The following is a 72,089-nucleotide window of genomic DNA, read 5'->3' as shown; positions in this document are numbered from 1 at the left end:
CGGGGTCACACAGTCTTCATGAGCATGCATCTCCCCCGTTCGGGGTCGCACAGTCTTCACGAGCATCAATCTCTCCCGTTCGGGGTCGAGCTGTCTTCACTGGGCACGAGGCATGTCAAAGCATCTTATCTCCTCCGTTTGGGGTCGAGCTATTTCCTATGGTCACGGACAAGAGTATCTCCACTGGTTTTGGACCAGAATATCTCATAGGCTCTGGGTCCGTTCAGCTCACGACTTTCGCTTCCACGCACCTTCTACTCACGAGCTACACTCCAGTGCAGCTCATGTGCAACGCACCCGTTCGGCTCACGACTTTCGTTTCTGTGTGTATCCGATTTCACAGACTATGCTCCCGCTCAGTTTTCGGGCTCCACTCCCGCCCAGCGCTGCTTCGTCTCTCGCTCGGTATTTGTCCAGGCGCTCACTGGGCGTTCGCCCGATAACTTGCTTGGCAGCCGCTTGGCATTATTTTTCATCTCTCGGTCGACACTTTGGTAGCCGCCTGTTCCTACGCCTGATCGTCCACTTAGCCACGCGCTTGTTTTGTACGACATCCTAATGGTCGTCAGGTTAGCATTTTCTCGATCACCCGTTCGACATCGTTTGCTCGTCCGCCCGGTCAGCATTGTACGACCTATGGGTCAGCATTTTCTTGATCACCCGTTCGACATCGCTCGCTCGTCCGCCCGGTTAGCATTGTACGACCTATGGGTCAGCATTTTCTCAATCACCCGTTCGACATCGCTCGCTCGTCCGCCCGGTCAGCATTGTACGACCTATTGGTCAGCATTTTCTCGGTTGCTCGGTCGGCATCTTCGCGGTCGCGCACTCGGCATCGCTCGTCCGCTCGGACTACTCTTGGTCCCGCGTGTCGCTCGGTCTACAATCATTTTACTAGTTCCTCGCTGGGCGTTTTGCCGTTGGCTCGGCATCGGTCCGGTTGTCGACCTGATATTATTTCTTGTAGCTCGCTCGGCATTGCTACCATCTCTAGCGCGACGCTCTCTTGATTACTCGGTTCGCATTTTTTCGGTTGCCTGATCGGCATCTTCTCGATCGCGTGCTTGGCTGGATCACCCGTCTTTCTACCTGATCAGCATTATCTTCGTTGCCTAGACCGCACTATTTCTCGTCGCTCGCTTGATACCACTTAAGTCACTTGCTCGGCATCGCCACAGCTACTCATTCGATGTGATAAGACGAGCCCATTGAGCCGATTTTGCGTTCGGTAACGATTCCATTTTGGGCTTGGTCTAGTCAGTCAGACTTACACCTCCTTCGACTAGACTTGAAGGGAAGGCTTGTGATGCGGATGTATCTCTAGGCTTAATAGGAAATAGGAGAAAAGTGAGGGGCGTTTAGGACATTTCACATTTAAGGGTTTTATGCTTATAGGGATCACTGTTCACCAGAGGAGAGGAGGTTGGTTCGTGCTTGTTTCCGCCGCCAAGGGCTTTCTCCCTCTCATACTCTTCGCTGGCGTAGATGAAGGCGCCGATGCTCCCCTCCTCCACTCTTCTGCTCCCCTTTCTCGCTGCCACTCTTCTTCTTGCTTGTCACGCCATCGCTGGCCACTCCGCCTAGCTCTCCGACGACCGCCGGGCACAACGCCGCCTGTACCAGCGCTGGTCAATGCGCGTGACCTAGTTGCCTGCCTCGTCGCCGCCGACCTCTGCCTCGGCTTCGTCGGCTATAACCTCCAGCTAGCCCAGGCCGAGCTTGCCCTCTCCGCTGTCACCTTCCTAGGGATTCTCCTCGGCTTTCCCTCTCTGCCACCTTCTCCTCTCGCCGGCGCTGACACCACTGAGGAAGATCGCCGCTGCCTCCGGCGGGCGCCGCCGCCAGCAGCCGCCACTGCCTCCTCTCATGGCCGTCGTCGCCGCCTCCAGCAGTTGCCGCCGAGTCCAGCAACTGTCGCCGAGTTCAGCGACCACCGCGAGGTCCACCGGCCAATGCTGCCCTCCGATGTCACATCCAGCGACAGCCACCAGCTTCCCCCCGGCCGCCTTCAAGCGAGGAGCCAGCCCTTGAGCCATCATTGATCCGGCCTTCGGGCTACTGCCATTGCACTATCTCTGTGACTTGTGTCCCGCCCTGCGTATTGTGTTTCGGCCACCGAGCCGCTGTATTTTATATCGTTATTATGATTGTAGATTACTAGCATTATCCTGCTTGAGTGCCTCGTCCCGGCCTGCGAGCCGCTGTGGTATCCCGGCTTAGGAGAAGTCGTTATATTTTGACCGGCATGCCGCTTCCTGGATCGATGTTGCATCGGAGTCCATGTCATCGCCCCCCAGAGCCGGCTCCTCAGCTGCCTCACATTCGTCTACTCTTCAGGGTCAGGACGACTCGATCCGTATCGCGACCAGCTCACCAACCCATCTGAGGGCGCCCCCCGGGGCCAGGGTACGTCACTGTACTCGTCTTGTATTTATCTAGTTGTCCTGTTATTGTTCGATTGCTTATACATTTATGGGATCTACCTCGAGCATCGAGGTACCAAGGACCGGGGCAACCCGGTCATTGGATATAGGTACTGCTGACCAGAGGACTTCGGGCGGCTTGGTCAACGTAGAAGATAGCTCGCCACCGGGTCAAGGGAATGCAGTCAACATTCCAGGCACGACACACTAATAGGTCCGTCTTTTCAGCTTCTCGACAGTATCAGTATTAAAAATAAATATATTTTTAGAATAAAAATAAATTGAAATGGAATATGATATTATTTTAATAATAAATAAAAAAAATTCTTTAATTAAAAAGAACATCTTTTTTTATTATTCCCTTTCTCTTATTCCTTCTTCCTCCTCCACTCCTTATGCCCCACTAATAACAAGAAGAAAATACTCCATTTCTATAACAATAATGGCAATGATGACATCTTTTAGTTTGCATTTGTTTGAGCTTCCGTAGATACAAGCTCTATTTTTGGCTGACTTGATGTAATGGTCAAAAGAGTTGATCTACTTTCTGATCTGGTTTAAAAATATCAGTAATATTTGTTTTTCATATTTGATTGTTTTTTTTGTGTGCAGAAATTTGCAAAACAACGATTCAGATTGCACCAACTTTTATTTCATCATGTGCATCAACTTCCATTTCATCATGTGTAACTTTAACTTCGCAATCAAATTTAAATTTAGACAAAATACTTTCAAAGTCTGAAAAATATTATAACCCTATAACAATACTCAAGAATATTAGCTCTATTATATCGTTAAATACTCAACTAGAATTCCAATATTGACATAAGAATTCAGATAAAATCCTCAATATCCTTACACTTAGTATATGCGGAAAATCATAAGTTAAATAATATCCGGTACAGAATCTGAGGTGCAATGTTCTTGCACACTGTATCATGAGATTATGTTGTTAATCATTTCCATGGATTTATTTTTTTAAAAAAAACTCATAAATAGATTAATATGCTATACCATTATTCCTTTAACGCTGGTTTCCTGTTTACAATTAATATTTTAATTAAAATTTATAGAATTGGCGGGACACATATACTCCCAACTTCAAGAAATAGAGGTAATTTTTTTAAAATTCTACGAAGCATCTATAGACATTTTAAATCAGAATAAGATGGTAATTGATCCATTTTGTATTTAAAGTTTATTTGTTTGTGATCAATACATACGGTGCCCTGCTTTTCTCCTATGAACAGAAGCAGTGCCTTTAACCCAACTACCAAGAACAAAAACAGCAAGCTAACAATAGAAAGCAATTTCTATTCGCTTAAGGTGGAGCTCTCATTCAACATTAAGAAAATCGACCATGGCGAGAGGTAAGAGGCGATCAAAGCGATGTGAAGAGGCTTGAGACCTAAAGGTCTTGGTTGTTAGGCGAGAGCAACGGCAACGGGAGGGATTCAGTAGCGGCCAGCAAGAAAGCGGACTGAGGGATGCGGAGCACAAACAGAAAAAAAAAAAAGGTCACGAAGCGTGAGTCGTGACAATAGAAATGCAAAATAGATTCTCCGATTCAAGATTTAGGGTTTTTAGGATCAGATTTTTAAACTCTGATTTAAATTATTTCGATTTATTCAGTTTAATCATTTCAAAAACAGAACACGAACTGATGTGTATGGATGTATATTCTATTTTTATTGTCTGGAAAAAACAAAAAAGAAAAAATCAGTCGACGGAATCGGCTCCCCTCAAATTTTTACCCGTGTTGGGAGTTAAAACCCATGAGGCTGGGCGCAATCCCTAGCAGCCGATCCAGAGAATCGGCCAAGAACTTCCTCGCGAACAAGAAGCACGCCCCGCTTCTTCGCCCGTCGTAGCCACAGGACCGATTCCCGTTCCTCATCTTCTCCAGCAACTCCACCGTCACGCTTCCTCTCCGAAATCTGGCCGGGTGCGACCCGCCCCTCGACCAGTCCACCCACGTCAAGCTCCGGTTCTGGTTCCGGTGCCGGAACCTCGCGTTCACCAGCGTCGGCAAGTAGTGCTCGTCGGCGAAGCACCGGGCTCCGCAGTGCCGCTGGAAGAGCGGGAAGAAGGCGGTGTCCGACACGACCTCGAGCGCGAGGTCGCGGTCGATGTCGAACCACTGCGAGCCCTTGCGCCACTGGCGCGGGGTCAGGTGAGGGCGGAGGCGGGCCGGGAAGCGGCCGCGTCCGGTGGGGCCGGGCAGATCGTAGCACTCCACGTGGACGCGGGCGGAGTCGACGAGGTAGGAGTAGACGGTGCGGAAGTCGAAGAGCGGGATGCACGACTCCGACAAAAGCACGAATCGCCGGTTGTCCCAGTCGAGGAGGGCGTTGGCCAGCAGCCGCCGCTCCGCTTCCATCATGTCCATCCCACCCCACGTCACTCTCTGCACCAAATTAAATCAAGAACAAGAAGAAGAGCGAGTTTACTAGCTGATCTGATCTGATCTGACCTGACCTTACTGGGAATTCTTCTTCCGTAGAAAGCCGATCCCTTGGGCGGCGCTGAACCATTGAATTCCGGATTGGCATGGACGTAAACAGAGTACAATCCCTCGTTCCCCTCGAAGAACTTCTCCCACAGCGGAGCCAGCGGCAGCTCCCCCCTCGTCAGGAACAAAAACGCCACCTTCGGCTTGCTCTCCGCCGACGGCGGCCTTCGGATCCTCGGCACCATGGACGCCCTCCACAGCAGCTCCTCCTCTGTCATGCCGTGCATCGTCGCCTCGCTCGGCGATTTCGATGCAGCTGTGCTGCGATCGACTGACAGCGCGATCGCAGAAGGTCGCGAGGACAATTCCAGCAGGGGGGGAGGAGAAGTCCAGCCGTCACTGCTGACGAAGTAGAAGCTGGAGATGATGCCGAAAACGAAGCCTAAGGCGAAGAGAAGAAGCCCCGAGAGAAGTTTGAGGTGTTGGCGGCTCGTGTAGATCGAGAATGGCGATTGGGGCTTCATTTTTCTCCGAAGAAGACGATTAACTCCAACAGGAGCCGCCCCATTTATGATAACTAGCTAGCGAAGGGCGATCACGGGGGCCATGGATGATGGATTCATTTGTGATGGCGACCAGAAGAAGAAATTGGAGAAATTATATTTATATATTTCGAAGAAGGATAATATTAATACAGGACTGAAATAAAGATGTTAATTAGATTAATCGTCGACCTTAAAGCGGCTGTTAATTGGCGGGGTCGCAATTAACCAGAGATTGCAACGTCGGTCGGTTCCTGAATGGAGTGGAAGGGCAATGGCGGAGTGCAACAGGCAATTGCGAGTGTGACTGTTGTCGCTCGCCTTCCCTTCCCTTCTCTTCCCATCCCTTCCCTCAAAGTAAGCACTCGCCCAATCAGGAGTCACTGCTCGACTCATTGTGTTTATCTCTCGCTCATCAAATTCTTATTTGATGTTTTAATCTGTATATTTATATTTCAGTCTAAGTTGTTGTCTATTCTCTTCGGACTATGTGAGATATCATAAAAGATTAACAACAATATCTACATATATGATTGTAAATGAATCGAGCTAAATTTTGAGGTGTTCAAAATTATTTGATAAAGTAACCGAGCCGAGCTTAAAATGAACCAAGCTTTCGAAATGATTGCTCAAGCTTGGCTTGATTTATTTGTTATGAGCTTGAGCTCGAGCTTGTTTGAAGCTTGGATTGAATTTGGTTCGTTTAGATGTTATCGAACTCTCAATTCAATCTTGTTTGATGTTCAAAATTTTTAGTTGTTTGATTGATTATTGAGCTTGATAATTTAAATTTATTTATTTATTTATTTTATTATTTATTTAACATATTAAATAGAGTTTTATTAATCACTATATTTGGTGAACATTATTCATGAACGTTGTTTACGAACATTGTTCGTGAACAATGTTCACGGATATTAACGAGATGAACACATATGTGTTCAAGTTTGTTTGTTTAGTTTAACGAGTTATTCAAGTTTGTTTGTTTAATTAATCTTATGTATATTGAACGAACCTAAACAAGCTTTTACCAAGTCGAACACTAAACTTGTTCACGAATGCTTGGTTCATTTACACCTCTATCTACAGGTTGTAGAGCTGTCAGACAGGTCAATCCGTGGCGGGGCGGGTCGGCCTGTGGTGGGCTAACCATTTGGCGGGGCGGGGCGGGGCGGGCCAACCCGCCAACTTGGCGGGTTGGGAAATTTCCAACCCAACCCATTCTAAGGCGGGTTACGGGTTTGGCGGGTCAACCCGCGGGCCCATCAAAAAATTTTAAAAAAAATTAAAAAATATTTCATATCTTCAACATTTTACTTCGACAAAGTTTTCTACAATTAAATGTATACATAAACATGTATTTTAAATATAAATGAACACAAACGAGTACTTATGTTGGATGAAAAGTACTATTTTTATTTCAGAATTATAACAAAGAAAGATAATAAATTGGCCTAAAACTTAACTTACATGTGTTTTTCAACCCGCGGGCTAACCCAAGCCCGAGCGGGTCGATCCGCGCGGGTCGCGGGCCTAGGCGGGTCGCGGGCCTAGGCGGGTCGGCCCACGGCGGATTTGGGTTGATAAAATTCCAACCCAACCCGCTTAAATTGTTTGGCGGGGCAGGCCAATCCGACGGGTCTAACCCAAATTGACAGCTCTAACAGGTTGCATCTTCCTAGTCATCTAAAGACGTTTGATGTCTTCAATGTGAAGCACCTAACTCCATATTCGACGGTTGCTAATGAAGTTAATTTAAATTTGAGGGTGAGTTCTTTTCAAGCCATTAGCAAGTTAATTTGAATTTGAGGGTGAGTTCTTTTCAAGCCGGGAAGACTGATGCAGGCTCAACATGTGTTAAAACCCAATATGAGCTTTCAAACTTCAAACGGACATAACTTTTTGACTCGGGACTCAGAATCAAGCTCTGTCTATCATCACGCGTACAGAATTTGAAAATTTATATTTGTTATAGGTGAAACCGTAATCTTCAAATTTTTAGCCCCAAATTTCGCCATTTAAACCATTTTCAGGGTCTTTTTGCTATGTTTAGTCATTTTTATTTTTTAGATATTTAGGATAATTTTTATATTTCTGATATTTTTTAGAGAAGATTTATCTTGATCCATGTCAAGTGTGTAATAAAAAAAATATTGACAAAATGTTTAAGTTAGATATAATTGATATTCTAACTTTTTTCAAGTGTGCAATACAAAGGAGTGAACTTCTAGTAAAAGAAGTTAGATATAATTGGTATTCTAACCTATGTCTAATTGCTCAGTATTCTACTTCAGTTTTCTTCTGTAAGAGTTCTCTTGTAAAGATCGCTTATGTCTTATTTCATATTCTTGTAAGGGATAATTGTAAGAGTTTTCTTCACCTCTAGTTGTTGACTGAAAAGGAGAAAGATTAGAGGTGCCTTTAAGGAGTAATCCACTTACGGATCATAGCCATGGAATAGGGGTCCTTGAAAGGACGGTCGAACCACGTAAAATTTGAGTATCATTTGATTTGCCTTCTTACTTATAATTCCATTACTTGTGTTTTTCAGTTGTGTAACTTGTTTGTGTTGCGAACAAAATGCAAATGAGTCTATTTACCCCCTCAAGCCTCTCCACCGATCCTACAAATGGTCTAAGTTGACCAAGACTAGCTAAGAGATGGTGATTATTTGGTAATTGATGTTACAGTAAGAGGTTGCCGACAATCTACGCTCATCGGATCAAATAACAATCAGTCAACTCAGAGTGATCCAACAAATCATTATTAACGAGTAGTTAAGTGGCAAACTCTCTGTTCGCTGCTACAATATCATCAATTGATTGCTTGGATCCATCAATCAATTACTCTCGAGCAATTGAGTTCCAAATTCTTTGTTTCTGCTACAGTATCATCAATAGATTGTCGGGATTTAGCAATCAATTGTTCACGAGCAATTCAGTTAAACAGTTAAATTCCAAACTCTCTGTTCGTTGCTATAGTGCCACCAATTGATTGCTAAACCTTAGTAATCGATCGATGTACCCTTTCAGTCCATTGATCGTGTAGCAAACCCCTTTTATTTCCTCAAATCCTGAATTTAGAAGTTAAGATTTAGTAGTCAATTGTTATTACCTAGCAATCGACTGCTACCTTTATTTTAGCCTTTTAAAGTTTGAATTCTCATTTACCTTAGTATCCAGTTGACCTTAATCTATCAAGACTTTCTTTGTTCAACATCCGGTCGATTTTAACCTTCTAAGACTTTTACCATTGCTAAGTGTCTGATCCTTCATGATCCACTTAGATTTCATTTCTCATGTTAATTCCCTGTTGGACTTTTCTATCGTTAAATATTTGGTCAACCTTGACTTATTTGACATCTAGCTCAATCAACTACTATATGCACACCATATTATTCAAACATCAAAACTCTACATCCTAAACCATATTACTCAAATATTAAAACTTAATATGAGTCAGCTTGAGCTTGATTAACATGATCAACATTGACCAAGGTTAATTATAGCAATAATCTTCTCTTTTTAATGTTTAATAATATGTTTAAATTAAGGCTAACTCATTAGCCCACCATCCTATTTCATTCTTCTTCTCATGTCAAATGATGAATGAATAAGGGCTCAAGGCAACTCAAGAAAATAAGGGAGAAAGGCCTAAAGTTAAATGTCTTGCTCTCTAAGTTTTCTCTTGTAAGAGTGCTCTTGTAAAGATCGCTAGTTTGTGCCTTATTTCACAATCAATTTCATTTGTTCTAATTGTATTTAGTGCATCTTTTTTACGTGTGACAAAGAGGAAGAAAGAGAAGAGATTTAAGGCTTTTGCGTAGGAGAGCCTAATTTTAAGTCTCATTTTAATTTGTAATTTCACAAATTTAAATATATTATTAAATATCAAAAGGATATAATTTTTAATATAGTTGTGCCCTAAATGATTAGGTTAGACATTAGTTTTAATGTGTTGAATAAAGATATTTAGATTCATCACAAGCATATATAATTCAACAAAGAAAGCAAATATATTTAGTCATAGAAGCCTAATTCAATCACAAGTTTCAGTGTTTGTCAGAGGTGTTTTCGTTTGACAATGCATCAATGAACTGTGGTCCAATTCAAAATTGTAGCTATAAAAGCTGTCATCATATCATCTCTAATGAATAAGGATGCTGATCGTTGTTCTATTTTTTTTCACTTTATGTTTTATTTCCATTGCATATTTTCTATAGAACACTAACCAACCCTCTACCACAACAAGGATCTATAGTTAGCGTCCCCACGGGATGTCCTCCAACCCTTGACAAATTTAGCAGTCGGTTATAAATTGATTCTATGATTTATCTTTTTTCATATAATCTGAGGGTTGACTCTGAGAGATATCTAAAATAAGCATAATTATTTTTTACTAGAACAAATCTTATAATTGGCACCCTCTTGGAACTAAGTGGATGTTATTAGCAAAGATCCCTGATCTCTCTAGTTCAAGCTCCCTGAGTTCTCCACTCCAAGCGCTTAGAGTTCCTCGGATTCTCCCCTTTGACTACTCAAAGCTCCCCATTTGGATAATAAATACCTAAACCATGTTTTACTTTGATGGAAAATGTCAAATAGATAACAATTTCTCCCTATATAGTTGATATGATTTATTTCCCACTTTTATGATTGTTCATGCGTAGATTTATAGGAAAGTTTAATTTCTAATTCTCTAGGAATCGCCACTCATTCTCTACTCTAAAATAAACTCAACTAATCTTGTTTTTCTTCTCACATTAGGCTTGAACATTGATGTACATTGTTTTTGACAAGAAATTTTTTCTCACGTATCAAAATACCAATCCAATTTTTAAATTTAAGGAGATAGATATCTCAAAAAGTTATATACTAGGACAATTTTATTTTTTTTTAGAACATTAGATTTCTTAATCTTAGAAAACTCTACCACAAAAATTTAGGAACACTTTGCATCCCATGGTGGTTAGTTAATATATTCATTTATTGATGTATGATCAAATATGATGTTAAAAGGTGCGATGAATGGCAAATAAACAAAAAAAATCAAAGGTCAAATAATAAAAACATAATTTTGCCAAAATTGAAGAGAAGAACTCCATTATTTACTTGATTCGTAATCCTTGATCCTCACTTTATAACTTATGGACCATAATGTGAGTCAACTCTTAAAAATCATTAATATTTGCAAACACTTTTTTTTTAAAAAAAAAAATGCTATAAAAGAATTCATAAAACTAGAGCTCGAAGGTAAGAACCTCAAGATCAAAAATAAAAACAAGACGATAATATATATATATATATATATATATATATATATATATATATATATATATATATATATATAATAATTGCAACAAGAGAAATATCATTTTAGCACGGATGGATTATTGTTTGAGCACCTATTGGCTCATTGCGATCCAAATAGTTATGATAAGCTTCAATAGTTGCTTTGTATTAATGTTAGTCAACTATGTTAAACCATTAGAGTTAGCTAAAACTTGATCTGCGCAGAACTCAAAACCTTTTCAATTGATTGTTATTTGTGCTACTAGACTCTAACATTCGAATCTTCTATAGAATCCCATAGCTTTAACCCTTAAGCAATCTTGATACAGTCGACTAATTCATCCGTATCAGTCCACTCCAATCTAAGGCTCAATCTAGATAAGTTTCTGTCCAGTGGTACAATATTTTGAACGTAAAATTAATTTGGTTGATTAATTTAGCTTCATTCAACTATTCTATTTGTAGTCGACTGCTCAATCAATTAACTAGGAATAGAAACTTTCGTTCACAAGGAATGCATCTCTAGGAGACTAATCATATCAACTGAACTATCATTCAATCAACTCAATTTGAAGTAGAACCTTTCTTTTTTGAGCAATCTGCACTCACCATATTAGTTGATTGTATAGAACATCGACTTGAACCTGAACACTTATTTTTTGATCAAATCTTTTCCTAAGTGAAAACTTTATCCAATGCCCAAAATACAAATTGCTCATAATCTCTCACAACTCAAATGTCAAGGGCATTTGAGATCTTACCTCTTTACCTCTAGGACTTTTCATTTTGTTAGCTGTGGTTGATCTTGACCTATTAGGATTTCTCATTCACCAAGAGGCCGCGCTTCTCTGAATCTTACTTGTTTGCCAACACATGTTGACCTCCTTAGCTACTGATTATAACAAAATGGAGCAAACAGATCCCAAATCCAACAAGATTGATTACACATTGAATCTGAAAACAAAAAAAAATAATACATGGACAAGTGCACAAGGCTCTTACTTCCCAGCAACTAGAGAGAATGACTTTACTACATAAAAAGGTAAACTGACTTGGATCACTCATGATGCTTCTCCCGCCACAAATGTAATTTTATTTAGTTAGATTGAATCAAGAAAACTGTCTTTAACTGTTGAAGGGAAAAAAAAACAAGTTACAGAAGAATATGATACCAAGAAAATTCTCCAATAATTCTTTCCAAGTACATCTTGTTAAGGCATAACTAAGACAGTATTTTTGAACCAAAGTGTGCAATTAGAGGAGTTGGCGGAATGAGAAAACAAAATCAAACCCTGAAATTCCCAACCAAGTGTGAAGAACCTCATCTTTACAAAACTTGAAGTATGATATCTTCAAATTCCACTATCAGCACCAGATGAATCATCATTGCCCATCGATTTGATTTGATCTTCTAGAATTTTTCCATCTTTAGGTACCAAACAAGGGATTCCATTTATTATCTGAATCAAGCAATATAAAAGGTCATGAAGACAGTTCCATCAAAAACTAGAGCCATCAGGTATAGTAAGTGAATACATAATTGTTCAGTTCTTCTATCCTAAAGTTGACAAATTTGTTAATTCTTTGGTAGTATGACACTTAGGATGGATGGTTCAACCAAGCCTGCAGGATCATTAGAAGATTGTAAAACTCTGAAACACCTGTTAACATAACATCAATTCCTGATCCACAATGTCCTTGAGCCATGTCAACAAAGTTAGCAGGATTTAAAGAATGTGGAAAACTATTGATCTAACAACAACATTCCTTGCAAATTTTAGGCCTTCTTTGATTGCTAAAAGCTAAGTCATCAAAGGTGAACTTATTTTACAAGTACTTCCAACTACAACTACTGTTTCATGACACTGCATGAACGATGAAAACAACAAATGCATCATCTGCAACTTCAAAAGTGGAATAGATTTGCAATAACGCACCAGTGTAATATACTAATATATCAATCCAATTAATAATTTCCACACAAAAAGTAATAATGCAATACAAAAACATAATTCATAACAACATCTATTAATCATCAATGCTGAAATAACATGCAAGTACTTGAACATTTGTAAAACAAGTACTTAAATGAATAATTATAAGTTATCATCCAATAGATTTAGCTTTATATATATACTACTAAGAAATGATGAAATACAATGAACAAGCATGTACTTGAACACTTGCAAAATAAGTATCTAAATGAATAATTATAAGGCACCATCCAATAATTTAGCTAATATATATTAATCATCAATGATAAATAAAAGCAACATGCATGTACTTGAACACTTACAAAGCAAGTATTTAGATGAATAATTATAAGTAACCATCCAATAAATTTAGCTTATAAAAGTGTTTCATAATCATGAGAACTAATCCTGCAAGAGAAAACTTCAAAACGGCACTTGTTACTTGAAACTCCCCAAGTAATAATCAAGGTTTTTATGTGATTTAGTCCAACGCAAACTAGCTTGAATGTACCCCTAATTTAAAAATTAAACTTATGTTTAAATAAGTTTGAAAGTGAAATAAAATAAAAAAGTTATTGTAATAAATTCCCCTCACAATATGTCCAATAAAGTAGATATAAATGTCTCTATATTATATGTTATGAGAAAAATCAAATTCATTAAAACAATAAGAAAATTTACCATATCACTAAATGCTCTATAATAATCATTCATTACAACTCTCATATGCAAGGTGGAGCTCACATTTTGGTAGATACAAGTAAATAAAGAAACTAAGTTAATTGATGACCATTAACTTGCTATCTTGTATTACTGATTCATAATGTTTTTTTTTGTTTAGTTTCTTTTTTTTTTCTAGATAACATGAACAGCTGATATCTTGATCCAGATGATTACTTACTAAACAGATCAAGACAATAAGTGTTTCTTCTAAAGTTTATCATTTAGGAGTTCCTCTAAAATGTTATTAGAAGATTATTCTAAAATGCTATTAAAGAGATCTTCTAAGGTTGCATCTTTAAAGGATTCATCTATAATACCTTTAGAAAGCTCTTCTAAAGTGTCATTTGAAGACTTCCTTAAAGCCGAGTTATTAAGAGGTTTATTTGAGCACAACTTTTTTATTTTAGCTAAAAGTTCATAGATTGCAGATAAACTAACTTGAAGTTTTATAGTCAAGTTTTGCTTAGTTAAGGAAGATTTTTTTTGTGTTTGCATACTATTAGGCAGTTGTCTCTTAAATTTAAGTGGAATAAATCTCTTGATCAATTATATTTTCATTTCATGTTCATATGTGATTAAATCTCATTCTTCTTGTTGGCCTCAAATGGACTAGATAAGTTGTTAATATTTTTAGCAGAGCCACTAAGTGGTAGAGCTTATATTGTGTTGGTCAAAATAATTTTTAATATCATCTAACTGATGAAGAAATATATTAGGTTTCATTCTACCATAAATAAACATGCATAGATGTACAACCATTATTATCTTTTTTTAAAAATAATTCTTTTATAGAGATAGAATAATTTGATCATATACGAGTTTGTTTACTATTCAGGAAAGTGTAAGAATAATTATTTAGGTGGGTTTTCTAATTTTGTTTGCATGAGTATAGTTTAGTTAATATGACTCATAATATTTCTCATAGATTTAGTGATAATTGGAGAAGTTTCTCTTATCTTATAAATCTAAATATTTAGAATAATGATGATTAGAAAATAAAGTAATGTGATAAGTATAATACAAGAAAATATGATGAATGATAAACAAATTAAAATGCAAGCAAAAGAGTATGCTAATAATGCCATTCTTTTTTCTATTGCCACAATATTAAATATGAAATATGCTAACAATGTCATTTTTTCATCAGATGATGGCTAAACAAAACATGAAATAATAGGATGATATTTCTTTTAATAATATGTAATGGTATGCAAAAACGAATATGGCATTTTGTTTTTCTAAACAATATATAATGGTATGCAAAAATTGCAGGAAAAACTAATTACACTAAGTAATTTGCAATTACTAACTAAATAAACTAAAGTAAATTCCAAAGAGGGAGGTAGCAATTATATCAAGATGATGCAAACTTTCATCAATGTTCAAGTTGTTGGGAATACAATCAAAGTCCTATATTGGAAAGATATGAAAAACGCCATAGGTTTAAAAAGGATGAAAATATATCCATTGATATGAGACCTTTTGGGTATAACCCAAAAATAAAACCATGAGGACTTAGGTACAAAGTGGACAATATCATACCATTGTAGAGATATGTGAATTTCTTTTAGTCCCAACAAATGTGGGTGACCTTGAACAAAGTTGAGGGGAGGCCCGAAGCAAGTCAAGGTGACTGGATGCTTGTGGAGAAGCCCAGAGCAAGTCAGGGTAACTGTATGCTTGCGGGGAGACTCGGAGTAGGTCAAAAGTGACTGGATACTTGCGGGGAGGCTCGGAACAGGTCAGGGTAACTGAATGCTCAAGTCAGGATAACCGGATGCTTAGGGGAAGCTGGAAGCAGGTCAAGATGGTCGGATGCATGCGGAGAGGCCCAAAGCAGGTTAAGAGTGATCGGATGCTTGCGGGGAGGCTCAAACCATTAGAGTAACAATGATCCTTCGTTTGAGGGGAGGATTGTTGGGAATACAATTAAAATCCCACATTGAAAAATATGGAAAAGATCATGGGTTTAAAAGGGATGAAAATATCTCCATTGGTATGAGGTCTTTCTTCCAACACAAGTTACAATAAGGGTTAAGCCCAATAGATTAAGATACATAATACTAAAATGTTATAATTTATTACTAGATGTGAAAAAGATTATTGTTTTGTAGAAGATGCGCCGATTGGAGGTGACAAAGCGAGTGGAGTTTGAAGCTAGCAGATGAAGTATGATAATATATATGTATTGCTTTTCCTCTATTGACAACTTTCTCTCTTTCCCTCTTTTTTTTAAGAACCTTTCTCTCTTATTTTTTATTAAATCTTTCTCTTTGTTTTACACATTTCTCTCTCTCTCTCTTTTCTCACTTCTTGCTTTCTCTTCTTCTTCTATTGTAAACAACCTTCTTTCTTTCTTTCTCACATTTTTTTACTTTATTATTTTTCTCTTCTTTTAAAAATCTTTCTCTCTTTCTTTTAGAGGTCTCTCTTTTTCTTCTATAACCTTTTTTCCTCTTTTTTTTTTTTATTTAACAACTTTCTTTCTTTATCTCTTTTTTGACAACTTATTTCTTCCTCTCTTTTTTAGAAAACATTCTCCCTCTATTTTAATAACTTTCTGCTTCTCTTTATTTGAACTTCCCCTTTTTTCCTTTTTAACAACTTTCTTTTTTTTTCTATACTATAAACAACCCTTGTTCTTTTTCTAATTCTTTTTTTTAGTTTCTTTTTTCCAATTGACTTTTTTTTTTGAATGGGAACCTACAAATAAAATTATTAGGGCATGCAATCTTTATTATTCAGATAGGATTGACTTGCATTGTTAGGCAACCTTTGTTGATGGTGAGTCACCCTAGCATCCTTTAAAGGTTGGTGTAATTCAAATGTTCACTGTCAATTTGTTGGACGGTGAGGAGGCCAACAGAGCATAGAGATAAGAAGAGGGCATGGAAGACTGCAATGCTTCGAATGTCTCATATCATCCTCGTCTGATTCCAACATACCTTCGAGCCAAAACCAACTTCTTGCACCAAATCAGGCTTTGTGGACCCAGGTTGCACTCTACTAAGTCTCTGCATAACTTCATGCACACATTCAAATCACAAGCAATCCTAGCTCAAACCCTTTGCCCAACATGTCAAACCTCCTTGATCAAACAAGATTACTTAGGGTTCATTTGCACTAACATTTTTAGCCAAAGGTATGTGCCTACTGTTTATTTGCTTCTTTCAGCCAAATGTGAGTTGATCTGATCAAAAGGGAGACATTGATAAGGAGGTTGATTGCATCTATGAAAGAGGAAGATTGTTGTTTTAGCGATTATGAATCTTTCCACATAAAGTGATAGACGGTCTGAACAACCAATCTACCATTGCAGCAATCAAAATTGTAATAAGGCATGAGGAGGATCAAGGTCCTTTGGTTGCAAGGTACAGGATGGTTCTCCAATGGAATTTCAATAAAAACTGGAGAAAAATGTAGAGCAAAAAAATCAGTAAAGGCACCCCTCGTCTGAAAATGTGTAGTTCTTTAAATCGTTTGACTAGAAGGCTCCGCTAGAATTTTCTCCTTTTTTAGAACATGATAAATACACGCATTAATCGAGGAAGAGGGAAATCAAAAAAAGGCTTGGGTAACAATGATTAAACAAATATATTATATAGATAAAGATATTGTAGGGGAGCGAGTCAAACGTTGTAGGAGGATCCATATAGCAAACCTCACTTAATGGGATAAAAGGTTTGATTGTTGTTGTTGTTATATAATAGCTAGTGTGGGAAAAAACAAACATATACAACTGCAACAAATTAGTAAGTTCCGGTCTAGCCCATCAACCTAAATCCGGAACAAATCCAAGGAAAGTGAGATTAAGATTATCGGATCAAACATTGAAGGGAAGACAAAAACAAGTAATTATGACAAAAAGCCAAAAACTTTGCAACAATAGCAAAACTCTGGCTGGAAAACAATTACAGGATATGATGTATCATCTACAGAAGCTCTCATTACTGATATTAGGGAGCTGGCTTTTACCAGCTGAAGTGGTCAGCTACCCTGACTATCCTGACTGGTAGATTTTGGACTCCAAATGAATCAAAAATTAGAATCATCTCAGCCACTGTGATTTTATGATTCTATAAGGATCTAAAATTGGCGAAGCTAAATACAGATACTTCTTTCGACTCAGTTAGTGTGTCTACTGGAGGTTTTTTTTCTAGGGGCTTACTGATGATGTGCTTCAATAATAATAAATGGAAGCTCTTCAATTCCTCAAAGAGTTGGTCTACCTGCAATACATCATATGTGTTGCATGGTTCAGGCTTCGCTGCCACTTGATAACAGGGAAAGGGTACTTAATCTTCACCAAATTTCAAAGACTCAAATTGTCCCTGTGGATGTAGGCATACGTCAAATAAATACTTGTCATATGGTTATGTCGAGGAGGTCGTCTTGTATTTAATACGAGATGTGAAGATTTTATCATGTCTCTTTGTAGTAGGGATATTCATGCGGTGAATTAAGATATCAACGTTATTGGTTCATCATGTCAGTGATTTCATGGGAGTTGATTTTACCGGTAGTTTGGCAGTAGACAGACCTCAATTCCAACAAGGATACCACATCAACATTCAGAAATTATCAATAACTACAAATCAGATGGACAAACACTTTAACCTTCCTCCACAACTCCGCGAGCAAGTGAATGTCGGTGCTATGCGAGTTACCGGGAGAAGGGAAATCAAGACATACCGGGAAAGAGACGCCGATCGAATCGCTGATTAAGGACTGGGAATCGGGACAATATCTGAAACAGAAGAGATATTTCTTTTAATTAGAAATTGTATCGGGAGATCTCACTCGATGCAGATGCCATGAAGGGGGCGAACCTGAGGGCTTGCCTAGAGAGAGGGCAAACCAAGATGTCGGAGAGCAGCTTGCCGAATACGTCGCCGTTGCCTCCGCCGCCGCCACTTCCGCTTCCGATTCCGGTCCTAAAGAGAAGCGAAAAGACTCCCCTCGCCATTATACTGACACGAAGCTTAACGTCAATGGTTGAGCGTTCCACACCGAGCCGCTTAGTTTTATCTGATTTCACCGAGCCGCTTAGGTTATTTAAATTAATTTTATTAGAGGTTATTTAAATCGTTAATTTTTTTATTTTTATTAGAATAATTAATATTTTATTTTAAAAACTTTATTAGTTTATAAAGAATAGTTGTATTATCAAATTATTTTTTTGAAAAAAAATAGTATCTTATATTATATACAAGTTTCGGAGTGAATATAATTTGTAATTTCTTTTTCAGAATTAACAACTTTCTTCTAGATTATGATTATTCTATCGTTATCTTCCGTTGGGTTGCATCGAGAGCTTAAATTCTAATTTGATGTTCAATATTTTCTCATCCATTTCTCTTATCACCATTTTTATTGATATTTTATTTTCTCGTACATCATCACCTTCCAATCGTCATTCCTACCGTCATCTTTATTTCATCGCGACATTCACTTACAGTATAATTCGACAAAGGTGACTCCGCTCGTAAAGGTGTCTTCGACAATCCGTCCTAAGATTAAGAGGAGATAAATTATAGATAATTATTAATCTTTAAAATAATGATTATAACATGAAGGAGATATTTATCTCGTCTTCGCTGAAATTCAAATCACAGACCTTAAGTCGGTAACCCCGCATACACTAACTACTAGACTATGGATGTAGTCAGGATCTAAATTTATCTGGGGTTGATCGTCGAAGGTATGCTCTTTGATTCTACTTAGAATCAAACTCATTAATTATTATATCATTATTAAATTTTTCAACCAATTTTCATTCAATATGGATTCAATATAGATGACCAAAACTTTTGCTCAAAACTTTTCTTCCATCTTATTAACAAGAACAAGTTTCATAACTTAAAATGCTCCTTTCTTTGTTGTGGTAGAAATGGAAAAAATTAAAACAAGGTGAATTAACCTACTAATTAAATAAATATATTAGATTTAATATATAAATAAATATTATAATTATAATATATAAATTATAATAAATGAAAAAAATAGTAACTGAGTCGTAGAGATAATATCAAACAGGAATATTAATAGTAGTTAATTCATAAAGATGATATCAAAAGAAAATAAATCTATGGTGATGGTCGCACAGATATCATGTGTTATTTGAGAGAAGGATGTCATAGTTGTACTGTTGAGTTATTGTCGGACGCTCATAACGGACATGAAAATGAAATATCAATTGAAGGATAATATAAATATTTTTAAGAAATATAGAAATATATTTTAAGAAATATAGAGATTACATTGTTGAGAAAGATGGTCGAAAGAAATCTATTTCAAGAATAAACGGATCTATTCAAATCTAGTGACGGAAAAGGACTAAGGGGATTAAAATTAGAATCTTTAGCATTTATGACCGTGAGGAGTAATAAGCAAGGTGATAGTGCCGATTGCTCTTGTGGCACGTGGGTTGTATTGATAAAGTGTTCGAAATTTTGTTGGTTTAATAAAAGTTGAAGCAATATGCGTGCTCTGGAAGTTAAATTAAACCAATCGAATAGGGAAAAAATAAAAGGGAATTAACATGATGATAAGATTATAATTTTTTTTATTTTATTTTGTTTTAAATTGGTGGGGGTTGGAGTCCACCTTAGTCTAAGGATGGCTCTGTCCCATGCCCCGAGGGAACCATTCACTTACAGTATAAGAGATCACGGGTAGAAGAGATTAGTCCCCGTAAGTTGATAACTATATATATAGTTATTTTAATAAGTCTTGGAGTTAATTCTTAGTACGTAGTCTTATTAAGTGTTTGATCTTTTTCATACAAAGGATCATTATGATAGAAAAAAAAACATCTCTCATAACTTATTTATGTGCATCTTACTAGGGAATTAACGATGCTAAATCGTCTAAGACTAGCATTGTCATATTTTGCTCAACAGAGATTAATTTTGCTTGTAGTTTCGCTTAACAACTTCCACATCAACCAAATTCATATCATTTTGATAGATAACATTTCCCTTTTTTTGAAAATTGACTTTTATTTTTCTTCAATTTCTAATTTCAAATAATTCACATTTAATTATTGTTCTAATGAATTTATACATATTATCACATCCTTCGCGCACACGTATATATATTTATAATAAGATATTGATCAATTTCGGTCGGATGTATATCTTTGGAAAAAAAAAAATTCTTCCATCTTTTAACCACTTTGAGAATCAAGGTACGCAGAAGTATTCCCAAGTTCTCAGACCATAGAAGATCACGTAGAAGTGTGTAAGGAAAGAGTGTCAGGCTAATAAATTATATATATATATAAATAATACCTAGTGCCTAGTTTAGGAATGATGTGTATACACATGATTGTTAAAAATGAATCCAATTTGTCAATCCGATATGGGTCAACTCGAAAAATATCGAATTTGGATTGGGGGTTTTTAGATTCAGATCGGGTTTAAATTGAAAGATATTTGGATTGAAGATTCTCAAGTTAGATTCAAGTTGACTCAGGCTTATCCGAATTTAAGATTTAGTGAGTTTTTTTAGATTAAATTAAATTTTATGTATATCAATATCAATATTAGTACGATAATAATGAAGTATTGAGATAAAAATAAAAAAAAATTGAGAAAATAATTTTTAAAAAAATAATTAATTGAGTTATTTCGGTGTGTCACGTTGATCAAATTTCAATTTTAGATTTTACCCAGATTCGGATTGAAATTTTTTAGATTTTTTTTTTTAAATTCTAATCCATCCGAATTGACACTCACTTCAATAACATCTTCTCATGTTTAAAGAAAAATCTAATTAATTTTGTGAACTATGTATTAGCACATATAACCGAACTATGATCTCGAATGTATTTCTTGATTGGTCAACGACATTGAAAATTATATCAATATAATTTTACCTCTATGGAATGAGCATGATTTATCAAATTTACACTCCGTTGGATCTACTTAAATTTAATGGCGATGTGTTCAAAGTGGACAAGTACCTATTATAGTTTGCCATGAAATGAAAAATTAATTGATATAAAGATATGTCCCTCCAAATTTTAATAGACAATCTTCCTTAAGTCAAGTTTCAAAATCATCACTCTAAGAGTTGTGGTCTAATAAATTTTTGTATAACTCAACCTCAGTAAAAAAAAACACGTCTCTAGTAAATAATTTAAAAGAGTCCTTTGATATATGACACTTTAAATGAGTTTCTTTGTAATACCATCTTTTTCTTCTAAATGGAACATGCGGCTAAAAAATCTTAGATTTCTTGATTGTCCATTATGAGCACTTTTCAATTTATCCTGGTGACCAATAAAAAATTTTTATGGGATTAGACCGGTCACCCAAGGCTAACTGGATGTATCATTTTTTTGCATAATGTAATTTTAGAAAAAAAATTCTTGTTGGCTTAACCTCTTTAAAAACTAATCAATTTGATAGTAAGCATGATATAGACTCTCAAATTATGACTCATTTATGTTATCGAAATAAGTCAATTTAAGAAACTAAAGAAAACAAACTGATCTAGTATTGCAAGAAAACAATTTAAAAATATACAAATCACTCGACATTAGTTCTTTCAAAGCAATATGTCCTGTGCTTGGAAAAGGCGATCCAAGAGGAAAAGTCACAATTCATCAGGAGTCCAAGTTCTTCTCCGTGGAGGAGAATAATGTAAATAAGCAAATAGCATATTGACATAAAAAGATAGTGATTAAAGGAAAAAATCAACTGCTCAATTTGGCAAGGCACATTCCACCTTTCCAATTGCAATGTATTTGCAGAGATTTTTTCTTTAATATATTGATAGAGATTTTTTTCTTTAAATATGGCAGGCAACAATATTGGACCGTCCACTTGTCCGGTGTTAGGCATAATCTTCACTTTTTCTCAATTAACTTTCTAATATCAGCTATCTTAGTGGCCCCTATTAATAGGATCTCACGGATGGATCAAGGATATAAAAATAAATAAATATATACATGCATGTCATAGGCATATGATGAAGTATAACCCATCAATTTTTGAGAATCGACCTATTGCTAGCACTACATCCTGGGACACTTTTTCTCGGCTTTCGAAGAGATAAAGAGTTGCAGAGCATGGTCAAGGAAGAGAAGCAGCGACAGTGTTAGAAGGACAAGCAAGAGGAAGAGACAGTTGGTGGAATGGGCAGCTTACGTGTTCCACACGATGGCAATGAGCTATCGTAATGAATTCTAACCTAACGACAGGGGACCATCCCCTCGCTCAACCTCACCTCTGGCCTCCTCTAGTTTTTCTTCCTCGAGTTGTGGACTGACGGGCCCGAGCCGATCAGACTGCTTTGGACCCTGTTTAATCGACAGGAGAACACATTCATCTACAAATGCTTTTAAAATCCTAAAAAACATTGCTTCTTGCCCTCCTTTTTAACTCTGGCCATTCTCCAAAGATGTGATTCTAGGGACTTCAAGCATGGGCTATGTTCTGCAATGTAGAAGTGACTTAATCTCTGTATATGTTTTTAGAAAAGATCATCTTGAGATGTTCTCTGTTTAGAATTATATTGTCCGGATTTAAATTTCCTTTTTTTTTTCTCTCGACGAGCTCAAAAAGTGTAATTTTAAAGCGTATTTATCATCCTTTGAAATGAATTGCCAGGATGCTTAAACTGCTTTCCATTATTTTTTGAAGAAATCTGGTAGACAATGCAAGTCAGTATGCTTACTTAAACTTGTTTCAGCGCCTCCGTTCAACTGTAGGATTTGAAAAATCTCCGAATTCAAACCGATATCCGAAAAGACTGTCCGAACTCATAACTGAAAAGACTCCCTGAATCTATCCCTGTTTCAGATTTTCCCTACAGCCACGAATCTGTGGGAAAAATTGCCATCACTATATAAAATAATAAAAGCCAAGCTGGTCGACATTTCTTCTATTGGTGAGAACTAGAACCATACCATCCTAATTTAGTTTAGTGTAGGATGATATTTGATCATTCAATTATTCATAGTGTTTTCACAAGGAGCTTACTGTTTCAGCACTTCCAACATCAAATGAATTCTGGAATTAGCCATAATGTGTCCTTTTAAAAAATAATAATTCATCACTAGATTTGATATTCTTATCTTGTCTTAGTTCTGAGGTAAACTATGTTCTCTGCTTAAACTAGTTAGTAGTTGAGATTACTTGTGAAAATGTTCTACTCATACACTATTCTAGTGTGTGGTACTTGTGTGAACCAATTCCTAGCAAGTTAATATGTAAAAGCATCAGTATAAATTTTTTAACAACATATCAATTAAATAAAAAACTAGTTATTTATTATGAAATTTTCTCCAACATCAATCACCACTGATCCTGTTTGACATCTGCGGAAATGAGCGCTGGTTCTGATGAATGATGGGGACCTCCGATGAAGACGAACTCCGATAATCTGAATAAACTCCTTCATGCTCCTACGCACAATGAGACGAGCCAACAAAGCATTAGTGATCTAAGACCGGGGTAGGGATCCCTGACTAGACCCTCCGACGCTCAAGTCAGTTCCTCTCCAAGATGAAAGAAGAGGAAGAAGAAGAAGAAGAAGAAGAAGAAGAACAGTAACTAAAGTGAAAAACAGAGTTCTGATGCTAGAACTTGCGTACTTTGCCAACGGAGAAGATCCCCCTTTTTATATCACCTCGCGTTACCTCCGTAGTCGTGAGGTGGTCCTCGGTTCGTTAGAGTTTGTTAGGAGATGAAGTCATCTTCTATGCTTCGTGCAATAATCCCTTAAGAAATTTTTCTATACCCCAGATGTACCTGTTTTGTTGTTTATAACACGTCATCATAATTGTAGAAGCTTCTAGAAGATGTTTCCCGCCAAATATTCTATTAAGCAAGTTCCGGCTAACTGTTTAAGCCGATCATATATACTGCTGAAAATACGTTTTGTTGAATGTGTTTCGGTCAGTCCTTCAAGCCAGTCGTATATACTGTTAAGAGTGCTTTATGCTGAATATATCTTAGCCGGTCGTTCAAGCTGATCGTATATACTATTAAGAGTGTTTCTTGCTGAATATATCTCGACCGGTCGAGCATATATGAGCGCTGGGGCGCTCACTTGGCTTGTGATCGGTCGATTATATGTTGAGCATTATATAGAAGGTTAAATATGTTTCTACGCTCGGGTGGGCTTTGCCCGGCCGAGCCTATATGAGCACTGGGACGCTCACTCGGTCTTCGGTCGACCGGTAATATACTGAGAATATTATATAAGGCTAAATGTCTTTATGCTCGGGCGGCTTTCGGTCGGTCGGTAATATATGAGAATATTATATAAGGCTAAATATCTTTAAGCTCGGACGAACTTTGCCCGACCGAGCCTATATAAGCGCTGGGGCGCTCACTCGGCCTTCGGTCGGCCGATAATATACTGAGAATAAAATATAAAACTAAATGTCTTTATGCTCGAGCGGGTTTTGCCCGGCCGAGCCTATATGAGCGTTGGGGGGCTCACTCGGCCTTCGGTCGACCGGTAATATTCTGAGAATATTATATAAGGCTAAATGCCTTTATGCTCGGACGGGCTTTGCCCGGCCAAGCCTATATGAGTGCTGGGGCGCTCACTCAGCCTTCGGACGACCGGTAATATACTGAGAATACTATATAAGGCTAAATGCCTTTATGTTCGAGCGGGTTTCACCTGGCCGAGCCTATATGAGCGTTGGGACGCTCACTCGGCTTTCGGTCGGCCGGTAATATACTAAGAATATTACATAAGGCTAAATGTCTTTATGCTCGGGCGGGTTTCGCCCGACCGAACATACATGGACACAGAGGCAATCATTCGGCCTTTGTTCGACCGGCAATTATACCTCTCCTATTTTTCTGGACTTAAATTCCTCCTTCACCTGCTCGACCCATCTAACATAATCCGTATCGACCACCAATAACAAATGCCTATCCAACACTATTCTTGCAAAGAGAAGCACAAATGCTTGTATCTTAGCTATGCAACTCAAGCGCAGCATCATTTGATTACTAACTTTGGTTTAGTGACCTCATCCAGATTCATAATCGAAGTAACAAAATGATACATGACACATAATATTAGTATTAAGAACTGTAATTCAACTCTAAATTTGGGTTTGAGAGAAGTCGTCGGATTGTTAAAGGGAACAAAAACATTTTTGATATTTGTGCTCAAGACTCCCGTTAAACAATGTATCAAGTCTCCATCATCATGCTACTTTCATCTTTGTACAAGTTTTCATTTCAACACTCCATTGCTTGAAATTTGGTTTTCACATGTGAAGTGTTGCTCATGATAATTCACACATTGAGTATCTATCAAAAACAATGTAGATCCCCGTCATGCAAATAAATTTTATACTTACTAATATTTATCACAGTGGTTTCATATTAAATCCAGACCTAGTTGCATTTATTGGATTAGTTTGGTTATTCAAGAATCTAATAATACTCTTTAGCTTTTATGCTATATTAAATTGTTTGTTACAGGTTTATCTCTGCTATAACTTCTTTTGACAAGTAGATGCTTGTGATTTTAGATTTCCAGTGGTGTGTCTTCATCTCTTTTTTATTGGAAACTAATACTACTTCATAATTAATGTTTTGTTTGATATTGATTGCTTGAACAGATGCTAGAATGGTATTCAACTTTGCCTCAGAAAGATATTGTTCCTAAAGAGATGGTTGGCTGTTCTATGATTCTAGAATAGCTTTCAGGCTTTGCGACTATTAGTGGTGCTGGTTTTATTCTGAAAACTGAGATGGATATATTGTATTTGGAGGTGGATAGTTGCTCTCATGTTCTGAAATGATTATTAAGTTTTGTTGGTTGTGTTAGTGTGTGCGCTTACGTGCCAAGATACTTCTTATGTATTTTATGGGTAATTATTTTATAAAAGTAAGTATTTATCATTAATTATTTATTTTTCTGTACGTATATGATTAATGATAAAATTTCACAGATTAATGGGTCTATTAATTTGAAAACGGTCCTTAATCGGATAGATATCTAGAGGGGACATGAATATCTAGATCAATGCTAAGTATAACTAAATTGAGATAGACCAAGAGATGAATATCCAAATTGTACTTGGGGTGCCTTGAGTTTAGAGGTACACTGGACACGATCTACTTAAAAGTAGACCACATATTAAGTAACATTGATCATTCCTCTTATGAACGAGTGTAATTGATCTTTTGACTTGAGACATTCATTTATGATATGCGTGGAGTTAAATGCTTTGACGCAGTGGCGGATCTAGTATAGGACTAGGGGGGGCCACGACCCCCTCAAGGTGGGGGAAAAGTTTGGGCTATCTCTCGCCCGACCGGCTGATCATGATATAATTCATCAAAACGGATGCGGAACGCCTGGAATGGCATGAGCCGTGTCAAATTTCTTGTATATAACGTTCTAGACCTCACGGCAGCATCTTGTCCGGCGGAAGATCACGACGGCGGTAGTAACTTTTCCAGCGATATATCATGACGGAGAGGCAGTGGGGGTGGGGAGGTGAAAAGCTGAGAAGGAACTACGGAAGGAAGTGGTTTGGACTTTGGTGGCAATGACCAAGACGTGCGAAAAGGGAAGACGGCGTAAGAAAAAAAACATAGGGTAATTAATTGGGAGTTCATTAGTTTAGGTTAGATTTTGATTAAATCTCAATTTAAATAACTTAATTAAATTTTTAACATAAATTATCTTCTAAAATATTATAGAAAATATATTTTAAATTCTAAAAATTCCTAAATAAATTTTATATATTTAAATTTATTTATTCTGCAAGTCCTTAACTACTTATTATTATTATTATTATTATTATTATTATTAATTATTTAATTATTAAATTCATTCTAATAAAAAATTTATACAATAAATTTTATTTATTTATTTTATAAATCCGTGTTGTGATCGTTCCGTGAAATAATATTGAAATTGGAACGGTAGAGTTTGAGATGACACCAAGATTGATCTTGCAAACCATGGATCACGCTCTGCGATGACACTTTCATGGAGCAAATCATCGCACAGTTAGGAGATGCATCAACCCGACCCCCAAACCTAAAACCCCCAAGGTGAAGAAAGAGTTTAGGTTGCCGGTCGCTGACCATCCAATCACGCTGGCCTATGACGATGCTTTCGAGCAAGTCATCACATAGCCAGGAGACGTATTAATTCGGCCCCCTCAAACCTAAAATCTTGGATCCGCCCCTGCTTTGACGCCATTAAAAATAGTCTTTAATAGGATTGTGATTAATACGGTAGTTGGGTATACAGCAAAGCATAGAGAGAATAGTATTGACTCAATAGAGGATTCATCGCTCTCTAGGATTATGAGTTGACATCCTGGCCGTTTGATAAAGATATTAATGACTCGAAATCCATGGCCATGGGAGGTGATTTATTATTCAAGAGAAGTCTATTATATTTTGGAAATTACAAGTAAAACAATTAATTTGATAATGATATATAATGTACCAAATTAATTAAGATGTAGGCTTAGATGAAGAGATTGAATTACACAGTAATCAGTTCATGGTGGTTTGTAGTTTATGACTGATATTAATTTTATCACATTGGGTAGCTAAAAATTATTGCTAGACTCACGTTGGGTACCTTAGTCTGTATATGGATTTACACCGCTTTCGTGTATAAAATCTAAAGGGTCGCACGCATATCACGTAGACATGAACATTATTGATTATTTTAGTGGATACTAAAATTAATCAATTGATTATTTCAAAATAAGAATTAATTAGATTATTAATTAATTCTAAAATATTAGAAGTTAGTCAAGATCAAGATCAAATATGGATTTATTTGATACAAAAAGAGAGAATTCAAATAGTCATAATCATGATGATTAATGGAGGATTCGAAGAGTATCATAATGATGATTAATGAAGAATTTGAAGAGTCATTATAATAAAGGTCATAAATGAAGAATTTATGAAAGCTATAACTCTTCATCTTCCTAATTAATGGAGATCATAAATGAAGAATTAATGGAGATCTTAATTCTTCGTATTCCTTGGAGGCTATCAGTAGCCATCCTCGAAAAGATTCAAGTGACGAATTCCTTCTCTTCATTTCTCCCTCGTCAACTTCTTTGCTTTCATCCATCGGAAGAGATCGGTAGTGCTTCCAAGGTTTTGTTCATCCAAGAGGCTAGCACCTAAAGGATCGTATCAAGTTCGTGATCTAGTGCGCGTGGATACTGCTAAAGGAGTCACACGTGAGGCTCTTATCTGTTTGTGATACCATTCAAGCATATTGAGGATTCAAGGTATATTTTTTATATTATTTTGTATAAAACTATATGTACCATATAAAAATCTATGATTCAATATACGTCTTCCGCTCCTCCAAATCCAATAGGTTGTTAGAAAGTTAGGGATGTTATTTGGATGCTAGAAATTAGTTAAAAGGTTTTCTTGGACTGATGTATAGGGAAGTTGAACTCTAGAGGCTACTAGCGGCCTTTTGTATGTCTAGAGGGTTAATAGTTTATGATAAGTCTAATTTTTGTAAACTTTATGATGATATTTGTTTTTCTCTGTTTTTTTATATAATTCAAATGTCTAGATTTCGTCCGACTAATCTTGAAGGTCGACAAACTTCTCTCCTATTTCATCTACTGAAGAAATCTAAAGCACAATTTATACATATTTAGAAGTTAGCCTTCAGAGAACCTTCCAAAAGTATTCGCCTCTATTGGGATGATCCTTTAATTTCTTCCTAAGTATTTATCTATACACCACATCCGTAAAAGTATTCGTCTCTATTGGGATTGATGCTTTGATGGAATATACCGGACATGACAAACTTTTATTAAGATATTAGCATTATATAAAATAGGAAAAATTAATGACAATTCACTAGAGATTTCATCAATTTTTAAAAATAAAACAATAATAAAGTTTAAATGAAGAATTTTTAGCAAAAGCAATAGTACAGTGAATGTAATATTCATTATTCAAGTATATGTGATTCATTATTAAACTCTTTATTAATTCCGATTACCATAAATTGATGGATTTAATTGTACTTTATTGATCACATATAAAAAATTTCCAATTAAATTCATACTATTTTAAACTCATTTCTTTTTTTTCTTTGTAACAATTCTATGAACTAAACATGTAACTAAGTATTCCTTATCAATTTTATTGCTATGAAAGAAATAAAGAACAATCAAGTCCTTGAAACAATGTCCATCTCATTCCAAGTCAATTGTATGAACTAAATGCACCATAAATGATATTTGTATCGCAATGGATTAGTAATTGTCTTTACCATTTGAAAACCAACTTGCAACATTAACAACTATATATGTATATAATAACTTTCTTAAAAAAAATTTCTATGAAAAACAATAGTACCTTCTGCAGTTGATGCTCAATATCTATTCTTATAATACTCATGTCAAAGAATTTCATATGGTCCAAGACTAGTTAATATATGAAATGATATTAGTCGAGATGATCATATGTACATTTCAAAACTTACGGAGAAACAGCTAGTTTTGAGAATATACAAGATATGTTTTCAGCATTGTTGCTCCTGTTGGATCAGACAGCAAATGCCTCACAAGGCACATTCTCATGCTGTTTGGGGCTAACACAAACATGTAGAAGGCAAACCATATCAGGTCCACAGATGAAAGTGTCGATCCGAGAAAGCCTTGCCACATCCTGCAAATCAACAAGAATACAAGATGTAATAACACCAGGATGATTGATCAAAGGTGAGACTCTAATCTCTATCTTTTTATAATAATACATGAATTAAACAAATCAAATTTTCAAAAAATATTATGCTATTTATGGATCATATGTGTTCATGGACAAAAGCGCAATTAGATTAAACTTGAATTATGAAGAAAGCTTGAAAAACTTGGGATATGAAGGCCAAAGAAAATTTGAATTGGAGTGGTTAAGATGAATCGATATAAAGTTCTATTATTCAACAAAAAAAATATCAATCATGATATAATTAAAAGGATAAAAAATGAGGACAATGCTAAATGGCTAGAATCTTACTGGTTAGAATGATTTTTTTTTAAAAAAAATTGGATCCTTATTAAAGATGTTCAAGTAATATCATATTTTATGAGTCAATTATATTTCTTATTTATTTTCATGTTTAATTTCAAAAATAATACCTAATTGGTTTTTATTAATAATACTTAATTAATTTTTTAACCAGCTTCATTAATTTTTTAACTAGATAAATTCAGATTCTGGCTGGCCAGATTCTGTCCAACCAGATTTACCAAAAAAATGAATGGTTCAAATCGAGGCTAATGTTTAGATTTTTATACCCTTTGAGTTAGAAGGAAATATTTTTAAGACTAGTATGACCTACTAAAGGGAAGTCTTGGCATAATAGTAAAGTTATTGTCACGAGTTTGAGTCGCAAAAATAGCCTCTTGAGATGCAAGGTGAGGTTTTTGTTTTTTTCGATGCAAGGAAAGGTTGCGTACAATATATCCAGTGTGATCCAACCCTTTGTCGAGACCTCATATTGACGAGAGTTTCGCACACTAGACTTCCCTTTTAGTATGATCTACTAAACTTTATGGATCTGAGTGGTGCTTATTGGAAAATGTTAAAATGGAGTAGTTCCTAGAAAGAATAAAATAATAATATTAAAGAGTAATTAGGAGTAGTTGCAATAGATATTAAAATATGAAAAAATAAACTGAAACATCTTTAAAACTAATAGATTTTATACTTAGATCACCATCTCTAGTACTTGAGTTGGTGTTCATGTGCTTCTTTTACATTGTAATGTTGATTGCATAGAGCATAGAAAAATGAAATTAACTCTTAAAACTCATAAAATGCTCACAAAAACTTTAAAAATATTGTATCTTGAATAGTAAAACATGGACAAGGATAGGCATACCAATTTGGTAAACGGAAGAATGTTTGGAAGAAAGTCCTGATTCCCTCGATATCAAGTTCTATTATCAGTGCTAGCCCAAAAAGAAAGAATGACCTTTGCCTTTTTCTTTCTTGTGGCCAAAGAACTTTCCATGCTGCAAGAAAACAACAGAATATATGATATAATATTAAGTGCAGGACAACCAATTGAAAATAAATGAAAAACAGTGTTTTCCATTTGCCAGCAATTGGAACAATAATACAGAATCCCTCATAATGCTTGGGTTCCAAAATAAATAAAAAAATAATGCGGAACACCCAACAATCAGCGATTAAAGAAATGGAATATTAATCTCTATCTCCCTAATTCAAAGCTGTCCTTTAATTTTCTAACCATATACATCCAATAAAACATTATTTTATCCTCTATAGCCTAAATTATATATCTGAAGTTGTTCAGTCACCTTTCTTGTATACTTAGGTCAAGCAAGTGATTAATTTTCTGCAGCTGATCAAGTTTCAGAGTTTTTTCCTTTGAGAATTTGCAAATCGGTGATTGAGGAACTCCATAGTGGCAGAAACACATACTCATGATCATTGTTTCTAGATGTGATTTGTATGCACTAGTTGTTTTAGAACATCTATACTCTGCATTCATAAACCAAAAGGGCCACTAAACTTTTTTGCTATGGTCTAACAGATGGCCTATTGGAAGCTGAAAAGGATGGTGATCGTTTCACAAATCCATATTTGAATGTGATACTTAAGTGCTAATTCAGAGAGACAAGGTTGTGCTGATCAACATGAACAAAACATGTTGTTTCACCAGCAGACTGGGAAGTGGACAGACTGAGGCAATGAAATTGCCTGACATCTTTTCTTTGTGAGGTCCAGAACACTAAGTTCTTATGTTTCTTCACGGAATGAAATGAGCACGGATAAGGCAGAAAACAAGTCTCCTCTAGCAACAAATCTTCTTCCTTGATGATGAACATGAGCTTCCTCATCCGGATTAGAGTTTTCTTCCTTTAGTGACAACAAGCAAAAGCCTCAGATTTGGAGCCTTTTTCTCAATAGGTATATTGTACTCCCAGCTCCACGTCCTCCTCCTCTTTTACTCATCCTCTTCTATGTTTGCTGTTAGAGCACAATACAAAGCTCCATTTTCTTCTCTTTTACCGCGATTGTTGTTAGGGCTCAATGTTAAATAATTGTCTTTGGGTGACTAAATAAATGACCTAAAATTAAAAAAAAATACTTAATTCTCACAAGTAACTTCCTAAAATTACTCTCATCTATCCACATAAAATAGATACCTAATGGATGCACAAAATTAAAGGGACTACACATACATTGGTCTCTTTGCCTATAAATAAAAAGACATAAATGATCCATCATAGAGTTTATAATTGACATGAAAGAAAGTTAAACTCTCGATCAGTTAGTAGTTACTTTATTGGTTACCCAAAAAAATCCAAAGGTTACATATTTTATTATCTTAACCATAATACAAAAATAATAGAAACTAGTAATGTGAAATTGCTTTAAAATAGTGAAGTTAGGAGTGAGGAGCAACAACGTGTGAAACTGTGAACATTAAGGAAGTTAAGGTAAATATATCTATGAGTGTTCCTTCATCTAGTGTTGCTCCAAAAAGTTGTTCAAATTGTTGAAGAACCTCATAACAACATTAAAGGTCATTTAAATGATGAAACACCCCTGAAGAAACTAACTTGCAAAGAGAGCTCATGTAAATGAGTAACGAGAAATGCTATTGAGGAAATCAAAATAATTTATTCCAAGATTCCAAGCGACTCTAAAGCTTATTTGCAAGAATTAGATCTACAAATTAAATATTCAGTTTCATTTTCATAAGTCATAGAAAGTGCAAAATCTAAGAAATTGTTTTTTTTATAATGATGTTAGATATCAACGAGTTGGGTATATGGCTTTTCAAGACTAAGCCTTACTCATATGGTAATATTACACGATATAAAGCTAGACTTGTTGCTAAAGAATATACTCGGAAAGATAATGTTGATTATAAAGAGCATTTTGACCCGTCTCAAAGAAACACTCATTACTTATTATTATAACTTAGAGTTACATGGGATAGATGTGAAAACAATCTTTTTTGAATGGATTTTTTTTTAAAAAAAGTTTTATATAGACTAACATGAAGGCCTTTCAATTGAAAAAGGTCCTCGTGTAATTTTATGAAATCAATATATCGACTTAAAGAGGCTTCCATGCAATGGTATTTTAAGTTTAATCCGTGATAGATTATAAGAATTATTATGATTGTATCAAAAAACTTATATTGATGGAATTCTAGAGAGGGCTAATATAGCAAACTGATCCAATGCAGAAAGAGATAAATTAAGTCTCATGCAATGTCCAAAGAATAATAATCAACGAAAATATATAGATTCAATTCCATATGTTTCTATTCTAAGAAGTCTAATTTATATGCAAACCTGTACAAAATCATACATTAGTTGTACGATTAGAATGTTAGGCACATGATTTGAAATCTCATACCGTGCCGAAACTCGATACCACTCAGTACTAAGGTTTAAAATCTCAAATTGTGTCGTAGTTTCAATTTTTTACTTGGAAAAATATGCACAGTGCTGGTAATAAATTGGAGGTTAAAGGAGAAAGGAGATGAAATATGGAAATGAGACATTGTCTGAGTGGTATCAATTTTTGATAATTTACCCGGATATTATGTTTCAATCGTTTCACCCAGCATAGTACAAGATTTAAAATCATGCTCGACACTGAGTGTTTCATCTCCTTCTTCAACTCCAATCCATTACCGATACCATGCATCAAAACATATACTAAAACAATATCGCTTTGTTCAAAGACCGAAACTTCAACATAGTTCGATATTTTGAACCTTAGGCAAATATCAAAGTAATCCTAGAATTGATCATTAGAAAGTTGTTAAGAAAGTTTTAATCCATTTGGAAATGGTTGGTCACTTCAATTCAGATTTTGCTAAATGCATTGACAACACAAATCCATTTTTGGTTCTTTATGAAAGCACAATATCATGGCAAAGTGATAAGCAATCTATCATTGCCTTATCTACAATAGAAGTTGAGTTTGTGACATGTTTAAAGCCACAATTAATGCATTATGGTTGCAAGCTCTATTTTTAAACTTAGAGTTGTCAACACTATTACCAAGTTGCTAAAATTTATTGTGATAATTATGCAATAATATTCTTCTCCGAAAATAATAAATACTTCAGAGGTGTCAAACATATAAAATTAAAGTATTTTGTCATTAAGGAAGAAATTCACAAACAAAGAGTGTCTATTGAGTATATTAGAACATATCTTGTAGATTAGTTAACAATTAAAGTTTTCCAATCAAAAATATTCGAGGAACATTACATAGAATGAGTCTTGGTTGGTTGTGTAGTAAAATTAACATTCCGAGCTCACTTATGTGTTTTTATTATATATTTATTTTTTATTTCAAGTAATGACATACACAATTATTGTGTTGTAATATGATCTAACATAAATTGTCAAAAATATTACTATGAACCAAGGTTCAAAATCTCGAGTTGTACCAAAGTTTCATAAAACAATTCTATTTCAATACCCTACTACGGTGCTAGTGAAGAATTAAAGTGGGAAAGGGGAAGGGGATGTAAAGAAGAAACCACAACTATACATCTACCTTCAAGCTATATGTCCTATCTAGATTAATACGACAATTTTTGCATTGTATTGTACGAACACAATCTAAAAAAAATAACAATCATTATTTCAATTTATCTTGACACATCTTATATCATTTCAAGGGGTGTCGAATGTTAGTATGACACAATACTCATTGACGTAATTGACACAATGACATAGGATAAGTTCCTTTTCTCGAGTATTATCAAGCAAATTTTAAAATTTCAAGCTATACTAAATTTTTTATCTCGATGATACAGTTTTAGTACCATATCATGCTAGGCCAATAAAATTTTACTTAATATAAGATCATTTTTAATTAGTTTTTATTATAAATAACTGTTTATATATTAATTACATTAATAAAGTATAATATGTTTGTTATTCCGGTAATATTTTTTTTATTAGTTTGATTATCTCAATCTTTAAAGTAAAAAAATGTTTGCAACCAATCCAATTTTAATTTTTATCTTTAGTCACTTATAAATTATAACTTTTTCATCTTATGATAATTTACACATAATTTATTCAACTGTGTCGAGCGACATGATTCGGCACCTTAATATACGATTAAGATAACTAACAGCTGAGTATGAATATATGACTCAAGTTGTAAATCTAAATCATCATAAGTTCATTAACTAAAAAAAAAAAGGGCAACCCGGTGCACAAAGTGTTTGCTATGTGAGGTCCCGGGGAAGGATCCATTGTACGCAGCCTTACTTTGCTTTTTGCAAGAGGCGAACCCATGACCTTTTGGTCACAAAGCAACAACTTTACCGTTGCGCCAAGGCTCCCCTTCCATAAGTTCATTAACTAAAAAGAGATAATTAAGAGCAGTATAAAAGCAAGTTTTGTTATCAACAAATTCATACATCATTAATCATGTAAGGTATTTCATAACAAACTCAGAGGTATCCTCTTCCACCTGCTAGGGTTTCAATCCATACTAAAACAAGATGTATCAATGGTGGCGATGATGTATCAAATTGATGTTGATTGCTACTAATTAGGAGAAGGCAAAATTAAAGAAGGAAGAAGAAGAAACAGAGGTGGCCTCAGTCACAAATCCCTCACATAAAATTATTGGCCAAGAGATCATGAGCTGAGCTGCTCATGGATTGACCTGCCTCAGTCACAAATCCCTCACATAAAATTATTGGCCAAGAGATCATGAGCTGAGCTGCTCATGGATTGACCTAATAGAAGAACCCTAATTCACAAAATCCTCAATTCACATCACACAACCCTCTCTATTGTTTGTCTTGTAAAGAAAGGCTTGCAGCTATGGAGGTGGCTCACAGAACTAAAGAAGATGCTCACCTTCTATTCCATGTTGCACCTCCCATTGTAACTCCATTGACATCTCATGGAACCAAGGGACACACTCCCCCAACCTATGTAAGGTGTATCAATATGTCATTGTGTCACTCGGTGATAAACAGAGCAGTAGTTTTTGTCCCCGCTAACCAGCATAAAATAAGATTTGGATCATTGTTTCATAAAACAAAGTTACAAAGAAGCAGAGATATGGCTTCCACCAAGAAATGTGTGATAAGAAACATATTAGTGCAGAAAGCCTAATAGATATAGTTTGAAATAAAAACAAACAAGCCAACAATCCTGAAAAGAAAGACAAGGAATAAAAGATCTCTCAAAAAATGATAATTCATACCAAGCATCGAGGGACTACGATATGTTTGCATCATTGAGTTCTTTTCACAAAATATATCTTTCTTCAATATAGCTGCTATCGCAGATGCATAATTTGGAGCTTCTGAAAGGGACCGGACGACCGAATATCCTGTTTATTTATGAACTATAAATAATGTTGCTGCAGACATGAACATATAGAAAGAACTTACTAGGTCAGTGAAACCATAATGGAAATTGAATTCCTACCTGTAGCTGGATGCACCATGCTAGCTGCAGCACCAAATGCAAGGTTCTTCTGTTCTGTGTTTGGTAATGACCCGCCAACAGGAATATATGACCATTCCTACAGAATATTTTACAAAGTTATTGCCTGAAAGGCAAAGGGGTGAAAATCCATGCATATCAACAAGCTCTCATTAAACTTTATTTAGTAGAAATTTATGACTAGCAATCATAAAACTTCAAAAGGTGCATGACAATCTGTCTCTTAGGGAATATTGTTTAAGCAAACTAGTCAAGAAAATCAGTGCCCACCTAGGGCATAGTTTCTTTAGGCAACTTTCCAAGACAATCAGCGTCCATGTAGAAACAACTACTACAAAATCCACTATAAAAATATACAAACTGTCAGAGGATAAGAGAGTGAACAAACTTGAAAATTAAAATGTTTGCATCAAAACATAAGGTAATAAAGAACTTTTAAGTGTCAACAACAGTAGTACCAGCCCCAAAAGATTGTTGTTTTTATTCAAATTCACAAAATAAAGGAAGGACATGACTGTTGAAACTTATGCCAAAATGAAAATATTCAGGTATAACAATGAACTATTCTGTTCAAAATCTTAGCTTCAGTTTCAGAAAAAAAAAATATGTTTCTTTCATGGTAAGTGAATAAGAAAGATCATATCTCAGCAAACAACATGATTTCTTAGCAAAGAAAAGGACTATAGATATTGATGACATATACATGATTCAAATGAACTTTCAAAGACACTGCAAGTACTCCGACAGCTCAGCCTTCATGTGTAAGTATACTCCTTTTTTTTTTTTTTCTGTTTTTCCAATATACGAAGAAAATGTAGAAACTTTCAAATCTTTTACCTCTTCATATACTTTCAGCACTTTAACACCCATAGTGTCCAAACGAGACATTAGTTTCTTCTTTAGAAGATCAAAAGGCATAGCATTTCTTGATGCTAAACATGTTTCCTGTAATCATGTCATGTTTAAGCCATTCATTACAATGTAAAATGAGATTGTATTAAAAAAAAAGGAAAGTTCACAAAAATGTTAAAAATGAAACCTCAAAAAAGACCCTTGTAGGTGACATGGGCATGGCATAGAGAAATGTTGGATACTCTGCCTCAGGACATCTTTGTTTTTCCTTCATATAGTCTCTGTAGTCCATGAAAACCATTAAGTCGGGATCATATGGGTTGTTTTCCACCTGAAGATGAGATCAAGTAGAATGATTACCAAAAAATAATTAGAGTTAAAGTTTTCATGCCAAATATACATCACACGTGACTTCATTGGAATAATTATAAAAAAAACATTTTTAGGGGGCGTTTGGTACGCGCGTTTTCCATTTTCATTTTCTGGAAAATGCGTGTTTTCTGGAAAATGATGTTTGGTTTGTGTTTTCCGCGCGTGTTTTCTAAAAAATTGGCTATCGTTTTCTAGAAAAACAGAGAATGACAAAAAGTCGTTTTCTGTTTTCTAGAAAACGCGCGTTTTCCAGAAAATGAAAATGAAAACGGTGCAAACCAAACGCACCCTTAGTTTCCTTGCCTTGTTGATATTCATTTGGCATGAAGAACAGAATTAGTTAACTAGTAGGCAAAGTTTCAGGACTAAGATGTGCTGAGAGGCCAAATGAACCCTCAATGAGCCCAAGAATCGATGAGAAAAAGAGGACACAAAAAACAATATGGTTCAATCAATCGGCCTACGTTCACATGCAAAATGACAGAGATCCTCAATTAAATTCACAAGGAGCTTCTTGTAGCTCATGGAGTAGAAAAACTCTAGTACCATATATAAAGACATCCAAAATATTTTAATGATGGCTCATGAAACAAGGATATTCCAGTATAAAGACTCTCATCAGAGTTGCATAAGATAGCTAAATTCCTTGCAAGATATTTACAATTTCTTCATAGGGCCTTTAAGCTTGCATATGGAAAACAAGCATTTGAATCTTGTGAAATAGCATAGCTGAAAGAGCCAAAAAGAATAAAAATGGGTTTCAAATGGTTGATTGTATGCGATGTTTGCCATTAATCAATCATCCACTCTGAATGGTGAGCTTGCAAATGAGTCATAAGCACAAATGCAAATGTCATTTATATCATGGACATATTTGTAATGCTTAAGTTGAAATAACCAACTTTTGTTCCAGTAACATGGTATCAAAGACCTTGGTGTTTTGTTCTCTCTCTCTCTCTGTCGGACACATACCAATAAAGTTTTAATTGCTCTGTTAGTTTTCAAATGATTATCTGGCATTCTTATTTATTTTATGATGATTGTTTTGCTCAATTTTATCTTTGGCCTCTTGGGGTAAAAGTATAACCTATAAGTCCAAGGCATCATCATTAAGTAACATGTTGATTGGTTATCAAAGGGATCAAGTCCTTCATCAAGTGCTTCATCTAAAGAATTACCAAAGGGCTCTTTCAAATTCCATCAGAGGTTTCATCTAAGATTAAGTCATCATGGGGGTCGAATCTTATAGTTCAACTAGATTCATCTTATTTTAGGTGAGGTAGAGACTTTCTTTTTCCTCTAGTATATCTATTTCTTATCCTTCCTTTTATTCCTTCCCAGTTGTATAGTCTCCTTTACATTCATCTTCATCAAGTCGTGTCACAAGGGGGAGTCTATGGGTACTTGTCTTCCTCTTCCTTCCCAACAACCTTTGTTTTGTTCTTCCTTCTTCCAACATATCCAATTTTAGAATATTTGCATGTATCATATGCATGGTAAAGAATTAAAACAAAAAAATATTATTCGCATATTACATTCAGATTTTACATCATCCAACAAAGTTAAAGTTGTGCTTTCCATCTCTAGTGAAGACCTACCAGAGAAATCTTGTATTAGCACTTTGCTAAGTCAAATAGAAGGTCGAGTTGTTCTAACTTTCTTCCAAAACCCTTGAATGTTTTTTTCTTTACCTGCAATCTATTATGCGTTGATGTAATTCCAGCTTTAAAAGAAATACTCAATTCAATTGAGAGATTAGTTCCTAAGCTTTCTCACTTTGCTCTCTCTCTCTTTTCTCTTTCTTTGTCAAAGTGTTTAATTTATAGACAAAGATGGTTATATGCAAATCGAAGTTTTATGAAATGAGTTAGACATAGAGAGTATTTTTACCTTGAGCTTACAAGAGAATGTTAAGAGTATTAAGTTAATAGGATATTATATAGTGAGTCAAGATTTAAGATTTTATAATATTTCTATATATGGTCATAAAATGGATATCTCAACGTAATCATCATAAGACAATATAATATCGCCTTTCTTATATTCTGGAGCTTATTGACTGGAGTACCTTTAGTCATCTGTATTTTAAAAAAATTGCCTAATGCAAGTTTCCTAGAGAGTCTTTTGGAGATAAGGCCCTTTGGCCGTGTCGTTACTCACTAGGACTTTCCACCCTTGGCAGTGAATTTTTGCCTTCCCCAGGATTCGAACTCTAGACCTCCAGGCTAAGTAGTAGAGTTTATGAATCCTGGTAGCCAAGTGAGAGCCTCTCACTGGTCTAGAGTTCGAATTCTGGGGAAGGCAAAAATTCACTGCCAGGGGTGGAAAGTCCTAGTGAGTAACGACACGGCCAAAGGGTCGTCGGTCGACGACATGAGAGGTCGCCAAATGGGCCGACGACATAAGGGCCGCCACAAGGGCCGCCCAAGAGGCCAAAGGGTTGGGTCGTTATAATAAAAAGGCGCCTTTTTATTGTAACGACCCGACCCATTTGACGACCCATTTGGCGACCCTCAGGTCGTTGACCGTCGACCGTCGACCGTGCCGTTACTCACTAGGACTTTCCACCCCTGGCTAGTGGATTTTTTTGCCTCCCCCAGGATTCGAACTCTAGACCTCCAGGCTTAAGTACTAGAGTTTATGAATCCTGGTAACCAAGTAAGCTTCAACAAATCTTTTTATGTTCTTCTTGGTCTCCTCACTCATAATTTTAATTGTCAAAGAAGAGATGAATTATTGCCGTGAAATTTTAATGTCTCCTTTCCCTTGTCTATGTCAATTAGAGATTCCTTTGCTCTAAATCACCTTAACATAATCTTTCATTTGAAGAATTGACATGATGCTAAGAATAAAATTAAAGTAATATCACACAGTTTAATATGGGTTTGGCAATTGGATTATGTCCATAAATAAAGGAGAACACATTAAATATGATAACTATACAAGCTTTTGATATTGCTCATCTATTAAGCTTGTTTGTTTCTTGTCTAAAGAAATTAAATAGAGAAATAAGTTAGAAAATACTACAAAACATCTACTCTATAGATTACACCTTATTAATAACAAAATGAGTGTAGTGGATCATATAGAAGTGAAGTTTAAAATATGTTCCATGTTGAAGTTTTAGTCGTCACCCATAGCCGGAATAGTATGGTTCCAGCACCATGTTATGTTGACAAAAGACACTTTGAAGTATGCAGAGATGAATTTAAACTGATTTTATTCTTCTAATAATTTCATTAAAAAAAAGAATGTTGAGATGTTCATATAAAATTCCTCCTAAATTTTTTTTCGCTTAACATGTTACTTTTAAAAATAAGACTAGAGCTTTAGAAAAACATGTTACAAAAAGATATAAAGCATTACTTAAATTCATTTTAGCACATACCAACGGGGGCAAACATGCCATCAGTCGTGCCAATCAATAGTGGGTTTCAGTAATCTATCAGAATGCTACATTTCGATTGTGTCACTTGACACAACATGAAATTTCAAACCAAGCCTAAACCCTAAGAATAACATATATGGAGGCAAGCCTTAAATATTACAGCTACAACAATTAAAATCTTTAGTTTCTCAATCTTCCTACATTAAATATTTTATGAAACATATTTACATAACTTTATTTATGGTTGTACAAATCCTCTTAGGCTACATCTATTTAGAGAGAGGGGGTTTAGAGGGACAAGAAAAGGAGGGAGAAGGAGAGAGAGGAGTGATAAAAAAATTCTCTAATTGGATGTGAAGAGAGGAAGGAAAAACAAATATGCCTCAACATATTTTCCACTCTATTTGGAAAGTGATGATGATGATCAATGTCCAACGATGGTCCAGTCATGGTCTGACAATGGCTAGCAGTGGTTCAAGGATCAGATCTATAGTTCATCATGGTCTAATGGTCAAACAATGATTTGTAATGGTTCTGTGGTCAAATTTAATAGTCAATGGTGGTTTGACAATTAGATTGGTAGCTGTCAATGGTCCATCAACAATCAATGACGGTTTGCAATGGTTCAGCATAAGTTGATGATGGTCGAGACTGATGACTCGGGGCAGTCGATGATGGTCCAATGGTGGTTTGACAGCCACTGATAATTGACAATTGGCAATGAAGAAAAATATATATTGGTTTTTTACCATTTCCCTCTCTCTTCTTTCAATCTGTCCATAATTGGGTGTACTAAATTTGGATGCGAAGAAGTCAAGGGATCCTTAATTTTCTGCTCCCCATAGTTTCATCTAAGTAAACATATGCTTCTCATCCTTTCCCTCTTCCTCCCCTTCATTTTAGCTCCCTTCCTTCCAAGTAGACACTGCCCTAGGGTTTTGAGGGTTGTTTAATGATAAAGCAATCTAAAACCTAATTAATGCCATTCCAAATGGGAGGAGGTAATGAGTCTAAGTAACAAAGACTATAAATACCAACTATATATCTCTATCACAGTTCAATCCACCACATGGTTAAACAAGGTTTATTATATGCGAGCGGCTAAAATCATGTATTCCTTGGGTTTTATATCAAGTCGTCATTTTATACAATTGTTCAGAGATGTTGTATAAGATTGTTTATATGTCAAAAGTTAGTAGCTTTGTTAAATTCGGCCAACAGTTTAATAATCTATTAATATGGTACTATACCTCAAATTAAAAGATGTAATAAGCACTATAAATTTCATCTATTAAACAATAGCTGATAACTTGATATTGAGAAGAAAAACTAGCCAGAAGAATCTAAGTGTAACAACAGGGTGACACAAAGATTAATACGAATTGTGCTGTACCTCCACTTCAACTCCATATGCTGTTTGCACTGAAACACGAGGACCTCCTACATCATACTCGAGAAGTTTTCCGGATGCAGCTCCAGAAGCAACAGTAGTGAGCCTGCACTTTTGGAAGTTAGCAATTTAGCACTGAACTCTCATATCAGTAATAACATACATATCTTGGAGTACCTGCAAGTAATCATATAATTCTTTTCACAAACAACTATGCTACATCCATTGCTTCCTTCAATAATTTTTTCCACTTTTGAATTGAGGTACATGACTCCATATTCATGACACCTGAAGATGCAAACGGTATTAGTTACCATTACATTTAATCACTATGTTTTGATGAGAAATGAATTACAAACAATCATGTTACCTTCTCAGCAATGCTTCATGCAATAAATGTCGGCTAACCCTACCATATGGACGACCAATGAAAATTGGTTCATTACTATCAAGATAGACAATTGTATCACGCCAGACATGCTCAATGCAGCTCTCTAAGCCAAGATCTAAAAGGACAAAAAGGATCAACAACAAAAGGCAGCTCTTATCCAATAGCTCTCAAGATAAATGCGAGGAAATCAAATACTAAGGCAGCCAGCCATTTCTTAAATATTCTGCTTAGTCTAGATTTAATTGATACTAATGAAATAGAATAAAATGTGATGGAAAACAAAGTCAGTGGATATATAGTAGGTTATATCCCCTGTGAAATTGGGTATAACAGGAAAGACATCAATCTGCATTAAGTTGGAAATTATCAATGGACAAAAAGGAATTTAAAATACAAAAATCTATATATTAACTTCACAATCGAGGCTTTCGACCTTCCTCCAGAAGATGAGGCAAATGCATGACAAGCTTTCCTCCATAAAGACTACAAACAGTGAGCCATTCTGGAGAAAACAATCAGCTTTCCTACATGATGACAAGGCTTCCTCTATGAAGATGAGGAACAACAAGTCTTTTGCGAGGTGTGGGCAAGATTATAGGGACCAACAAGGCAGGAAGCTCCGTTTCTTCCATTAGGGTGCTATACAAGGATCGACACCAAGATCATAATAACTGATATAAGCACTAGCATGTCTCATTCTGATCGATGACTGATATCCTAGCTCGAAATAAGATTCTAAACTTGTATTAACTTGGATTTTTTACTTAACTAACGCAATTGTAAGGTGTGTAACTCCTTATTCAATTCTTTCTACATAATTGTATACATGTTAAGTTATACTTGTTGGAATCGGAGCGCAATAGAAGACATATACTAAATCATAGATCTCTTCGTGGTACATATAGTTTTATACAAAATAACATAAAACATACCTCGAGTACTCAATAGGCGTGAATGATATCACAGACAGATAAGAGCCCTTGACACGATCCGTTAGGTGCTAGTCTCTTGGATCGACAAAGCCTTGGAAGCACTACCGATCTCTTTCGATGGAAGAAAGCGAAGAAGAAGACGAGGGAGAAATGGAGAGAAGGAATTCGCTTGAATCTTTCCAAGGATGGCTACTTATAGCCTCTAAGGAATATGAAGAGTTAAGGTCTCCATTAATTTTTCATTTATGATCTCCGTTAATTAGGAAGATAAAGAGTTATGACCTCTATAAATTCTTCATTTATGACCTTCATTATGATGACTCTTCGAATTCTCCATTAATCATCATGATTATGACTATTCGAATTCTCTCTTCTTTGGATTAAATAAATTCATATTTGATCTGGATCTCGACTAGCTTATGATATTTCAGAATTAATTAATAATCTAATTAATTAATCAATTGATCAATTTTAATATCCACTAAAATAATCAATTATAAATAATGTTCATGTCTACGTGCTATGCGTGCGACCCTCTAGGTTTTATACATAAAGACAATGTAAATCCATACACAGACTAAGGTAACCGTCTAACAACAGTTTTTAGTCACCCAACATGATAAAATTAATATTAATCATAAACTATAAACCACTATGAACCGATTATTGTATAGTTCAATCTCTTCATCTAAGCTTACATCTCAATTAATTTGATACATTATGCATCATTACCAAATTAATTGTTTTACATTATTTCCAAGATATAATAGATTCCTCTTGAATGATAAATCATTCCTCCCATGCCCATGAATTTCGAATCATTAATATCTCTATCAAGTGGCCCGGATGCTAACTCCTAATCCAAGAGAGCGATGAATCCTTTATTGACTTAATACTATTCTCTCTACGCTTTGTCATACACCCAACTACCGTATTAATCACAATCCAATTAAAGATTGTTTTTAATGGCGTCAAAGCACATAACCCCACGCATAGAATTAATGAAGGTCTCAAGTCAAAAGATCAGTTACACTCGTTCATAAGAGGAATGACCAATAATGCTTAATATGTAGTCTCCTCTTAAGCGAGTCGTGTCCATTGTACCTCTAAACTCAAGGCACCCAAGTATAACATGGATATCCATCCCTCGGTCTATCTCGACCTAATCATAATTAGCGTTGATCTAAATATTCATGTCCCCTCTAGATATCTATCCGATCAAGGACTGTTTTCATATTGATATACCCATTAATAAACTTTATTGATCCGGCGGTAAGAATGGGGGACCCACAGATGGGGTCCCGTCCGAGCGGAACCAGAGATTACCCAGCCAAAGGTTTGGGTTTCCGACGCCAAAGCAGAAGAACCGGAGCCGAATGGCCGAGCGGAGGTGTCCGCTCGGCCGGAATCGAATGGCCGAGCGGAGGTGTCCGCTCGGCCGGAATCGTGGCGAGGGAACAGTGGTTAGCCGAGCGGCCTATTCGCTCGGCTCGGGATATGATATGTCAGCAAAGGCATGATGATTAGACTGTACGCAAGATGGAACTATTAAAGGCCCCACCATCACGTCACGGAAAGGTTGATACAGTAGCAGTATGGTCTTATGGATGCCCTTCTGACAGGCCCACACCTAGGCATGGTCGAAAGCAGGTGATCGCTTCGATTGGTGTGCCCAGGCTCCTTCGAGAGGTCTATATAAGGCCTCCATTTCTTCAACCGAAGGTACACAAGTCTACATTTTCGGAGCCGCTTTCTTATTCCCTCGCCTGACTTGAGCGTCGGAGGGCCGTCGCCGGGACACCCCCCCGGCTCGGTTTTGTTGCAGGTTCGCCGGAGCACTCGAGGATCCAGCAGGGAGCGCCACATCCCCAGCGTCCATTGACCCAGGTTCGGACAGGATCAAATTGGAGTGATCCGGTAGTAAGAATGGGGGACCCACAGATGGGGTCCCGTCCGAGCGGAACCAGAGATTACCCAGCCAAAGGTTTGGGTTTCCGACGCCAAAGCAGAAGAACCGGAGCCGAATGGCCGAGCGGAGGTGTCCGCTCGGCCAGAATCGTGGCGAGGGAACAGTGGTTAGCCGAGCGGCCTATTCGCTCGGCTCAGGATATGATATGTCAGCAAATGCATGATGATTAGACTGTACGCAAGATGGCACTATTAAAGGCCCCACCATCACGTCACGGAAAGGTTGATACAGTAGCAGTATGGTCTTATGGATTCCCTTCTGACAGGCCCACACCTAGGCATGGTCGAAAGCAGGTGATCGCTTCGATTGGTGTGCCCAGGCTCCTTCGAGAGGTCTATATAAGGCCTCCGTTTCTTCAACCGAAGGTACACAAGTCTACATTTTCGGAGCCGCTACTGACTTGGCGTCGGAGGGCCGTCGCCGGGACCCCCCGGCTCGGTTTTGTTGCAGGTTTCACGGAGCACTCGAGGATCCAGCGAGGAGCGCCACATCGGCCCATCGTTGACCTGTGTTCGGACAGGATCAATGGCGCCGTGGGAACGCACCGATCCGAGCGGAATAGATGGACGAGGCTGGACGACCTCGCCCGGGGAGAAACTCGACGCCTAATGAGGCAAGAGCGGCTAAGCTCGTGGAGCAACAGAAATGAAGGCTCAAGCCGAGCGGAAGCCCAGGAGGAACGACCGGAGATGCATTAGAAATGGGGGCAAAATAAGGGTCCGACCAGCACTCAAGTGGGAGTAACTCCTGCCCCGATATCGGTCCGACGAGGGAGCCATGATGCGTTTCGACAAGTATATATATTCTTCATCACTCCACGGGTATTCGGGAGTCGAGGAATTGGGTCAGAACCCTCGCTGGTCGGCAGATCAGTTCTTCAGTTATCCTCTTTCCGTTGTAAGATTTATTATAGTTCCTCGAGCTAAAAGCCCCGTGCCACTCGGCCGAGAGTATAAACCGAGCCAAGAGCTCGATGGGAAGCCCGTGCCGCTCGGCCGGGAGTATATTAGCCGAGCCCCGAGCTCGATGGTAAGACCCCGTGCCGCTCGGCCGGGAGTATATTAGCCGAGCCCCGAGCTCGATGGTAAGACCCCGTGCCGCTCGGCCGGGAGTATAAACCGAGCCAAGGGCTCAATGGGAAGCCCGTGCCGCTCGGCCGGGAGTATAAACCGAGCCAAGAGCTCGATGGTAAGACCCCGTGCCGCTCGGCCGGGAGTATAAACCGAGCCAAGGGCTCGATGGGAAGCCCGTGCCGCTCGGCCGGGAGTATAAACCGAGCCAAGAGCTCGATGGGAAGCCCGTGCCGCTCGGCCGGGAGTATATTAGCCGAGCCCCGAGCTCGATGGGAAGCCCGTGCGGCTCGGTCGGGAGTATATTAGCCGAACCCCGAGCTCGATGGTAAGACCCCGTGTCGCTCGGCCGGGAGTGTATAAGCCGAGCCCCTAGCTCGATGGGAAGCCCGTGCCGCTCGGCCGGGAGTATAAACCGAGCCAAGAGCTCGATGGGAAGCCCGTGCCGCTCGGCCGGAAGTATATTAGCCGAGCCCCGAGCTCGATGGGAAGCCCGTGCCGCTCGGCCGGGAGTATATTAGCCGAGCCCCGAGCTCGATGGTAAGACCCCGTGCCGCTCGGCCGGAGGTATATTAGCCGTGCCGCTCGGCCGGGAGTATAAACCGAGCCAAAGGCTCGATGGGAAGCCCGTGCCGCTCGGCCGGAAGTATATTAGCCGAGCCCCGAGCTCGATGGGAAGCCCGTGCCGCTCGGCCGGGAGTATATTAGCCGAGCCCCGAGCTCGATGGTAAGACCCCGTGCCGCTCGGCCGGGAGTGTATAAGTCGAGCCCCTAGCTCGATGGGAAGCCCGTACCATTCGGACGGAGGTAAATTATCCGAGTCAAACGCTCGAGTATCGAAGGCCCCGTACCGTTCGAACGGAGGTATATTAGCCGAGCCAAAGGCTCAAGGATCGAAGGCCCCGAGCCGTTCGGCCGGAGGTAAATTATTCGAGCAAAATGCTCAAGGTCGAAGGCCCCGTACCATTCGGACGGAGGTAAATTATCCGAGCCAAACGCTCGAGTGTCGAAGGCCCCGTACCATTCGGCCGGAGGTATATTAGCCGAGCCAAAGGCTCGAGGATCGAAGGCCCCGGACCGTTCGGCCGGAGGTAAATTATCCGAGCCAAACGCTCGAGGATCGAAGGCCCCGGACCGTTCGGCCGGAGGTATATTAGCCGAGCCAAAGGCTCGAGGATCGAAGGCCCCGGACCGTTCGGCCGGAGGTAAATTATCCGAGCCAAACGCTCGAGTATCGAAGGCCCCGGACCGTTCGGCCGGAGGTAAATTATCCGATCCAAACGCTCGAGTATCGAAGGCCCCGTACCGTTCGGACGGAGGTATATTAGCCGAGCCAAAGGCTCAAGGATCGAAGGCCCCGAGCCGTTCAGCCGGAGGTAAATTATTCGAGCAAAATGCTCAAGGTCGAAGGCCCCGTACCATTCGGACGGAGGTAAATTATCCGAGCCAAACGCTCGAGTGTCGAAGGCCCCGTATCATTCGGCCGGAGGTATATTAGCCGAGCCAAAGGCTCGAGGATCGAAGGCCCCAGACCGTTCGGCCGGAGGTAAATTATCCGAGCCAAACGCTCGAGTATCGAAGGCCCCGGACCGTTCGGCCGGAGGTATATTAGCCGAGCCAAAGGCTCGAGGATCGAAGGCCCTGGACCGTTCGGCCGGAGGTAAATTATCCGAGCCAAACGCTCGAGTATCGAAGGCCCCGGACCGTTCGGCCGGAGGTAAATTATCCGAGCCAAACGCTCGAGTGTCGAAGGCCCCGTACCATTCGGACGGAGGTAAATTATCCGAGCCAAACGCTCGAGTATCGAAGGCCCCGTACCGTTCGGACGGAGGTATATTAGCCGAGCCAAAGGCTCAAGGATCGAAGGCCCCGAGCCGTTCGGCCGGAGGTAAATTATTCGAGCAAAATGCTCAAGGACGAAGGCCCAAGCCGTTCGGGCGGACGTGCGATATCCTTGCATCGGCATAAAAAACCAAAGGCCCCGTGCCGCTCGGCCGGAGGTAAATTATCGGAGCGAAGCGCTCGACGACGAAGGCCCCGAGCTGCTCAGCCGGAGGTATATTGTACGAGCCAAAGGCTCAATTCCGAAGACCCTGTGCCGTTCGGCCAGGTAAACGTTGTCCAAATTAGGCTTAAAAGCCCGACGAGCTCCGTCGTTAAAGATCGAGAGCCGCGCCGACCGGCTATAAATATCCGCGCCGTCGAGCTCTAACGTTAAAAATCGAGAGACGGGCCGGCGTCTATAAATCCCCGAGCGGAAGACCGACGAGCTCCGTCGTTAAAGATCGAGAGCCGCGCCGACCGGCTATAAATATCCGCGCCGTCGAGCTCCGACGTTAAAAATCGAGAGACGGGCCGGCGTCTATAAATCCCCGAGCGGAAGACCGACGAGCTCCGTCGTTAAAGATCGAGAGCCGCGCCGGCCGGCTATAAATATCCGCGCCGACGAGTCCCGTCGTTAAAGATCGAGAGCCGCGCCGACCGGCTATAAATATCCGCGCCGACGAGCTCATCATCTAGCCGTTCATTTCAAAACAAAGGGCGTCCCATCGTACGGAGCGTCACCGCCACTAGAGACGAGCCACGTGGCGCTCTGTCACCAAGCGCAATTAACGCGCTCATACCGCGCATGCTTCGGCTTAATGAAAAAGACTTGCGCGATTTTCAAGAGGATTTAGACATGCAAACATCCACGTTGGGCGCCAAGGCATACAAAGCGAAGAGCCGAGCGGATAAATTTGGCATGAGGGCCGAACGACTCAAGGGATATCAGCAGCGGCGATAAGGCGACGACCGCCCGCTCGGACACACAGTCCAGTCAGTCGGACTCACTGGAGGCAAGTGATCCGGCGGTAAGAATGGGGGACCCACAGATGGGGTCCCGTCCGAGCGGAACCAGAGATTACCCAGCCAAAGGTTTGGGTTTCCGACGCCAAAGCAGAAGAACCGGAGCCGAATGGCCGAGCGGAGGTGTCCGCTCGGCCGGAATCGAATGGCCGAGCGGAGGTGTCCGCTCGGCCGGAATCGAATGGCCGAGCGGAGGTGTCCGCTCGGCCGGAATCGTGGTTAGCCGAGCGGCCTATTCGCTCGGCTCGGGATATGATATGTTAGCAAAGGCATGATGATTAGACTGTACGCAAGATGGCACTATTAAAGGCCCCACCATCACGTCACGGAAAGGTTGATACAGTAGCAGTATGGTCTTATGGATGCCCTTCTGACAGGCCCACACCTAGGCATGGTCGAAAGCAGGTGATCGCTTCGATTGGTGTGCCCAGGCTCCTTCGAGAGGTCTATATAAGGCCTCCATTTCTTCAACCGAAGGTACACAAGTCTACATTTTCGGAGCCGCTTTCTTATTCCCTCGCCTGACTTGAGCGTCGGAGGGCCGTCGCCGGGACACCCCCCCCCCCCCGGCTCAGTTTTGTTGCAGGTTCGCCGGAGCACTCGAGGATCCAGCAGGGAGCGCCACATCCCCAGCGTCCATTGACCCAGGTTCGGACAGGATCATTTATCATTAATCATATACGTACAGAAAAGTAAATAATTAATGATAAATATTTTTTTTATGAAATAATTATCCACAAAATAAATAAGGAGTGTCTTGGCATATAAGTGCACACACTAACAATCTCCCACTTGCACTATTGTCAAACACTATGAACTCTCAGTCCTAGACTCCTCACATGGGTCTCATGTTTCTGTAGAGCTAAGACTTTTGTGAGTGGGTCTGCGATGTTCTCGCTGGTATCTACTCTGCTAACCAACACATCACCCCTCTAAACAATCTCTCTGAGGAGGTGATACTTCCTCAGTACATGCTTGGATTGTTAGTGAGACCTTGGCTCCTTTGCCTGCGCTATGGTCGTATTATTGTCACAGTATAGCACAACTAGATCAACAATGCTAGGAACCACATCAAGCTCCGCTATGAAGTTCTTGATCCACAAAGTTTCCTTTACTGCCTTTGAAGTTGCTATGTACTAGGACTCAGCTGTTGAATCTGTAACTATCTCTTGCTTGGAACTCCTCCAACAAACAGTTGCATCATTCAGACAAAACACATAACCTTGTTGCGACTTGAGATTATCCCGATTTGTCTGAAAACTGAAGTCAGTATATCCTCTAACGACCAATTCTTCGTCTCCTCCGAAAACTAAAAACATGTTCTTTGTTCTTCTAAGATACTTGAGAATAATCTTTACCACGGTCCAATGATCCTCTCCAGGATCTGACTGACATCTACTCCTCATACTTAATGTATACGAGATATCTGGTCGAGCGCATATCATAGCATACATTATGGACCCTATAGCTGAAGCATAAGATATCTTATCCATTTTACTTCTTTCCTCTTGTATTCTTGGACACATAGGCTTTGAAAGATGTACACCATGTGACACTGGTAAATATCCTCTCTTGGAGTCCTGCATACCGAATCTATTCAGCATTTTGTCAATGTATGTACCTTGACTCAACCCTAGTTACATGCTTTGTCTATCTCGGTATATTCTAATACCTAAGATATAGGTTGCATCCCTAAGATCTTTCATTGAGAAACACTCTCCTAACCAAGTCTTGGTAGATTCTAGGCTAGGGATGTTATTGCCTATAAGAAGTACATCATCAAAATACAACACTAGGAACGTACTCTAACTTCCAGTAATCTTCTTGTAAACACAATATTCTTCTGGATTTTTGACAAAAGAAAAATCTTTAATGGCTTCGCCAAATCGCATATTCCAACTCCGAGATACTTGTTTTAGTTCATAAATGAACTTCTTGAGCTTCCATAACTTATTGGCGTTCTTTGATTTTATAAAATCGGGAGGTTGTACCATAGATACTTCCTCCTTAACCTTCCATTTAGGAAAGCAGTTTTAACATTCATTTGTCAAATCTCGTAATCCTTGTAAGCTGCTATAGGTAGCAAAATCCTAATGAACTTAAGCATTGCAACGAGCAAAAACGTTTCATCATAGTCAATTCCTTGACGTTTATTGAAACCCTTTGCCACAAGCATAGCTTTATAGGTACTTATGTTCTCTTCCATGTCAATCTTTTTCTTGAAAATCCATTTGCACCCTATGGGTTTTACCCCAGCACATCAACCAACTCCCAAACTTGGTTGGTGTGCATAGAGTCCATTTCAGATTTCATGGCTTCTAGCCATTTCTTATAATCATTTGAAGCAACTGCTTCCTCATAAGTCGACGGTTCATCATTTTTGATGAGTAGCACTTCCTCATCTTGGGTTACCAACCAACCGTATCTGTTTGACTCTCAGTATATTCTTGTAGACTTACGTTGATCTCATGTTTCTTGAGCAGTCTCGGATGAAGGAGACACTTGTACTTGTGGCATTATCTCATTGTCCAACTGTTCATCTTCCAACCTATTTGTAGAGTCTATAATTTCTTCAAGACTTACTTTACTCCCACTCCTTTCTTTAGAAATAAACTCTCTTTCCAAGAAAGTAGCATATCGAGCAACAATCACTTTGTGCTCACTTGGGAGATAAAAATAATATCCCATTGTAGCTTTGGAATAACCTATAAATGTACATTTTATGGATCTTGCTACGAGCTTATTAGAATTTTCATTCTTCACGTAAACATTACAACCCCATATCTTAAGGTAAGATAAATTTGATTTCTTTCCAAATCATAATTCATAAGGAGTCTTATTAACTGTCTTGGTTGGAACTTGGTTAAGTATGTATGCTACTGTTTCTAAGGCATAGCCCCAAAATAACATTGGAAGGCTTGCATGACTCATCATTAATCTAACCATATCCATGAGTGTGTGATTTCTCCTTTCCGAAACACTGTTCCACTCTGGCGTTCTAGGAGGTGTAAGTTGAAAAATTATCCTACACTCTTTTAGGTAATTAATGAACTCTTGGCTTAGATATTCGCCACCTCGCTTTCACGGCCTTAATCTTCTTGCCAAGTTAATTTTCTACCTCATTCTTAAACTCCTTAAGCTCGTCTAGAGTTTCAGACTTATGTCTTATTAAGTAGATATATTCATATCTAATTAAATCGTCAGTAAAAGTCACGAAGTAGGTATACGCTCCTCTAGCTTGAACTTGCAATGTCCCACAAACATCACTATGTATGAGTTCTAGTGGTTCCTTTGCTCCTTCACCTATATTGGTTAAAAGCTTCTTGGTCATTTTTCCTTGTAAACATGCTTTGTATTTATTTATGGGCTCTAATTCAAAAGAGTCCAAATACCCATTACTGAGTAATCTAGCGATGTGTTTCTGGGTTATATGACCAAGTCTATAGTGCCAGAGATATGTCAAGTTTGAGTCATGCAATTTCTGTTTCAATACAATAAATCGGTTCATCTAAGTTAAGAACATAAAGACCATTATTCAATGAGTCATTCCTATAGAATACATTGTTCAAATAAAAGGAACATAACTTATCCTTGAATTGAAAAACAAATCCCTTAGCGTCCAAACTCAACACTGAAATGATATTCTTTGAGAAATTAGGAATAAAATAATAATTTTCTAAATTCAAAGCAAATCCATTAGACAAATTTATTGAATAAGTTTCTACAGCTAACGCAACAACTCTCACTCCATTAGCTACTTGTAGGTCCATCTCGCCCTTGGACAACTGTCTGCAGTCACTTAGACCCTATATATTCGCACAAATGTGAGAACTACTTCCTGAATCTATGACCCATGATGAAGAAACAGAAAGATTGCACTCTATCATCCGCTCCACTGGCATTCTTCTTCATAAAAATATAGCAGTTTTTCTTCTAGTGACTTTTCTTGCCACAATGGAAGCACATGGCCTCCTACTCATCAGATTCGGGTACATGCATCCCTTTCTTAAGCTTCTTCTGAGCTTGATATCTAGGATTCTTCACTGCATTAGCCTTGGGATGAAATTTCCTAGTGCTAGGACGCTTGTTGGTCTTTCTGACCATCATTACATGCAATGAAGGATTTATCTTCATATCCTTCTCAGCAGTTTTCAGCATTACCATCAGTTCATCAAACTCTTGTCCATGCTCTTGTTCATGTTGAAGTTCAACACGAACTGGAAAAATGATGGAGGTAGTGATGATAAGACCAGATCAATAGTTAAGCCCTGGTCCAATTTGAAACCTAAGCTCTCAAGCCTCTCTATGTAACCGATTATCTTGAATACATGAGACTCAACTTGGTTCCCTTCCTCCAGCATGGTACGCAATAGTGCTCGAGAGGTTTCATACCTCTCTACTCTCGCACTTTCTTGGAAGAGTTCATGCAAGTGCTGATCAATCTCCCTTATTGACGATAGAATTCACATATTATTAATGATAGCATATGGTATATATAAATATCATTACAAGTGAAAATAGGGAAATTACATAAATTAGGAAAACAATAAGTATTTCCTAATAATAATTATTCTCTAATAACTAGGAAACAAATAACTATTTTTTAATAATAATTATTCCCTAATAACTAAGAAACAAATAACTATTTACTTATAATAATTATTTCCTAATACGCCCTCTCAAGATGGTGTCCCAGAAATGACACCAATCTTGCTGCAAATAGCAAACAACCGAGGTTGAGAAAGCGACTTTGTAAGTGCATCAACCAACTGATCCTTAGCAGGAATATGAGTAACTCGTAGTTCAGAGGCTCGCACCAAATCACGAACAAAGTGATAGTCAATAGCCAGATGCTTCATCCGAGAGTGAAAAACAGGATTAGCTGAAAGGTACGTGGCACCCAAATTATCAGTAAAAAGTGCAGCAAGCGTAATAACCGGAAGAAACAGATCTGTCAAAAGTGATTTAATCCATTGGATCTCAGTTACTGCAAAGGCAATGACACGATATTCAACCTCAGTCGAAGAGCATCATCAAAGTCAACTTTGACATTCATAAGCGCAAGAGCGTCAATATTTCTTTTGATGTCCTGCATATAATCAGTGATAGATCTGTTACCCTGTTGAGGGCTAGCAAGATTTTGACGATGAGTCATAATCCTGCCACGTGAGGAAGTGGCGTAGGTTCTCTCCAGCGTCTGTCATGCGTCTCTAGATGAAGTTGATGAAGACATAAATTGCACAAGAGTAGGAGACATCGAACCTATAATAGCATTGAGGAGAAGTTGATCCTAGCGGAGCCAGAGAATATGATGAGGATTCGCCTGAGGGAGCATGGCATCTGTAGGCGTTATCTGCGTAGGGGGGTAGGGACGTGAGCCATCAACAAAACCCAGTAAGTCATATCCGAATAGAAGAGACGTGAACTGCAAGCACCAGGCAGAATAATTGGAGGTGGTGAGTTTCAACGGTGCCTGAGCATTAACGTTGAGAACCACAAGAGAGACTGGAGAATCCGGAGTATTTGTGAGAGATAGTCGACGGGTGATGTCGTCGATGGCAGCCATTGTAGAAGACGGCTGGAGCCGGCGGTTGATGTCGTCGGCGGCAGCATTGTAGAAGGCGGCTGGTAGGTATTGTGGAGAAAAGAAAGAGAGAAAAAAAAAGGTTGCTGTTAAGCTTAGGCTCTGATACCATATTGACGATAGAATTCACATATTATTAATGATAGCATATGGTATATATAAATACCATTACAAGTGAAAATAGGAAAAATACATAAATTAGGAAAACAATAAGTATTTTCTAATAATAATTATTCTCTAATAACTAGGAAACAAATAACTATTTTCTAATAATAATTATTATCTAATAACTAGGAAACAAAAAACTATTTACTTATAATAATTATTTCCTAATATCCCTAGCACTCATGTTCTCATGATATCTCTGCAACTCGGGAGACATAGAAGACAACATGATGCATTGCACATCAATGCATCTGTCATATATTGAGAATAATATGGCTGATCTTCGTCTGAAGCATCGGATGTAGGTTCATCTTCGAGCACGTAAATTTTCCTCGCATGTTTAAGACGATTTTTAGTTTCCTATACCAATCCAAGTAGTTGGAACCAAGGAGGATATTCTCTTTCTCGAGAATGCTTCGCAGTGATAAGGTACTTGTGTTTGTCATCTAAAATTTAAAACAAAGTTTTAGTATTTGTGGAATATATTTAATAAAGGATTTTATAACTCCTATTATTTTATTCAAGTCCAACAGCCCTCCCTGTTAGAATCAGAAATTAGTTGATAACAATTCCTAATAGGACCGAAATCCTGAATCATATAGAATGCACATAGCTGAGTTATACCTACATGCTACATCATCAAGTAGGCCTTAACTTGTCAATCACAAATCTATGTGACTTTCAATATATTCTTGTTGAGCCTTATATTCTTAACACTTGTCCCTCAAATCAATTGACCTTAGCTAAACATGTCAACGAATTCGAGTTAAGTCGACCCACTAATAATTATGATAAATATAGATGTTTTAACACAAACCCGCGGCTGAGTTGTACCAACTTATGTAAAAACTCTAACTATCATCATAGTTATTAGTGGAGGGCTTTTAACAAATTTTGACTTTAATATATTTAAGGGATTTTATAATTATTAAAATGTCTCATCATAATTAACTTCTTGTGCATTTGCACAATCTCATTACGAGATTTATCTCCATTAATCCTTATAGTCTTTTAAGACAAATAGGGTCTCGGAGATTTTAACATATTAATCAACTTATGCCATAAGAAATTTATACCTAAATTACAATATGTATTACTTTACAGGTTTTTAGACAAAATTCATTTCTATCATGAAATGTTAAGGCATATAACTTGAAATAAAGAAATTAAGATTTCTTTGAAATCTCTCGAAACACTGATTCCTCAAATAAATTTAGAAGAAGAGGCTTCGTATTATACGATCCAACCACGAATTGGCTCTGATACCACTGTTGGAATCGGAGCACGGCAGAAGATATATACTAAATCATGGATTTCTTCGTGGTACATATAGTTTTAAACAAAAATAACATAAAAACATGCCTATCAAGGACTCGAGGTATGTTTTTATGTTATTTTTGTTTAAAACTATATGTACCACGAAGAGATTCATGATTTAGTATAGGTCCTTGATAGGCATGTTTTTATGTTATTTTTATTTAAAACTATATGTACCACGAAGAGATTCATGATTTAGTATAGGTCTTCCGCTGTGCTCCGATTCCAACAATACTTTTCATTTTGATGTAGAACTAAGACAAAAAAAATCACACAACTATAAAAGAGAACCAATTATGGTTTGAAATCTTGCATTGTGTCGAGCGACACAATTGCGATCTAGCCAGTTCAGTAAATTATCAAACCTCAATCATGTTAGGTATGGGTATTCTCTCCCATGCCAATTGTACTTGTGTCAATGAGTATTCTACCTTGCAACTTGTCAAACCTCAACATGCGATAAAGTGTGTTTTTGTAAAGTCTTCTAAGATGTTAATTTGAATCTTTAATTCCCTCTTCAATCTAGGTCTGTGTGTTTTCGTCTATGAAATTTTGTGCTCAAGTAGTATTTACTCTCTACAACTTTGTGAGAAATTTCCTTGTGTTGAGGATAGTCCAATATCTATTTGAATTTCTAACCTAAGTCTGTTGGCTAAGGGTTAACCAAGATCTTCCCAATGTCACATGTTGCAAATTCTCAAATTGATAACAATACTCAAATACATTTAAGAATGATTATTTTAGATTTATCAGCATGTAACATAGCTCTCAAGTAAGTGTGGCACCATATCTTTCTTCAAGTGTACATTTGCTTTCAGGTGAATGCTTGATAGGTGGTTGCCTATTCATACTAAATTGACTTGAACTCATTCAAAATTTCTTAGCATCTAGAGGAAATTATTATGCTGGCAAGTCATGCATGTGCGAAATCAGGCTTTTTTACCATCACTCCAGTGAGAAATCATTGGATATACACACAAGCGTAAAACTTACAAGTTAATCCATTAGTAATAAAAATCATAATGTTCTCATGGAGTGAGAAAACATATTGACCACATCCAAATGGCTTTTGGAAAAGATAGTACAGACCCACTTTGTCTCATACAAATGCTGCTTTACTACCATTAGATATGCTCGAACCCAGTCAGCATCAACTTAACATATAGGTTCAACTTTATTTCATGGGTGGTTGAATTCTAGCTTATTAGGATCAAGCTCAGATAACTGTAGTCCAATCTTGATGCTTTGTCTTCAAAAAGTAATTACTTGGTAAAAGGAAGAAATTGGTTAATAATTTAGTCAAATCAGATTAATACAGGACCAATTGGACTGAAGTTATCCTCTATTGTCAAGATCCATTTCTATCTTGTGTCCGCTATGACTTGAACATTTTATTTTTTTAGCATCTAGTATAATAATAGAACAGAAGGAAAGTCTTGGTGCAATCGTAAAGTTATTGTCATATGACGTTGTGGTCACATATTCGAGTGGTGGAAACCGCCTCTTACAATGCAGGGTAAAGCTGTGTATAATAGACCCAATGTGGCCTGACCCTTTTCAATTTAATATCCGAGACCTGCATTGGCAAGAGCTTCGTGCACGGATTATCCATTTAATATAATAATTGGATGTCATTCTCATCCCATTTTTATGATTAACAATGACAAATTTCAATTATAAACAACTTAGTAAGATTATGTGCAGCATATATCTTATCCGACTTGGTAAAAACTGTACAGTTGAAGGGATTAATTCCTTTGAATTTATGATTTCTGATAAAATCTCTTTTGGCTTGATGAAGTATGATAATAATGTAGTCTCCAGTATAAAATTAAGAAGAAGAGTTCGAAAGTATCTTTTGTCAGCAAGACAAAAAAAAAATTAAACTATAAAAACTAATTCATACTCTAAGAGAGAAGAAAATTTGCCAATATATGAAAAGATGATAGAATACTTACCCTTAAACTCATCTTCCCACACACCATAATTATTGGTAAATGGAAGATCTGGTCCAATGAGACCAACTTGCAATCCTTTTTTAGCTGATTCTGCAGCAAGAGAAAGACCAGCTGGACCACAGCCAATTATTATTAAATCCAATGTAGAACCCTCAGCAGATATAGGCAATAGCTGAAAGAAGGATTTGCAACTACTTTTATTAGATAGAAAACATACTAGTCCAAACAAAAGTGAATTATACATTAAGATGAATTCAACATTACACAAATATCTAAAAACTAATACACACTACCTGTACACTGGTACTATTCCTTCTGTTAATTCACAAAGATTAGCAAATCTGTTACATCGTAATGTTTTCCTGTAACTTCACTCTCTAGTATAAATTGAAAGTTCATGCAACAATGAAGAAGCACTAAATATATTGGTCATACAGCGAAATGTTATAGATGAACCATGATTATCCAATTTGGTCACATGCTCCCGTGGTTGTTTCAATGTATATGAGTTAATTAGTACTTGGATGCCAAGTGTGCTAAAGATGGTATTCTGGCAATCCTTGCTACATTGACACATTTTTGTGGTCAAATGATATCATATGAAATTCATGTCAATACCTGAAGGAAAAATAAATGCATATTCACTCATAAGCATTTCTTTAGCTTACAATGAAAAGTCAGCTCTAGCCATCTTACCTTCTCAAACATTTTGAGAAAAGATGCTGGAAATCTAACTTCTATCATCTTTTTAGGATTTCAAACTTATTAGCAAAGGGCACTTTTCTCAACTAAAATGGTATTCTAAATTTCCTTGAAAAGTCTAGAAAAAGGAATAAAAAATAAATGTTTTGGCTCATATCAGCTACAATTGGGAATTTAGTTGAAAAATATTAGTGATGATTTCACAATATAACATAAGTCCATTACAAAACTAGGCTACAATCCGTGATTTTCTGATTTATCATAACGAGGTTGAACCTCAGGCATAGACTTATCTTCCACAGTTCAGGCACCTCATTCATGTCAACCTGTCACTTTCTAAAGTGCTTAACGTTGAGAGTAAAAAGATTTAACATTGTATGCCGCGATAAGGAGAAATGAATTAGAACTTGGTTTGACGTCCATGAACAACAAACAGAGGGATAGGGGAAAAAAATTGAAAAAAGAAAGGATCACATCAGTGTATAAAAGAGAAGCCAGATAAAACCTTATCTGCGATCTTGCTCTGTCTCTCCATTTGTTTAGTTTCCTGCATTCGGACAAACAGCCGCTCACTCCCTCCCGCCTTAACGAAATCCTCCTCGTCCGCAAACTCTTCCACTCCAGAGACCTCGTCCCTGGTGGCGACGCAGCTGTCCGCGCCGCCTCCAACTACGGCCCGCACCCTGAGCAAGGCCAGCGACCGGCGCCGCTGGCTTCGAAGAAGCTTCTGCCCCGTAACTGGAATCCTCCGCCTTCGAAAAATCCACTCATCAGCATGTACGGATATTGCAGCGGTGCTCGCGCGACTGAAGCACTCCATTGCCGTCGCCACCTTCTCCGCTCCCACTGCCACTCCTCTTCGGCCGAAGGAACTCGAGCGATCAAAGATATGGATCAAAGCTTGAGGAAGACAGAGACTACGCTCAGATTAGGTTTTCGGAATATGAGCTCTCGATGGAGCAGATGCACGAAAGAGAGACACGGAGAGTAGCAGGAAAGCAGAGAGAAAGAGGAAGTGAAGAGCAGCGTTCTGCCATTCTCTAAAATGAACGGTTGAGCTGTTTCATCCGCAGCCATCCCACGTGCCATTTATTTATTGGAGGTTTTCTAGAAAACGGTCCCACTTTGTGGATATGCCTCGTCCTTCGTAGTGTTTCCTTTCCGTCGTGTCATTTCTACCCTTCGCGTGGGCCAGCACGTCGTACCCATCTGCCTTGTGGTTGAAGAAACTGGCCGGACAGCTTCCGACCCACGTAAGATTCTGTTTGGGTAGCGTATTGGGGTTGGCGTAAGGACTCGAGAGAGAGCGACCCAGCGTAGCACAGATTTCGATTTTCAAAAATTTTAAATATTAATGTTGATTGATTTTTATTATTAAAATTTTAAATTTAAAGAGTTGAAACGAATATATATATATATATATATATACAATGGTGATATCCTGCGGGACTTCATTTCCGCGCTTGTGCGCGACTATAGAAAATGAAAGTCGACGTGGCTTATTTTATTTCCTTCTTTTCCTTAGCCATTACGTGGCTTTATTTGATGTTTCTTTTATTTGACTTATACAATGCTTTGCTTTTTCACAGAACGTCGCGCACAACTCTCTTCGGCAAGGAAAAACGACGAAGCTAGGGCACGCCGTCCTCGCCGCGAAGCTGTTCTCTCGGCCGCGAAGCTTCGCCGCGAAGCTGTTCTCTCGCCCGCAAAGCTTCGTAGCGAAGCTAGGGTAGCGAGGCGACGCTCTCTGTGCTCATCAACTCTCACAGCGACGAAGCGAAGCTCTACATTCTCGCCCCGACGCTCGCCGCATCCTCTCACAGCGAAGCTTTCCCTCCCTGTGCGGTGTCCTCTTCCCTCGACGGTGAAGCTTCGTAGCGAAGCTAGGGTAGCGAGGCGACTGCAGCAAAGTTTCTCCTTCATTGTTCCGGCTCACTGTCATTTCCTCTCCAGGCATATAGGGTTTTCTATCGACTTCTAGCCCTAGTTTCGCCCCTCTATGTGAGACTCCTATACCTCATTTCTATTTGCAATTCATTTTTCTTGACATGTATCTAAAGGATCACACTGTTTCAATTTTCATGCGACTTTAGAAGATCCATTTTTCTTACCCATTCCTAAATGAAATGATACAAAGCTTAATATTAAAATTTATGTTTTTGTTTAGCAACTTGACAGCTAATCACCATGGCAGATAATTAATAGTAAGATTCAAGATGAGTTTGGGCAATCCGGTGGTTAACAACTGATTTTGGTTAACGATTCAATTGAGATTTTTAGCTATTTATAATTGAGGAAATGTGCAATTTTATAATATTTCTTTTTCTTTACTAAGAGTCCTTACATCAATTTGTATTCGTTATATAAAAAGTCACATCTGCTTTTCTAGCAACTGATTGTGTTTTTTTTTGTCTTATTGTTATCTTTGTGTTTTTGTTCGGGTTGCATGCATGAGCTTGAAGTATCACTCTTACAATATTTTTTCTGGCTATTTGATAATGATATGCAGAATTTCATTTCATCTACATCTGAAATTTCTTAGCAATGGGTGAAAATCATAGTGAAGATCAGCTATACATTCCTCAAGTTGCAGATGATCGAAAGCCAAAAAATGGGATGGAATTCTCATCAATAGATGAGGCTTTTTTATTCTATAACCAATATGCACGCGAATCCGGATTTAGTGCCAGGATAAATAGTAGCAAGAAAAATAAGATAACAAATGAGGTTGTGTGGAAAACATTTGTATGCTTTAAAGAAGGTCATACGGATGATCAACGGAATAAACAAGCAAAGGGTGATCAACGGACAAGGGAAAGAACACGTGGTGAAGTTAGAACTGGTTGTAAGTCAAAGATTTCACTTGTCAAGAAACAAACTGGATCTGCATGGGTTGTCACTAATTTCACAGAAGGTCATAATCATCTACTTTCGACTCCTTCAAAGGTGCATTTGCTACGCTCACATCGTACTGTTTCAGCAGCAAAAAAAGCATTGACTCAACGGTTTTCAGAAGCCAATGTGCCAACTTGCCAACAAATGCGATTATTAGAGATAGAATATGGAGGGCCCGAGCAAGTAGGATGTACAGAAAGAGATATTAGAAATTTTGAGAAAGAGCTAAGGGATGAACAAAAAGGTATCGATGCTGAAACACTAATCGAGCTATTTGCATCTGAGAAAGAGAAAAATCCAGCTTTTTTCTTTGAATACCAGACTGATTCAGATAACAGATTCAGTAGATATTTTTGGGCTGATCATGTATCAAGAACGGCATATAGTGTATTCGGTGATGTGGTTGTATTTGATATAACATATAACACCAACAAATATGGGTTGATTTTTGCACCATTTGTAGGAGTGAATCATCATCACCAGACAATTATTTTTGGTTGTGGCTTTATAAGTGATGAGAAGACTGAATCTTTTGTATGGCTGTTTAACAAGTTCATAGAAGCCATGCCTAAAGGTGCACCAAATGTGATTATCACTGATCAGGATCCTGCTATGACAAAAGCCATTGCCCAAGTTTTCCCTCAAACAGTGCACCGATATTGTCTGTGGCACATACTGAACAAATTTCCAGAAAAATTGCATCCTTTGACTTTTCGTGACTACTATCAAAGTATAAATAATGTTATTAGAAATTCTACAACGCCTGATGAATTTGAGAATTCATGGGAAGAGGTTATCAAGTGTGCTAATTTAGAGAAAAATGATTGGTTATCTTTGATGTATCAATTGCGACATAAGTGGGTGCCAGCTTATTTTAGTCATGTATTTTGTGCTGGAATGTCAAGTAGTCAGAGATCTGAAGGCTCTCATGCTTTTTTCAAGAGATATGTCTCAAATAAAAACTCATTGATGGACTTTATCATCCGTTTCAATAGGGCACTGAGACACCAAAGACACAATGAATTAGTTGCAGATCATATTGATATGAATGAGCATCCTAGGATTAAGACAAATTGGCCAATGGAATCTCAAATGGTTAAGTTGTATACAAAAAAAAAATGGGTGGAGTTTCAAAGTGAAATGAGTGAGAGTCATGGTTATTATGTGCAACAAGTATTTATAGGACTTGACTCAGTTGTTTATCATGTGATGAATTTTCAAAGTTGTTCTTCCTCCAAACCAAGGGTTCTCACGCATGACAAACAGAGGGATAACATATCCTGTAGCTGTAGGAAATTTGAGTTTGATGGCATTCCATGCAGGCATATGTTAGCTTTTTTTCGTATCAACCAGGTGTTTCATTTGCCTGATAAGTATATACTCAAACGATGGACACGAGATGCAAAGGTTGGAGCAATATATGCTTTGGGGGTGCAAAGTTTTATTGATGATCCAGATAGGGTTTTGATGTCAAGGCACTCAAGGTTATCTTATAAAGCTTCAGTATTAATTGATGATGCATCTTTGACAGATGAGGGGACAAACTTCTTGGATGAGCAATTAGATTGTATTTACAATAAAATTCAAGAGATGAATATTAGTAAAACATGTGACAATAGAGGTCAAAGGAAGAAATCTATGGATGAGTCCCCTAATATTATTGATCCTTCTTTAGTAAGAACAAAGAGATGTGGGAAGAGATTGAAATCATCAAAGGAGAAGTCAACCTCAAAGTCCCGGTTATGTCGTGGATGTGGGCATCGAGGTGTGTCACATGACAAGCGCAATTGCCCCATTTTACAACAAGGGTATGTGTCGATTAATTCTCCATTTGTATAATAATTTTATTTGCAAATCATCTTTTATTAAATATGTATATTTGACATGGTGTTGATTGTCAGATCAACTTTGGATAATCATCATAACAGCGATGATGACACATATGAAGAAGAATTGGCATCTATAGCAGGCAAGTACTATTAAAGTTTAATTTAAAGTTAGTGGTTGATTGATTGAGATATTAGAATTAATAATTGTCTTTATTATTGTAGGTTCTAACAATATTCGTTAGCAAATAAGAAAGCAGGTAGGCATCATTCTACAATTGGTACAATTGGTTTGTCCATGATGTTTTTTACAAGGATTAAATATTTGGCATTATTTAGATTTGGCATAATTAATTGTTGATTGATTGATGCAGAAACCGAAACAAGCTTCAGTTGGTGATGCAGAAATAGAAACATTTGAGCGGGCTGTTTTGAACTCTTTACTTATTTCTTATTTCCGTATCTATTTAAACAAGCAATTGATACTTTTCACCTTTGATTAGACTATTTTGAACTCTTTAAGCATTTCTGTCTTTAAGCATTTCTGTATGGAAAGTGGATGTTGCTATTTAAATTTGTCAATGTAAATTTCATCAAAAATTGCTCCAATTGTTGTCAGTCTTTGCAAATTTATTTTGAGACTAGTAGATTAATAGCAACAGGTAACTCTATCTGTACCCTGCGGGACTTAGAGAATGCGCTGTGCAGACTGCTGTGATGGCAGGTATGAATTACATTAATTAAAAGTTTTTGAAATCTATAGCAGCTGAATTTGTTATCTGTTGCTTTGTTATGCAGACTGCTGTGCTGGCAGGTATGCTGTGCAGACTGCATATCTGTTGCTTTGTTATGCTTCTTCACTATCATTTGAGGTGATCCAAAGGCTGCCAATTTTTCCCTCGCCTCACAGTCATCCAAGTCAATTGAAGATGCTGGTAAATTCATTTTTCTCTCCTATTATTTCCATCCAAGTGGACACGGTTCAATTATTTTTGCCTCGCCTCACTGCCATCCAAGTCATTAGAATCATTATATACTTGTCCAATGCTTTCATCATTTTCACACTTCTTTTCCTGTTTCTCTGTATTCTTGTAGCATTACTATGAATGCGCTGTGTGCGATCTAGGAGGCAATTTGCTTTGTTGTGATAGTTGTCCTCAAACTTATTACCTTGAATGTCTCAGCCCACCTCTTAAGGTAATTCAAATTTCTTTTATTCTTCATTTGCTTGATTATGATGTCTTTGCTGGATGCTGATTCTCATTTCTCTGTCTTCCCCGTTTCTTCAAGTGTGCTGATTTTCATTTGCTTCATTTTGCTATAATTGGCGTTTAGCATAAGGTGGCAACTTATCTTTTATCATTCTATTTTAGTTATTCCTATATAAAGCTTTGTTCTAGTAGGTTATGAGCTAATCAATTTATTATACAGATGTCATCTGAGCAAGCAAGCCTGTTTTCACAAGATTTGGATGAACAATGCACACAATCGAAATTAATGTTAATTTGTTTTATGGAATTTTATTTCTGGCAGACAGATCAAGCTTCAGTTTTGATGGAAACCATAACTTACATCAGGATTTTACAGGAGCAAGTGCAGGTAAGAACTGCAAATATCATAATATTGCAAAGCCTAATTTTGTGTAAAATAATAATAATAATAATAAATATTTGTGAATATTTTTTTTCATTTATTTTTATTGTCTGCCATGACAATGCAGCTGCTGAGTGATCCATACTTGAGGTTGAGTGCCATCAAGGTATAGATAGAACAATCAAATTGTCAATAAGAAACCGTTTTATTTTTGTAAAAAAAAAAAATAATAGTTTATGTGTTTTTAGGAGCAGGATAGTTCGTGGGACGGAAAGATGGAGACGACGGTGGAGTCAGAGGTGTATAAGCTGAGGAGCAAAGGGCTTTGCTTGGTTCCTGTTTCCTCCATCCCTCAACTCGAGAGTGAGCCGAATAGACCGGAATTTTGGATGCCGACATTTCACAGCTGCTTGTTTTGATAATAGCTCGAAGATGTATCTTCTCGTATAACCTTGTGATTATAGTCGTAGACAAAGAGAGGGTAGCTAGAAGTACTATCTAGAGTGACTGAGCATAAGGCGTTTGTAAGTGTCGTCTTTGAAGTCCACAGTTGAATTCAAAGTTCTAGTATGTAGATGAGAGATAGGGACAGGGAATTTACGATGGCAATTGAAGTGTAAGGGATGAGAATTTGCAATAAAGCATTGGATGTACATTAAAAAAGAGTTTAATTTTCTCAACAAAAAGTCTTCAAACAAAACTAAGAAACTGATACATTTGCAAGAGACCAAAAACTTCAAAAAACTTTCAGATGCAGTTGAAACAAAGATAGAACACAATCTATACTTGAAACAACCATACTGAGCATGGCAAGAAAGAAAACAACATAGTACCATCAGCAGCTGTCGAAAGTCAAATTAACTTAGCAGCGATTCGAAGGTCTGGAATGCCAGGTTACAAATCCAAGCTAGTTGGGAAACTGAGCGTGTGGCACTCTAGATTCCTCAGATTAAGCTGTGGATCAGCAGTTAAAGAGCAGATAGAGATGAGCTAGTTGATGTAAATGCATGACATAGAGAAGTAACATCATGGTAAAGAAAACCATGTCATTAGTTGCATTAATATGAATGATACCAGGCCACAATCTGGAGTAAATAAAAGCTGCGATGGCTACAACTATTTCCAGATAACATTTCCAATTGCAATCCAGATAATATTTCCATATAACATTTCCAATTGCAAGAGACGATTATAACCATCAAGCAAACATACAGTACGCTAAAACTATTAGCATTAACAATATTTTGATCCAAATCATTAATTCTCAAGGTGCATAGCAACAAACCACATCATGAAACCAATTCAGCTTAAAGTATCATTCTGATTTCAATACAACACTTGCAACTACTCAAAATAAAATTAGTGTTTGAAATTCAACTCATATAACGACTTGAAACAGCATGCCTAATCATCATCATTATCATCACTGATCATAAGAGAATCCAACTGATGTTCTAGCTCTTTCAATGCATCTTTCAACTGAATAATTTTTTCAATTTTTGGAAATAAATAGTCGAAGTTTTGCAAGTTTCCTGTAAAATCTAGAACCAAAAGAATATAAGTTATCAAAGAAAAAATATTGAAATCCAAATGAGACATGTCAATTGTAGAGAAATTTCATAAATAACTGATTAGTATAATATTGATGCAACCGATAGACAAAACATAAATTTTCAATTTAATATTTCGCTATTATTAACTAAATTTTATTCATAACACTTCATTTGACTAAGGAACCATAATTATAACACTTCATTTTTGGAAGGTAAAAATAAATTAATAAAGAGGTTATAATTTGTTCTTGTAAATAAACTATAAATATTAGATCTCTAACATGTGGCCATTGTATTGTATGTTTTACCTAATCAAATTAAAACAGTATATTGTGATCAAATTATTAATGGTTAAAATATACGCAACAAAAATACTAGTGCCATTAGAAAAATGTAATTATATATATACAAAGATCCATGTTGTTGATTTTCTTGGAAATACCAGTGGTTATTATAGCTGCAACAAATAAAAGGCAAAGGTCCTGCAGGAAAAAACAAGACAATATGTATGTGACAACAACCTACCTTTCTCAATCTATCATCAAGTTAGAAGATTTTTTAAACAAATAAAGCTTTCGAGATAACAAACTGGCCACAAAGATCATTTAGCCTTACATAGAGGTGGTGACGAGCTCGATCTGGAAGCTTCGTGCCCTAGCTTCGCGTCGGAGGTTTGCCGACAGAGATCGCCCTAGCTTCGTGCCCTAGCTCCGCGTTGGCGAGGCCGGCGTGCCCTAACTCTTTGTCCCTTTGGTGTGGCGAAGAGAGCTCGATCTGGAAGATTCGAGAATGTAGAGCTTTGCTTCGTCGCTGTGAGAGTCGCCTCGCTACCCTAGCTTCGCTACGAAGCTTCACCGTCGAGGGAAGAGGACACCGCACAGGGAGGGAAAGCTTCGCTGTGAGAGGATGCGGCGAGCGTCGGGGCGAGAATGTAGAGCTTCGCTTCGTCGCTGTGAGAGTTGATGAGCACAGAGAGCGTCGCCTCGCTACCCTAGCTTCGCTACGAAGCTTTGCGGGCGAGAGAACAGCTTCGCGGCGAAGCTTCGCGGCCGAGAGAACAGCTTCGCGGCGAGGACGGCGTGCCCTAGCTTCGTCGTTTTTCCTTGCCGAAGAGAGTTGTGCGCGACGTTTTGTGAAAAAGCAAAGCATTGTATAAGTCAAATAAAAGAAACATCAAATAAAGCCACGTAATGGCTAAGGAAAAGAAGGAAATAAAATAAGCCACGTCGACTTTCATTTTCTGCAGTCGCGCACAAGCGCGGAAATGAAGTCCCGCAGGATATCACCATTGTATATATATATATATAAAAAAAGAAACGAACAAGAAGGGGAAGATAAGAGAGAGATGAGTGACGGGATGGCATATGGTACAGTGAAATTACAGCATATGTACGGAGACAAGGACGAAAAAAAATTAAAATATAAGATTTCTTTAAAATATTTTAATTCATTTTAAATTAATTAAACTCTTTTAAACTTTAAATTTGATGTGATCATAATTCAACCAAATTAACTTTAAATTAATCCTAATTTAAACTAACATATAATCCTTATTTCATACCAACTCATTAGATTTAGTTCAAATCTTATTATATTTTAATTTAACACTCTCATTAGAAAATCCGAACTACACTTTATGTCTTACAATTTAATTCATTTGATCCGTTTGTTATTATATATTTTATTTTTAAAATTGAATACTTACTTTTTCAAGTCACGATATTTACTAATAAAAATGGTACCAATAGATACTTTAGATCATGAGCTTTTCAAATATGTAATCAATTTCCAAAAACCAACATTGATGAATCGACCAATCAAAATGATAGTGCCAACTTTCAAATATATAATATTATTTTTTTTAACTAAATATGAGAAGGGGTGGTCGCACCCCTCTTCTCCATGTCACTATGCCCTGTTCTCATCCAAAAAGCATTCTATATTACTTAGGTGGAGCAATACGGTGACAAAAGGAATAATAATAATAATAATAATAATAATAATAATAATAATAATAATAATGTTCACCTGTCCTCCTAGATGCACGGGACATTACCTTTTATTATAAAATTTATAGTAAAATTTATTTTCTAAGAGAATGATTCTCAATAAATTCAAATCTTATTGTATGATGTAAATACCAACTCAGTTACGTGATAAAGAAATATAGAGAGAGGTAATAAAAGGGTGGATAAAAAATATAAAACTATTGGATTATTTTTTTATAATACAATTATATAATTTTGATGACTAATTCTATAAGTGACTAGTTCTATTCTATAAAAATTTTTCTAGCACCATAAATGTTTCAAACTTGAATATATCCCGGATGAAATTTGAATTTTCATTACTCAAGAAAGCATAAATATAGTATATATTACTATTGCTTTATATAAATGCTAATAAAGAGATGTAACGTGATTAGGGAGGTAATAAAAGGTGAATAAAAATTTATAAAATTAATTGATTATCCCATATATCTTCTGTCTTCACTTTTGCTGGAAGCCTCGCAAGATCGTATAAAAATTAAGACGATATAAATGAAAATATAAATATAGCATGTATCACTATCGCTAATAAAGAGCTGTAAGATTCAAGAAACCGGTATCAGTGATAGGGAGGAGGGAGGTAATAAAAGAGTGAATAAAAAATTATAAATTATCTGATTATCCTATCTTCGCTTTTACTTCAACCTTTACGAGATCATATAAAAACTAACACAATTTAAATGGAAGCATAAATATAGTATGTATCACTGTCGCTAATAGAGAGAGGTAACGTAATTTAAAATTCTTGTTCTACTCTATAATTTATGATTCATTTATGAACTCATTATCTTTCTCCTTCGAATAACTTTTGAAGAAGAATAAATTTTTTACAAATTAATAGTTATAACAAAACTAAGAAAGCGGTTGGGGCAGTTGTCATCCTTTAATGTTTTTTAATGTGGGAGGTATAGAGTACAGAAATGGAGGGCAATGTCACACCTACCCCTCCCCTCTAAACTTTTTAAATATTTTTTTTTAAAAAAATTTAAATAACTTTTCCGCTTCAAATAAAATTATTTAAAAATAATAGAAAATAATTAAAAAGGATGAGAAGATGTCCAATGGACCAAGCCCCAATTGAAGAACAAAGAGAAGCTGTAAATTAAATTTCTCATCTTTATTTTTTAAAATTCTTAGAGTTGCAATTTGAATACAACTTTCCATCCTGGATTCTTTACCAGTACAGTGAGTTTTCATGTTTTATTCATGTAATTGTTTATCATATATGTGATATTTTCTATACCAATTGGTTACTTATCAATATTTTCCAAAGTACATTATAAGTAAGAAAAAAAATTGATTTCTATTTACAGAAATGTGTTGGAAGTTGGAAGATAGTTCTTCTAACAATATTCAATTTAAGGTTCTTAATCTTTTCAAAGGTAAAATTCCAACTATAAAACCTTCTCTAACAAGGCTTTGAAAGATGGATAAAGATGATAATATTTCTATATTAAACATGATAATGTTTACATAAATTCATATGAAGTTATATGCTGGGTAAAAGAGATGAAATTTGGCATGTTTCTTTGATTACCGATCCTTATCAAGTGATCCTACATAAGTCTCCTAAATATATTGACAAAAATCAAAGAAAGCTTTTACCTTACTTGATATAAGTTATTTTTTAATTGGATAGAATACTCTCTTATAAAAAAAAATATTGTTTATTGTTTTCCATTTGTTCTTTTTGTCAAGCCAAACAAGTCAAATGCATTTATTGTTGATGGATTTCAATCTTAGAAAAAAAAAATGAATGATGGTAAAAAAATTATTTATTTTTTATTCATGAAAGGATTGATCTTAATTCTTGTTGTGAAAAGTTGTCATGAACTCATTGAAATATATTGATAATATTATGGACAAATAATCTTTGAAGTTAGTTGTAAAAAAATTATTTACGAATTAAAGTTTTAATTGATGTTGCAAAGTTATCCAAGGTTTAATGTTTAGAGCTAGCGATGAATCTCGAGACTTAGATAATCATGGCAATTTTATAGAAATTATAAAACACACAGTTTCTTATAACCACGATGTGAGATTTGTTATTTGGAAAATGCACCTCAAAATGTTTTTTTTTATACTTCTCAAATTCAAAAGGAGATTTTTTCACTCTATACGAGTAGAATTCAAAGATTCATCACAGAAGAAATCGATAATGTCAAATATTATGTATAAATCTTGAGATGAGTCAAAAAGGGAGCAAATAACTATTGTTAAAGATTTATTAATAAAGAAGACTTTACTAGAGAAAGATTATTTGGCATTGTCCATGTGGAATATATAAAATCATCTACCCTCATGGTTTTCAAGAACAGTCACGACAGTCATCATGAACTCTACCATTTCAG

General features: G+C 37.3%; 3 protein-coding genes across 3 annotated transcripts; all 3 read right to left on the bottom strand.

The window, feature by feature from the left end:
* Window positions 1-4,032: 4,032 nt before the first annotated feature.
* LOC122002753 (glycosyltransferase BC10-like) lies at window positions 4,033-5,435 on the bottom strand. The gene is made up of 2 exons (XM_042558057.1): window positions 4,902-5,435; window positions 4,033-4,830 (listed from the first exon to the last, which is right to left on the bottom strand). Exons 1-2 carry the CDS (start codon window positions 5,397-5,399, stop codon window positions 4,174-4,176), a joined length of 1,155 nt encoding a protein of 384 aa, XP_042413991.1. The 5' UTR covers window positions 5,400-5,435; the 3' UTR covers window positions 4,033-4,173.
* Window positions 5,436-11,778: 6,343 nt separating this feature from the next.
* On the bottom strand, window positions 11,779-18,416 carry LOC122002752 (UPF0434 protein ERGA_CDS_01260-like). The gene is made up of 3 exons (XM_042558056.1): window positions 18,234-18,416; window positions 18,097-18,151; window positions 11,779-12,168 (listed from the first exon to the last, which is right to left on the bottom strand). The coding sequence occupies exons 1-3, from the start codon at window positions 18,368-18,370 to the stop codon at window positions 12,061-12,063; spliced, it is 300 nt and encodes a 99-aa protein (XP_042413990.1). The 5' UTR covers window positions 18,371-18,416; the 3' UTR covers window positions 11,779-12,060.
* An 11,352-nt stretch (window positions 18,417-29,768) lies between these two features.
* On the bottom strand, window positions 29,769-60,855 carry LOC122002751 (lycopene epsilon cyclase, chloroplastic-like). The gene is made up of 11 exons (XM_042558055.1): window positions 60,329-60,855; window positions 59,122-59,293; window positions 43,259-43,394; window positions 43,066-43,176; window positions 42,892-42,994; window positions 37,926-38,069; window positions 37,724-37,831; window positions 36,869-36,965; window positions 36,642-36,770; window positions 31,288-31,420; window positions 29,769-30,071 (listed from the first exon to the last, which is right to left on the bottom strand). Exons 1-11 carry the CDS (start codon window positions 60,641-60,643, stop codon window positions 29,897-29,899), a joined length of 1,623 nt encoding a protein of 540 aa, XP_042413989.1. The 5' UTR covers window positions 60,644-60,855; the 3' UTR covers window positions 29,769-29,896.
* Between the last annotated feature and the right edge of the window lie 11,234 nt (window positions 60,856-72,089).

Source organism: Zingiber officinale, chromosome 7A (genome assembly GCF_018446385.1).
Source record: "Zingiber officinale cultivar Zhangliang chromosome 7A, Zo_v1.1, whole genome shotgun sequence".
Classification (NCBI taxonomy): Eukaryota; Viridiplantae; Streptophyta; class Magnoliopsida; order Zingiberales; family Zingiberaceae; genus Zingiber; species Zingiber officinale.
The sequence above is the reverse complement of the archived record's forward strand: the minus strand, read 5'-3'. Positions and strand labels throughout refer to the sequence as shown.

Bases quoted from the DNA above. Each gene is read 5' to 3' on its own strand.
- LOC122002753 (XM_042558057.1), bottom strand. From the start codon at position 5,399: ATGAAGCCCCAATCGCCATTCTCGATCTACACGAGCCGCCAACACCTC. The intron at 4,831-4,901 runs GTCAGGTCAGAT...AATTTGGTGCAG, and splicing joins GAAGAAGAATTCCCAGTAAG to AGAGTGACGTGGGGTGGGAT.
- LOC122002752 (XM_042558056.1), bottom strand. From the start codon at position 18,370: ATGGCGAGGGGAGTCTTTTCGCTTCTCTTTAGGACCGGAATCGGAAGC. The intron at 18,152-18,233 runs GTTCGCCCCCTT...CTTCTGTTTCAG, and splicing joins CTCTCTAGGCAAGCCCTCAG to ATATTGTCCCGATTCCCAGT. The intron at 12,169-18,096 runs GTATGTCTTGAT...TGCTTGATTCAG, and splicing joins CGATCGGCGTCTCTTTCCCG to ATAATAAATGGAATCCCTTG.
- LOC122002751 (XM_042558055.1), bottom strand. From the start codon at position 60,643: ATGGAGTGCTTCAGTCGCGCGAGCACCGCTGCAATATCCGTACATGCT. The intron at 36,966-37,723 runs GTAAAAGATTTG...AATATTCTGTAG, and splicing joins TGCTGAAAGTATATGAAGAG to GAATGGTCATATATTCCTGT. The intron at 30,072-31,287 runs GTATGCCTATCC...GTTGATTTGCAG, and splicing joins TTCTTCCGTTTACCAAATTG to GATGTGGCAAGGCTTTCTCG.